The 72,089-nt window shown below is 44.5% G+C and overlaps 1 protein-coding gene and 1 pseudogene across 1 annotated transcript; both read right to left on the bottom strand.

Moving 5' to 3' along the window:
* Nucleotides 1–21,391: 21,391 nt before the first annotated feature.
* LOC111590446 (corepressor interacting with RBPJ 1) lies at nucleotides 21,392–23,076 on the bottom strand. Its single transcript, XM_023301258.1, has 6 exons — nucleotides 22,876–23,076; nucleotides 22,383–22,389; nucleotides 22,083–22,232; nucleotides 21,906–21,952; nucleotides 21,584–21,760; nucleotides 21,392–21,459 (listed from the first exon to the last, which is right to left on the bottom strand). Exons 1-6 carry the CDS (start codon nucleotides 23,074–23,076, stop codon nucleotides 21,409–21,411), a joined length of 633 nt encoding a protein of 210 aa, XP_023157026.1. The 3' UTR covers nucleotides 21,392–21,408.
* Nucleotides 23,077–24,139: 1,063 nt separating this feature from the next.
* On the bottom strand, nucleotides 24,140–63,630 carry LOC109943303 (probable serine/threonine-protein kinase abkC; annotated as a pseudogene).
* Nucleotides 63,631–72,089: the final 8,459 nt, after the last annotated feature.

Here is a 72,089-nt window from a genome sequence, read left to right as displayed (position 1 = left end):
AGCTACCCCAGAACACGCACAAATACGTGCTGTCCTCTGTGATTCAGAACTCCACCTCGAGTGATATTAAGATTGCTCGCATCTTTTTCTTGTTCGTTCTTCGATTGCGCACAGGAAACGATCTTCGTGATCAGGCCGATCTCGCATCAGCAAGGTCGGTAACCATTGGGAGTTGGTTCAGCGATTGCATTGGTGCTTCGGGTTCGCTCGTCGTAGTTGGATCATGAGGGTCTACTTCCTCCAAATCAGAATTATCTCCACTCACCGAAAGATCGGTCACTCCAGCTCTATCAGTTCCTTGCGCTTGAGGGGGTTTCCTGCACACGAGCAGAGAGGGAGGGAGGTGCCATGGCTGCAATAGAGGGTGTCGGCCAAGGGAACTGCTCCCTGCGCGCAGGGGAGAAAAGGCTCCCTGCTCTGAACGTGGTGGAGAAGAGGGGGGCGCTGGGCAGAGGAAGAAGAAGGGGTAGGGGACGAGGAGCCGAACTGCTCTCCTGCAGGGAGCGAGCGCCAGGGAGGAGGGCGCCATGGGAGAAACCCGAGCTCGTAGGGGGGCCGGCGGCCATGGAAGTCGCATGGGCGCCATGGGAGGTGGAGCGCAGGGCTGCTGCTGGTCGTGCCTGAAGGGGAGAGGCGTCGAGCGCCATGGTGGCCGAGGGGACGAGCTGAGGTCCCTGCTTGCCGATCTCTGGAGGAAGAAGAACCGTGCTGGCTGCTGATGCCGTGAAGGAGAAGGAGACATGGAAAGAGAAGGTGGCGGCTAGGAAAATTAGAGGGGTGGGAATGGAAAATAGCCAAGTGCAAGGGGAGAGGGGTCCTATTTATAGAAGAAGCCCTAGGGTTAAGGTTTCCTTAGTGGGCTAGGCTGGGCTGGCCCAAAACACTAAACCGGGTCACGCTAATTTTTTTTTCCATTTTATTTTGTAGCATTTTGATCAAACACGGATTATCGGAACGCTAGTTATTTCCTAGAATAAAAATGCTCCTGCGGAATTTATCTCTACGGAGAACAGAGCGGAATAGATTTTGGAAGATCGGGCGATTAACTCGACCGAGAGTTCGATTTGACTTCACTCGGCAATAATTTTCTCGCGCACTATTTTTGAAACAAATGTTTCTCTCAAACTTTTGATCTGCTTTGGATTTTAGTCGGGGAAGGTGAATCGTGATATTTTAAAATCGCTGTCGATACAGGGTTTTGAGTTCGGTTCGGACATAAGATATTTGGCCGAGTTGGATAAAATTGATTAGAGGACGACATATTGAGTATTCTGTTTGAGAGTATGTACTCGGATTAAAATAGTCGGACATCGATCGAAGTCCGAGGAATCGGATTCAGACACAGCTCGACTAGCAACTGTCGAGTATTTGATTAAATGAGCTTTCGACGATATTTTAAACCGCAGGGGGAATAGAAGATATATGCTCCTAGGACAGCGCCCATGGCGAGTGAAAATCGACGCCCACCTCCCGGAAATACCGGCGACCGGTGTGCGCACGAGCGAGTCGCGCAGGGGAGAAGAAGACCCCGACCCACCGGACCCACATGGTGGTGAGACCAGCTGCGACGGGTGCGAGCGAACGCGGAGTCGAGCCCAGGGCTGACTGGTGGGGCCCGTGTGGCGGTGTACCAGGGGGTTTCCGTGGTGGGCTAGCGCGCGATTTTCTCTTTTATTTCTCTTTTTCTTTTCTGTTTTGTTTTACTCTTTTATTTCAAACCTAAAATTTGAATTCAAACCTTTGTGGTAAATTTGTACTCAGACCAAATATTTACTTTGATCATACCAAATTGTGATGAAGTTATTTATTTATAAATTTATTTTGTTTTGTATAATATTTCTCTCCTTCCTTCTCTATTTTCAATCCCAAATCCTAATTTAGGTTTAATCCCAATTTCCTAAATTGTACCTTTAAATCCAATTTCTCCGCCCATTATTATATTTTGATTCATGTTATTATTATTTTTGTTAAATGCACAAACAAATCAAAACTCCAATATGAAGCAATAGAGGTATATTTATTTTAATTGATTTATTTGTTTGGTAGATGTTTGAATTATGAAAAACACTCATATTGTTTTCTTTCCCTTTTTAGAAAAATAGTATTTTGAATGTGGGATAAGAATTAAAAGTTACTTCAAGATTAAATATTCATGTAAATAAATGCTTATAGTGCATCATTTAATGATATGCATAATCATTTGGTTGAATAGAAAAAATTTCTATTACTTCTTTTCTAAAAAAATTCTTGGTTTTCAAAATTCAATCCTCGATTTTCAATACTCAAGTATAATTTGAGATATCTGAATTTACTATTTCATTTCTCCATATATTTATTTTGTTATTATTTTTTTTCTTATACACATTTTGGGCCTTACAGCTATTCATTAAAAATGGCATAGTGGAGAGGAGGAACAGAACCCTCATCGACATGGCGAGGACAATGCTAAGAGAATACAAGACACCAGAGCGGTTTTGGTCGAAAGCCTTTCCATGTCATAAATTGTCTCTGTCTTCATTGCCTCCTTAAGAAGACGGCATACGAGCTCCTAACCGGTAACAAACCCATTGTTTCCTATTTTCGTATAATTGGGAGCAAATGCTACATTTTGGTTAAGAAAGATATGCATTCAAAGTTTGCTCCCATAGCTTTTGAAGGGTTTTTACTTGGTTATGATTCAAATACAAAGGCATATAGGGTTTTCAACAAATCCTCTGGATTAGTTAAAGTCACTTGCGATGTTATATTTGATGAAACTAATCGCTCTCCAAGAGAGCAATATGATCTTGATGATATAGATGAAAATGAGGTTCTGACGGTCGCAATGAGGACTATGGCGATAGGTGATGTGCGACCCTAGGAACAAAAAAAGAACAAGATCAACCAACTTCCTCAACTATGGCGCAACTGCCTTCTCAAGGTGAGGAACAGGTACATCAAGACAATGGTATGGATCAAGAGGGAGCACATGAACAAGAAGACAAGGAGGAAGAAGAAGTATCTCGTGTACCTCTAGCCCAAGTCCGCACCACCATTCAAAGAGATAATTCGGTGGACCAAATCCTAGGTGCCATCAGCAAGGGAGTAACTACTCATTCACGTATTGCTAATTTTTGTGAGCACTACTCCTTCGTTTCTTCTATTGAGCCTTTCAGGGTAGAAGAAGCCTTACATGATCCGGATTGCGTGATGGCCATGTAGGAAGAGCTCAACATCTTCAAGAGAAATGAAGAGCTTGGTGCCACGTTTAAAGCAAAATGTTGTGGGAACCAAGTCAGTGTTCCGCAACAAGCAAGACGAGTATAGGGTGGCGACAAGAAACAAGGTCAGACTTGTGGCAAAAGGTTATGCCCAAGTCACAGGTTTGGAATTTGAGGAGACTTTTGCTCTTGTAGCTAGGCTAGAGTCTATTCGAATTTTATTAGCCTATGCTACTTACAATTCCTTTAAGATCAAATGGACGTTAAGAGTGCCTTCCTCAATGGGCAAAGCAAGGAGGAAGTGTACATGGAGAACCCCCTGGATTCGAGGACGATAGGTATCCCGACCATGTGTATAAGCTCTCTAAGGCGCTCTATGGGCTTTTAAGCAAGCACCAATAGCATGGTATAAATGCCTTAGAGATTTTCTTATTTGTAATGCTTTCAAGATTGGGAAAGCTGATCCTACCCTTTTCACTAAGACATGTGATGGTGATTTGTTTATATGCCAAATATATGTCGATGACATAATATTAGGTTCTACTAACAAAAAGTCTTATGAGTTTAGCAAGGTGATGATGCAAAAGTTTGGAATGTCAATGATGGGCAAGCTAACATACTTTCTCGGATTCTAAGTAAAATAGCTCAAGGAAGTAAACTTCATCACCCAAACGAAGTATATGCAAGGTCTTATAAAGAAGTTTGGGATAAAGGATGTAAAGCCCATCAAGATGCCGATGGGAACAAATAGGCACTTGGACCTCAACGTGAGAGGTACGTCCGTAGATCAAAAGGTATATTGGTCTATGATGGGTTCTTTGCTTTATTTATGTGCAAGTAGACTAGATAATATTCTTTCCATTTACATGTGTGCTAGATTTCAATCCGACCCCAAGGAATGTCACCTTGTGGTCATGAATTGAATTCTTTGATATTTAGTTCATACGCCTCACTTCGTAATGTTGATAGGAAGAGCACATAAGGGACATGTTAGATTCTGGGAAGGTCTATGGTGTCTTGGAGCTCATAGAAACAAAATTTTGTTGCCCTTTCCACCGTCGAGTCCGAGTACATTGCCGCATGCCAGTGTTGTGCGCAACTACTTTGGATGAGGCAAACCCTCAGTGACTTTGGCTACAATCTGAGCAAAGTCCCACTCCAATGTGATAATGAGAGTGTGATCTGCTTGGTGGACAATCCTATTGAATACAGCCTGTTGGGGGTCTTCTTCCCCGCCCAAGGTTCTCAAGGCAAAAACACCTTCGGTGAACGAACGGTCAGAATTTCGGCAGCATAACGGCAGGACAAAGATTATCTGGAAGAACGATGAATAGGGACTATGAACGAACGATGAACGATCGAATGATCGAACGAACGAACGATCGGAATTTCAGCAACATAACGGCAGGAAAAAGATTATTTGGACGAACGAACGGACGAACGATCGAACGATCGGACACAAAGGCATATGCGACATGATGACACAGATGGAAGCCGAAGCTATGACTTAAGAAGCTTCGGCTTAGTATTATGACGAAGCCGAAGGTCGTCACCGACTCAAGGGAAAAAGACTGTTTAGTCCTTGATCACTCGGATTATGATTGCATGTAAATGTCGGGGACATAAATGTAATTGTGTCCGGGTTGCGTCCCACGCCTATAAATAGATGAACAGTACCCTGTACTGTTCACGCTGGATTGTAATCTCTCTCTCACGTCATCATCTTTGCATTCACACCTTCTAGCGAACCGAAGGTATTATTATATTGTGAATGTTGTTGATGTTGATTCTTGTCTATGAATATAAATATAAATAAACTGCAAAGATCTAACCATTATCTATATTATTTAATGTTCTTTCGCTTTCGTATTTATATTTATGATTATATGCTAAAATGATGAAGGCATGTCCTTCGTGACCTTCATCTGAAGATCATTATATCTGAAAGGAAATAATGCTTCGGAGGTCGAAGATCTTTAACTATTAACAATTGTGTTGCCCAGCTCCGGTGAACTCACTTCCACAACTGTGACGATGGCACTGCAAAGCAACCAACGTTCGGTTACGAAGCTAGTGCTCCCGATCACAGGCGGTTCTACTTCTGAACCAGATAACAAGAGGCAGAATGTAACACCCTGAATTTGGGGGTATAAAATTTCTTTTCTAATATCCACCAAATTCAGGTGTTACTCTCTCCCTTACCGCTTTTCTTCTCTTTTTTTTTAAATAATGGAGAGCTATTTTATACAAGTTTTTAATGTAGTAAAATGAAACTCTAAAAGAGTTTTGATTATTGCATCATGCTGGAGCACCCATTTTTTTATGATGAGTGTGCTTTGTTGTGCATTCGTCTAGATTCATAAGGCATGGTATATTTTGAATTCAAAACTTAAAGCAATTTTAAATAGAAAGGGAAGAAGAGAAATAGACAAAGAAAAGAAGAGGAACGTAAAAGAAAAGGCCCAGAATTCTTTCCCCTTCATTTTCCCCAATCGTGACCCGTTCCCCCCTTCCTGGGCCGCTCGACCACTCCGGTCCACACGCCTTCGCCTCCCACCCCCCCCCCCCCCCCGCATCCTGCTCGCACTCCTGGGCCGCTAGCGCGCCCACGGCCCAGCTGCTCTACATCCCTGGCTCGCTCCCGCAGCACGCGTGGCCCACGTGACTTCACCCCTTCAGCCTGCCCCGCACCGGCCCAAGCCCCCCTCCCGCTTCCATTCGGCCCAGCTGACTTGGGCCGCAGTGCCCCACGCCAGCGCACTTCAGACGCCCGCGCTCCTGTGGCCCACGCGCGCGTGGGCAACGCCCAGCCGAGCATCGCTGGCCTGGTGCCGCTGCAATTTGGCCCCACCTGTCATCTCTTTCAACTGCCTCCTCCTTTTTCTCAGCTGTGCACGCGCCTATCTCTGCTAGATCCGCCCACGTCGCGATGATTTCGCAGCAGCAGTTCACGCCCATCTCATTGGCCTCGTTCTTCTTGATGAGGACATCAACACCAACACGAGTACATCTACACCAGCAGCACCTTCTCCAGCCTAGGCACCATCTTCCCCAATCCAAGCGCCACCCCTTCCACCTCGGCCGGTGACTCGGGCCCATGCAAGAGAATTGAACTTCATCATGGTGTTAAAGGACGAAGGCCCAGAAGATTAGAAGATGGCCCAACAGGAAGGCCCGGATGGGGCGCCTAGGGAAGTCGTGAACAGTAACTGTGGTACTGTAGCGCTGACCCTATTGTTCACGCCTCTCCTCTATTTAGTCAGAGTCCTGTTTCATTTAGAACTTGAGTTTTGTTTTACATCTAGCTTTAGCTACCCCAGAACACGCACAAATACGTGATGTCCTCTGTGATTCAGAGCTCCACCTCGAGTGATATTAAGATTGCTCGCATCTTTTTCTTGTTCGTTCTTCGATTGCGCACAGGAAACGATCTTCGTGATCAGGCCGATCTCGCATCAGCAAGGTCGGTAACCATTGGGAGTTGGTTCAGCGATTGCATTGGCGCTTCGGGTTCGCTCGTCGTAGTCGGATCGTGAGGGTCTACTTCCACCAAATCGGAATTATCTCCACTCAGATCGGGCAATCCAGCTCTATCAAGTGGTATCAGATTTCCAAGTTGATCGGTGAGTTTATAGAGTGTTTTTTCTCCTACAATCCACAAAACCACATAAAAATTTAGGTTAGACCTTATCCCAGCACCCTTTTTAGCCTCGCACAATCTTGCAATAATCTGAATTGTTGAATTTGTGTGCTTTTCATGTCATTTGTTGCTGGTTGCATTGTGTTATTCCACCATTCAAACCCTAGCGCGCCGCCACCATATTCTGTTTGATCACGCCACAAGTCAACGCCGCTTCCTTATTTTTCTCCTTCGGTTACGTAAAAAAAACAGAAAAAACAAACCGAGTCAACGCCTCTTCCTTGTTTTTCTCCTTCGGTTACGTAAAAAAAACAGAAACAAAAAAAAAGAAAACGAAGGAGAAAGGATACAAAGCGGTTGTCTCATCTCGGTCGTTTTAAACATACATTCCTTAAACCAGGCATAACTTTTCGCACGGTTGTTCAAAAAATCTGAAATGTTTACAGGAGCTTGTTGACACCATTTTGAGGCCTGTTTGGTTTCGATAAAATTGTCAAAAAAAATCAGGAAAATAAAGAAAAAAATCGTCAAAGTTCTCGCACGCTTTTCAGAGAACTTCCTGATTTTCTGTAGACCACATCTGAACTTTGTTTTAGGTGAAACTTCGTGTAGCTCCTATTTTGTTGCTCCTTGTGCTGAGAAAAATATCAAAAAAATCATACAAAAAAGAAAAACAAAATCACATGTGATTCCTACTAGTGCCTTTTTGGCCTCGCTTGTACAATATTTACGGTACTGCCATTCTGCTAGTTCCATCCGTCCTTTGCACTTGTCGCCAGCAATATAGTTTCGTGTTTTACACTATAATTCAACTTTGCATTATTGTTTGATCGTGCTAATCCTTGACTTGAGTGCAGCCTACCCAAAACTCCACATATTTCTAGGACGAGAAGGTTTCTGTTTCTCCAGGCAATCGCTCATCCAATCTTTCACCGGTTCCACCTGTTGGTTGCAGTTCACCACTGTGGCTTGGTAAGAACGGATAAGAACTTGATAACAGCATTCCATTGAGCGAGTTGTCACCACCATTTCCCTGTTGTCGTCGGTTTTTCTCCTTTTGGTGTTTTGATGTTTGCGCTAACTATGGCAGGAGCACACAACACGGTGGATGCCCAGTTGCAGGAAGTAAGGGGACAAGTTGATGGACTTGCTGCTGACATTAGGACGATGCATGAACGGCTTGATTCAACGGTCACTTCGACGACCGAGCGTTTCAACCAGCTTGACCTTGCTCAAACGGCGACTCGCACCACACTCGACACCATCCTGGCACGCCTTGATGCGTTGACCACAAAGATGGAGCAGGACTACGGCGGTGACACTGAGCAGGACGATGGAGATCGCCGTGGTCGTGCACGATGTGCGGTTCGTCATCCCCCTAATGACTTATTTTCTAAGATTAAATTTAAAATTCCACCTTTTAATGGCAAATATGATCCTGCTGCATATCTTGATTGGGAGTTAGAGGTTGAACAAAAATTTTCATGCCATGATATTTGTGGCGGAACTGCCCGAATTATTCCAACTTAATGCCCAAGTCCCGCCTTAGAGGCTAGACCACACTTAAATGGGAATAACTCATCAATCCCTCGGATCTAGTCCGACGAGGCCACTGATAGGATCAAGTACCACGATCTCACTCGATGGTGAGTCACAGAGCAAATAGAATAAAACATAAAACCATACATTAAGGGGTATTAAATTATTACATCATCATCGGAGTTTTTGCAAAAGTAGTCATCATTGTTCGAAGTGCAGCGGAATGAAACTAACGATAAATAAACATAGAGATGGGGAAGCCTGTCCCATCACTCCTCATGCTCCTCTTGAGCCGAGGCGGGGTCCCACTCGACAGTCCAACCCGGTGGCAAGATGGACGGCCAAGTCACTCCAGCAACCATGTCCTCCAAAGAACCTGTAAAATTATGCCACAAGCAAGGCTGAGTATACTAATACTCAGCTAGACTTACCCGGTGTGAGGAGTCTACTCCTCTACCTCTAGACATGCAGCTGTTTGGCTGTGGGGTTTGGTTGCCAAAAGCACTAGCTGAGTTTATAAATCAAGTTTTAGCTTTGTCAAGTTTAAGTGTGACTCTCTTAAGGCTAAAAGTGTACTATCTACTCATACATGGTATCAAACATATTTAGCAATCAACATCTTGTGTCAACTCATCACATTTCCAATTGTTACTCAATGTAGCAGCATGGATCAAGCAGTCTCATTAGCTGCGAGAAGCAGACGATTCGAATCGAGTTTTTATCCTTAAAGGTAAACCTAAACACACGACATGTAAGGGCACTCCGTCCCCACACACATCAACCGTCCCCATCGATTCCCTGGCAACAGAAAGGGGCTCACAGCCTTGGCGTACAATGCCTCAATGACCCCAACTACCGTCGTGCAGTGACCGCACTTGTACCCACCATAACCGGAATGGGAGACCACGTCTCAGGTCGCGTGAAGAGGGCAATTTGCGGGTAGGTTCACTCAGGTACTAGGCTTACCGATTTACCATATTTCTCGGTATGTGTTTAGTACGTTCAAACGCTTGACACACGGTACCACACCTTAATCCTTATTCCAATTTTTATCCCGTGGACAACCAATCCCCATGGATTGTTGTCCACAAACCAGCATCATTATGATAAGAAAGTGGATACAACCAATTTCCTGACCTCGCGCGAGTGCTAGAAAAATCACTCGACTTCTACTGAGATCCTAATTAATAAAGCAGCTACTCGACCTAGCATACTAGTATTCATCTCAACAGGATTCCTGAGATCATGCAACTAGGGTTTCAAACAACTCCTACACTTAAGTGCACATTCAATCCTACAATCAATAAGTGTAGTAAAATAGCATAAATAACAGGTTATGCATAAACCGGGGCTTGCCTTCCAAAGCAGTGGCAGGCAGATCCTCTAGTGCAGGCTCTGGTGCTGGATCCGGGGCTACCTCCTGAGCAGCTCCTTGCTCCGGCACGAGGACGTACTCTCCGTCAGCGAGGTTGCAGTCTATCGAATGCAATGAATATGTATGTCATGATTATGCTAAAAGAAGAAAAACAAAGTTAGTTAGTAACTCAGGGTTTCTTGGTCATACATGACTTTTAGTGGTTTATGCTTATCATTCTAGGTTTAGGTTTGGTTGAGAATAAGCATAGTGGATTTGTATTTTCCTTACATATTTCAGTGGGCAATTTAAAAAGGGTTTTGCTAGTGGGGTTAGGGTGACACAAGTTTCTACTATCAATTTCCCATTTTTCATTTTTTTAATATGAATTCTAGTGTGGGTTTGAACTACAACAGTGGTTTAACTTTTTCCAAAAATTCTGTAAAAATTACAGTGGGTTGCCATTGGTCACTATAGTCTGTTCTAGGAATTTGAGGTCCAGAATAAAAAGAGTATGCCTTGGACAAAAATAACAAAAGTTGGGCAAAGGGGGTCACTTTGCGCTACAACTCTTAACTAGGGGTGGGTTCTGTCCTAAGGGTTATTTTTGTTGGCATCTAACAGTAATCGCAAGCTTCTGTGCCAAAAATCACAGAAAGTTAATTGGTGGTTATTTAGTTGTGATTTTCTAAAGTTTAATGTCAAAAAGGCACTTTCTACTATCTTGTTATTTGAAAAATGTCAAACAACAGATTTCATATTTTTCCTATGTTCTTAATAACAATTCATTAATTATCTCAAGGTTTGGGGTGTTTTCACATTGGGATTATTTTTCTAGGGTTTTTCTAAGTTTTCCTTGTTTTCTTAAAAACAAAAGGTATCCCAATTACTTTGTACTAAACCAGAGTATAATAGATTTTTCTAGTGAACTATACTGAATAAGTAGACTAACAAAAATATGGATGCTCCCTGGTTCTCTATTTAAATTACCTTTTCTATTTTCTTTAACTTTAAGCACAAGGTAAAATAAATGGCAAACTTTACCTTAATGGGGTATACAGAGGGGTTTATCATTTTTAAACAGGTCACTAGGTGATCAAGTACTTCTCTAAATTTTCTTAACCTCAGTTAAATAGTGTAACTGTTTTTCCTTATTTCTTTTTGCCTTTGGCCAATTAATCATTTAATTCACAACTCTAAAGTTTTCTGTAACACTTAGGGGTTTTATATTTTTCTTAAGTAGTTTATATTATTTAAGATCTGGCAAAATTGGTTTGACTCGATTTGGGTGAACAAAACAGAAGATATGAATTATTCAAGTTCTGTTTGAATTTAAATCAGATTAAATAAAAGGTTTCCTAGAAAAACCACTTTGCACCGAAGTCCTCGGGTTCTTTCCAAACTAATCCTCTCAGTTATACCCCTGCGCTACTATTCCCCTGAGTCACTGACAAAGCGCAAAACCCCCTAGCCTTTTCTTCTTCTCCGCCGCGGTCCCTCCCTAGGTTTAAACAGTACCCGCGGAAAAGAAAAGGGCGGCGCGGCTTACCGGCGGCGAGAGAGGTCCGGCGAGGGGCGGGGTTGGCTCCGGGAGGTCCTGGCGGTCACAACGGTGTACGGCTCGACGGCGGGGGTGACCAGAATCGTCCGGTCCACGCGCGCCGGCGGGTGGTCTCGTCGGCGGCGGTTGTTCCGGCTAAACCACGGCGATCTAGTTCAATCAAAGGGCACGATGAGCTTCACGGGGTGACGTAGAGTCTGTGTGCACAAGGAATCGAAGAATGGAGCAGAGGATTACCCGGTCTACGCTCACCGGCGGTCGGGCGAAGTCCGGCGACTCTGGACTGGCTTCTCCGGCGAAGCAAACTCCGATTCCTTGCTCGGGGAGCTTCACCGAGGTGTGCACAGTCTTCTCTAAGGGTTGGACGGGGTTGGGAAGGGTTCTGTTGGCCGGTCTACGGTGGCAGGGGCTCGGGTGGCCGCGGGCACGCCGTGCACGGGGCAAACGCCGGTGGTTTCGAGCTCCGGTGAGGTCGAGCGTGCGCGGAGGGGTACGGCCGAAGTCCCTGGGGGCTTTATAGGCGCGAGCGCGAGCAACAGGCCGGTTGGGCTTTGGCGCGACGCGAGGCACGCGAGGTCGGGCGCGGGCGTGCTCTGGCGCGCGCAGAATGTGTCGAACACGTGGAGGTGTTCATCTGCCCGTGTTCAAAAGCTTGCTGAGATCGCAAACGTGCGAATCTTGGCAAAAATCCGGCGCAGTCCTCTTCCTGGCACCTATGGCTATCTCTTGTATGTGAGTTCCAAGGGAAGATAAGCACTAGGTCAGAAGATATGCGGACGCTAAATCTGGTTTGTCCCCCTGCCCGCTGCGCGACAAAAGTGAGTCCAAGACATGTCAAATGTCAAGGGCTCGGTCTCAACTTTTTCCAGGGGGTTCCTTAGGTGGTATGCCACATTTTTGGTATAGAACTTAGGTGGTTTTGGTGCCATCTTCAAGGTGAACACGGTGGATCTTTAGATTAGGTGTAGATTTTGACTTAGAGAGAATTAGAGAGCTCTAGCTCTTTCTCTACTTAAGGAATGGATTTGGGGTTTCTTAAGGGGTCTTTTAGCAATGTTTCCTCTCTATATTTGTAGATTAATAAGTTACTTAACTTTATGCCAAAGGTTTGGTCATGATTTGCACCTTTGCTTAATCTCTCCCCTTCAACCAAGGTGTTTAGGAGATAGGGGTTCAAGAGAGGCCTAGGATTTACTCCCTTCTTGTCCAAGGTGATAAGTGCACACAAGCTTGGGTAATGCTTTTGGTCATTCACATTTCTTGGTTAAAACCTAGTCTCCAAGGTTCTTATACTCTTCTCCTTAAGTTTCTTCCACATGTGATCACAGTCATTAGTGCATAGATGTGCCCTAGCCATGGTAACACCTGGGGTGTTACAGCCCTCCCCCCTTAAAGGAATCTCGTCCCGAAATTTTAGGTAGAGTCCTCTGGAGGGGTGCCATGAAGGCGTGTTGGTGCGTTGTTCCTTCTTTTGTTCAAGTTTCTCTAGTTAACTGCTCTTCGAATGTCATTCTCTTTGCGACTTCAGAAGGAAGTCCTTTTTTAAGTTAAATCCACAACTTAGACTACCCTTGTCATCTAAGTTTTTCTTATATTTGCATTCAAAGGGCAGGTGGGAGTGGGGTTTTGGGTTACGTACCGACTCCTTTGGGCAGAAAGTCGGGGAAGCGAGAGCGTAAAAAATCCTCATTCTCCCATGTAGCTTCTTCTACTGAATGGTGACTCCACTGAACCTTATACATTCTGATCGACCTTGCCCGCGTTGACCTCTCTTTCCGATCCAATACCTTGACGAGGTACTCTTGATAACATAAGTCTGGTTCTATCTCAATGTCGGGCTTAGGTAGCACTTCAGTGGGTAGGCGGACACATTTCCGCAGCTGAGATACATGGAACACATCATGAACAGCTGACATGTTGGGTGGCAACTTCAATTGATATGCTACAGGTCCACAAGTCTCCTTGATCTCGTAGGGTCCAATGTAGCGAGGAGCTAACTTGCCCTTGATTCCAAATCTCTGGATGCCCTTGGTGGGTGACACCCTAAGATAAACATGCTCCCCCACTTCAAACTGCAGAGGTTTCCGCCTCTTATCATGATAGCTCTTTTGCCTGGCCTGAGCAGCTTCTAAGTTCTTATTAATGACTCTGACCTTTTCCTCTGCTTCAAGTACCAAATCTGGCCCAAATATTTCTCTTTCTCTAGCTTGCGACCAATTCAGCGGGGTCCTACACCTTCTCCCATATAAGGATTCAAAAGGTGCCATCTTTAGACTGGACTGGTAGCTGTTATTATAAGAAAACTCTGCCAAAGAAAGACACTTGTCCCAATCCTTTCCATAGTGTAGCACACATGCCCTCAACATGTCTTCCAAAATTTGATTTACCCTTTCTGTCTGGCCATCTGTTTGAGGATGGTATGCTGAGCTTCGTATTACATGGGTCCCAAGTGATTCTTGCAATTGCTCCCAAAATCGTGCCACAAATGGTGCTCCTCTGTCTGATACTATAGTCCTTGGTATTCCATGCAAACGAACTATCTGGTCAATGTAGATCTCCGCATACTTCTCCGTCCTGTGGGTGGTGTGTACTGGCAAGAAATGAGCTGACTTGGTCAATCTGTCCACAATGACCCAAATGGAATCATGGTGCTTGGAGGTGTTGGGCAATCCCACGATAAAGTCCATGCAAATGTCCTCCCATTTCCAAGATGGTATGGGAAGGGGTTGCAAAGGGCCTGCTGCCTTCAAATGACTGGCTTTGATCCTCTGGCAGGTGTCACACTCGGATATGTACTTGGCAATCTCCCTCTTCATTCTGGTCCACCAGTATAAGGATCTGAGATCCTGATACATCTTGTTGCTGCCGGGGTGCATGGAGAATTTTGAAAGGTGAGCTTCATCCAATATCTTCTTTCTGAGCTCAGGGTCCTTGGGAACAACCAATCGATCTCCAAACCATAGAATTCCCTTGCCGCCCTGACGGAAGCACTTGTATTTTTCTGCTTTCTGCTTGATCATTTCCTTGATAACCTGAACACCCTTGTCTTCAATCTGTGCCCTGACTATTTGCTCTTGTAATGTGGGCTCTACCGAGATATAATTTAAATCACCTGAAGAAACAACTTCCAGGTTCAGCTTGCACAACTCATCACACAGGGTGGTAACTCTTGCATCCATGCTCATACAATTGCACTGGGCCTTTCTGCTCAAGGCATCAGCCACAACATTAGCCTTGCCAGGATGGTAATGCACCTCCAAATCATAGTCCTTGATTAATTCTAACCATCTCCTCTGCCTCATGTTAAGATCTGCCTGAGTGAAAATGTATTTGAGACTCTTATGATCAGTGTAAATGTTATAGTGAGCTCCCATCAAGTAATGTCTCCATATCTTGAGAGCATGAACCACGACTGCTAACTCCAGATCATGTGTAGGGTACTTCTGCTCATGGGGTCTGAGTGCTCGGGAGGCATAAGCAATTACTCTGTTATCTTGCATTAAGACGCATACCAATCGAGTACCAGAAGCATCACAATAAACTTCAAAGGGCTTGGTGTTATCAGGTTGAGCTAGCATTGGGGCTGTTGTCAAATGCTGCCTTAGTGTATGAAAGGCATCTTCGCACTTTTGGCTCCAATTATACTTGACTCCCTTCTTCAACAGTTCAGTCATTGGCTTGGCAATTCTGGAGAAATCCGGAATAAATCATCGATAATACCCTGCCAATCCCAGAAAACTCCGAATTTGTCTCACTGTGGTAGGAGGTTTCCAATCCATTACCTCTTGTACCTTCTCAGGATCAACTGATACCCCATCCTGAGAAATTGTGTGACCCAAAAATTTAATTTCCTTCAGCCAGAATTCACATTTAGACAATTTGGCATACAACTGATGGTCACGTAGCCTCTGAAGTACAGAATGCAAATGTTTAGTGTGCTCGGCTTCATTCTTGGAATAAACCAGAATATCATCAATGAAAACGACCACGAATTTGTCCAGCTCCGGCATGAATACTGAGTTCATCAGGTACATAAATAAGCCGGGGCATTGGTCAGCCCAAAAGACATCACCAAAAACTCATAAAGCCCATATCTGGTCGAGAAAGCCGTCTTCGAAATATCACTAGCATGGATCTTGATCTGATGGTAGCCCGAGCGAAGGTCTATTTTGGAGAACACTTTGGCTCCCACCAACTGGTCAAACAAAACATCAATGCGGGGCAGTGGGTATTTGTTCTTGATGGTCACCGCATTGAGAGGGCGGTAATCGACGCACATTCTCAGACTTTCATCCTTCTTCTTTACAAACAAGGCTGGGCATCCCCAAGGTGAAGTACTTGGGCGAATGAACCCCTTGTCCAACAACTCTTGCAGTTGCCTTTTCAGTTCTGCCAATTCCGCGGGAGGCATCCTATAGGGTCTCTTGGAGATAGGAGCAGTCCCGGGTTGTAATTCAATTGCGAACTCAATGTCTCTATCAGGTGGCATCCCTGGCAATTCATCCAGAAAAACATCTGGGTAGTCAAGGACCACTGGGATCCTTTCCACTGGTGACTCTATCATAGTGAATGCACAAGAACGTGTACAACCCTGATCAGGCAAATATAAAGTAGTCTCGCCGTAAGCAGGGGAGTGAATCTCAATGGCCCTTGCTGCAATATCCAATACTGCCTGATGCCTGGTTAACCAATCAGTTCCCAATATAATATCCACGCTATCCAATCCTAAGATGAGAAGGGTGGTTCTAATCACAAGACTACCCAATTTTATAGGCACTTGCCTATTGATTTGGTAGGTGGCAACCCTGCCTCCTGGTGTTGAAATTGTAATACTCCCATCAGTGTGGTGAAAAGGTAATTAGCACTTGGCACTAAATTTGGCACTGATAAAACTGTGTGATGCACCAGAATCAAAAATAATAATAGCAGGATAATTCAAAACTGTAAAGATACCAGTCATGACGGGTGCTCCCTCTGGAATATCAACCATGATAGTGAAGTTCAGCCTGCCTTGCCTCACTTGCACCTTCTGCCTCTTGCCTTGGTTTTGATTAACATTCTGCCCCTGCCTCTGCTGATTTCTGGGGCAATTCTTGGCATAATGTCCGGTGTTGCCACATGTGAAACACCTGTTGTCATTGGCTTGACGATGTTGCTGCTGCTGTTGATTGTTCCTCTGAGCTGGAAACTGGGTACGGTTGGGTGCCTGCTGCTACTGCTGTGGTCGGATCACCCAACGTCCTTGCTGCTGCTGCGGTCCCCTGTTCTGAGTGTCAGACACAATCCTGAAACGCTGTGGCTGAGCTGAATGTCCTGCCACAGGGGTCTTCCTCTTCTTCTCTGCCTGACGAGCCGTGATATAATCCTCCTGAGAAATGGCCATGTTGACCAACTCATTATAGCTGTTGGCCCTGACGGTGTAGAGACGATCACGGAGCTTAGTGCTGAGCCCCCTTCTGAACCTGTCCCTCTTCTTCTCGTCTGTGTCTGCGTGATATCCGGCATACTGGCACAGGTCATTGAAGGCCTGAGCATACTGTAACACTGTCCTATTTCCCTGAGTGAGTGCCAGAAACTCGTTGAGCTTTCGGTCCATAATGCCTGCTGGTATATGGTGCCCCCTGAAAGATGCCTTGAACTCTCTCCATTCTACCTCTCGGTCATCTGGTTGCATAGCAAGAAAATGGTCCCACCAAGTCCTTGCGGGTCCGCGAAGCTGCTGGGTGGCGAACCTGACTTTAGTGACCTCTGAACAAGCTCCATGGAGTAGCGGGAATTTGGATTCCACTACTCTCAACCATACATCCGCATCAAGTGGGTCCTCTGCCCTGGTGAACAATGGTGGCTGGGTACTGAGGAACTCCTGGTAGGTGGCTGCGGCGGGGTGACGCTGATTATCACCACCACCATAGTGCTGGGGTGGCGGCTGACGCTGAGCTAGCTGCCTCAAGATCTCATTCTGCTGGGCCATTAGCTCCTGCAGAGTAGGAGGCGGTGGCGGCGGTGGAGGAACACTCTCATTTTGACCACGACGCGCTCTCCCGGCCATCTGAAAAATCACATATATTTTTAATACACATCTTTGAGGTTCAAGGTTCAAGCGCGATGAAAGAGTTAATAGGCGAAACTGATAGATTCTTGCATAATCATAAAAGATTTCACATTGCATAAATTTCCTTCTTAAATTAAGGCTGACATCATTCATCAACCATGCTTCCAAAAGAGTTTATCGCGATTACATCAACAACCCAAAAGGACTCAACTCTATCTAGCCTAGTACCCCAAGGGTGCAAAAGCTAGGCTAGCTTCGAGGAGTTCTACTATCACTGACTTCTAGCTCTATCCCTGGTACCTGGTGAGCGAACGAGGCAACACTCGACTTGGGGGAAGGTGGTCTCCCTGAGCCAGCAGTGTCCAAGCTGGAGGCAGGCTCCTCTCCTCCCTCGATGTCGACATCCTCGTTGGCCTCCATGTCCTGGATCTCCTGGTGATGCATATCCAGGTGCTCGTTAGCCTCGGCAAGCTGCTGTTGAGTGTTGATAAGCTGATCCTCAAGAACCTCGATGGTGTTCTCCCTTGTTCCCACCAGTTCCTCAAGCTCTTGGATCTCATTCGACAGCTGCTCCACCTATAAGTCTTTTTCCACCATCTTAGTGGACAAGTCAACCACAAGCTCCTCTCTGTTATCCAGGGTGATCTTAGTTGCCTCCAACAGTGCCATCAGATGGGACATTGCCTCACCACGCATCACTTGCAGACGGTATAGGCATTCATGCACCGCACTGTCAAGTGAGCAGTCTGACCTGGGTAGATAGCCCAGATGTCCTTGGCATGCTCCACTCGGTCCTTCCACATTGGGTCGTCCTCCTTCTCAGCGGGGAACAAGCCAATGGGGTGGGTGGATAGCTCCAAGGGGTGGAATCCGCAGAAAGTGGTCAATCCGTGCAGAGCAATCGCCTCGATCGTATCCTCAGCCCGGTATCCAAAGGACTCGGAGTCCAGCGAACGCCAGCCTGGCTGTAGGAGATGAGGCTCCAGGGTCATCCTCACCCTACAGCGGGGCACTCGGTGCTTCTCGAACTGCTGCACCGCGTACTGAGGAGGCGTCGTGTATCCGGCCCCCTGAAGTACCTCCCACAGAATACGGGGAAAGCCCTCTCGTGCAAGCCCGTCAGTGTGGGACAGTGCATTCCCTTCGTTCGAGGATCCGTGGGAAGTCATATGTGTACGGTTAAGCGTAAGTAAAAGAAAAAGAATTATAAAAAGAAAAGGAAACACAACTCAGCCTCTCTTCTAACTACAACAATGGTACTGGGGTACTTAGTTGGTCATCAGTTTGTATTAAAGTTCTTACCCAATTATCCATTAGTTTAATTAAGAATGCATGCATGCTCGTCCTGAAAGATCTCACATCAACGTAAAGGGGAATAGGGAAGAACCCCCATCCCTTATAGTAGCCTGTAGGGCTCAATCACTTAGCCACCTAACTACCCCTCTATCCTCCTAAGGCTTCACGTCCTAGGTCTATCCTGATCGTCCTACGATCTATCCAACATTTGTTTCTATCAAGTTTTACTTTGGAAAAGGATGGTATTTATAGTTTATTGATTTCTCTGTGGTGGTACAAGCTCCGATACCAGCTGTGGCGGAACTGCCCGAATTATTCCAACTTAAGTGCCCAAGTCCCGCCTTAGAGGCTAGACCACACTTAAATGGGAATAACTCGTCAATCCCTCGGATCTAGTCCGACGAGGCCACTGACAGGATCAAGTACCACGATCTCACTCGATGATGAGTCACAGAGCAAATACAATAAAACATAAAACCATACATTAAGGGGTATTAAATTATTACATCATCATCGGAGTTTTTGCAAAAGTAGTCATCATTGTTCGAAGTGCAGCGGAATGAGACTAACGATAAATAAACAGAGAGATGGGGATGCCTGTCCCATCACTCCTCATGCTCCTCCTCAGCCGAGGCGGGGTCCCACTCGACAGTCCAACCCGGTGGCAAGATGGACGGCCAAGTCACTCCAGCAACCATGTCCTCCAAAGAACCTGTAAAATTATGCAACAAGCAAGGCTGAGTATACTAATACTCAGCTAGACTTACCCGGTGTGAGGAGTCTACTCCTCTACCTCTAGACATGCAGCTGTTTGGTTGTGGGGTTTGGTTGCCAAAAGCACTAGCTGAGTTTATAAATCAAGTTTTAGCTTTGTCAAGTTTAAGTGTGACTCTCTTAAGGCTAAAAGTGTACTATCTACTCATACATGGTATCAAACATATTTAGCAATCAACATCTTGTGTCAACTCATCACATTTCCAATTGTTACTCAATGTAGCAGCATGGATCAAGCAGTCTCATTAGCTGCGAAAAGCAGACGATTTGAATCGAGTTTCCTTGCAAGGTAAACCTAAACACACGACATGTAGGGGCACTCCGTCCCCACACACATCAGCCGTCCCCATCGATTCCCTGGCAACAGAAAGGGGCTCAACGCCTTGGCGTATAATGCCTCATTGACCCCGACTGCCGTCGTGCAGTGACCGCACTTGTACACTACAGGAAACTGGTTAAAGAACATGGGTGAAAAACCGTCGAACTTAATGTAATAAGCCGTCGAACTTACCGTAAGAACGTGCGTTTACCGACGAATATAGCCGACGACGATTTTTGGATGAACTTAGAGAAGTAAGTTCGACGGCCCCGTCGAACTTAACCTTAAGAACGTGGGTACCGTCGAACTTAAAATTAAGAACGTGGGTACCGTCGAACTTAACATTAAGAACGTGCGTTTTTAAGTTCGACGGGGGCCGTCGAATTTGTTCCCATAAGTTCGACGGCACCCACGTTCTTAAGGTTAAGTTCGACGGGGTCACGTGGCCGTCGAACTTATGTGTCCTGCGGAGGTCTGCGTGGACTGAACAATAAGTTCGACGGTACCCACGTTCTTAACCTTAAGAACGTGGGCACCCACGTTCTTAACCCTGCGTGGGTCTGCGAGGACTGCACAATAAGTTCGATGGTTCCCACGTTCTTAACCTTAAGAACGTGGGTACCCACGTTCTTAGCCCTTTTCTAGAAAAAAAATATAAATACAAAAATGAAAAATTAGACACATATAATATCACATGCAACACAATATATCACATACAATACATATTTCAAACACATTGATATATGTTCATATCACAAATTCACACAAGTCCAAATATATAAGTTCACAAATTCACATAAGTCCAAATACATAAGTTCACAAATTCACACAAGTTCACATCCATAGTACACATTTTTAGTTCACAAGTTCAAACACACAAGTTCAAACATTAACTCCATCGCTCTCGATCAGGACATCAGATTGTTGTTCGTAGCTCCACCACTAGAATTGAGACATATGTCCGCAAAGTCAACGTGAGGGGGAGGAGTCACTTGATGAGAGCCAGAATCCTACAAAATAAACCAAAATTCTCATAAATACACAACTGGCATTAAATCACATGTACACAAAGATATAGGAAAGCATGATAAACACAAAATGTGGCTTCCATATTTGTGCATGAACATGAACATGAGAATGAAAACAGACTTCATTTCAAGACGCAACACCGTGTTATTTAAAATGATGCATCGTGCAAAGGATCCGCGATGTTAACTGTCCAAGAAACTACTTTGGAAATTCAGACTTAGACGCTATTCCAAATCTGAAAATTCAGAATTCCGCCACCTAACAGTCCAAAGCATGTCACAACAAAACAGCTCTCACAACACTAAATTCTAGATTCACTAAAGCATGTTAGGCGCTGGAAGATGCAAAGTGATGTAACAAAGAGAGGGAAGTTTCAGTAGGGTCTAACAACCTTCCTCACCATGTCAGGCGCTGGAAGATTTACAGATTGGAAACGACTGACTAGGCATGTAAAGTCTTAACATAAATATAGCAAAAGAGAATATAACTAAAACAACTGACTGCGTATGTAAAGTCTTAACATAAATATAGCAGTTCAATGTCTCAAATATATGGCATCAAATCCTCCAAGGTACAACGATTTAACAATGACTTACCAGTTGCTTAAAAAGTTTTTGGAAGCCACACAACTTGACCATACCCTCTTAACAGCTGAGCATCATATTGAGAACACCATGGTAAACGGCTCGCTCAACCTTCAGAAGTAATTTGTGTTGAATGATACATCCAAACCCACCAATCTATGTTTCAAAATGAAAAAGGCGTCTTGGGTACAGCAGCGTCTACTCTTTACTTCCCGAAGAATTTAGAGAGGCGTATCGGGCCTTCCTCCTCGCTTTCACTGCCTCTGCGCTTGGACCTTGACCGGCTCTTCTTTTCCTTCCTTGTTCTCTTTGATCTCGACTGTGATCTAGACTTCCTTAAACCCCTATCCTCATCGTCGCTGCTTGAAGATTCTGAAGATGAGCTGGAACTTGACTCTGATGAACTTTTGTGCTGTTAAAGATTTAAAGGTGAGGGCATCAAACAAATTTTAAGTAAGCAAAGTACCTAGAACAGAGTTATCATAACTAAATATATTTCCATTAGGTAAATCACAACAATTTCACAAATAGGCAGCAGGTCATAAGCTAGAGTATACCTTTCTCCTCTTTTTACTTCTTTTCTTTGCGTCCTTATCCTTCCTCTCTGTTTTCAAACTTCTTTTTTCAGAAGAGCCATATAATAGATGCAATATATTTATATTTGAGGAATGGGAAGTGATGAAAATACTAAGATTCTAACATTACAGATATTTATTTGGTAGGTTGCCCATTACCTTTCTTGGAAGATGATGATTTTGAGTTTAACCTTGAGTGATTTCTTCCGTTTGCTAGCTTTTGAGCTCTTTCAGCATCCAGTTGAGCTCTATACTCTCTCATAATTTTGTCTTTGTCAGCCTTCAGCTCGCCCCTTTCAGTTCCTCTTCCTGACAGTGAATATGAATACCATCAATAACTACAGAACTGCTTATAAAAAAGTGTTGGCAATTAGAATAGATCTTGGAGTAACAATAAATGTTGCTAACATTAAAAGGCACAATATGCTTATCCAAATAGTGGTACTGAGTGCTGGAAACCTGGAATCTGTTACAAAATAAAACCGAGAACCTGAAAATCCTAAATAGGCCCTGTTTGGAATTACTAAGGTTCGTCTATAAAGACACTACGATTGGGACTTACTACTTACGAGTGACTCAATAGTCAACATATGAATCACCCAAGCAAAAACATCAAAACCAAGATGGAATACTGTTATTTTGAGTGAGGGCATGCAAAAGATGTGAATGTTTTATATAAAGGCTTCTGATATTAGATTATGGCGAGGTGACCAAAGTGGACGACACATAAAATGAGCACGATACTAGTCTGCCAGGGCAAAATTTCAGGATGCTAAGTATCCAATTATGACAGTTGCATTGCATTTTCATCTAAAGCAGATTACTAATGTAATCTAGCATGAGTAGTGCATTAGAATTTGCAACAAAGGGAGATATAGCTTCAGAAGAACCAAAGGACATGATTTCCTTGTCGAAGAATGGATTGGATATTCAAGAGTGAACAGGTAATTACCCCGTAGAAGGAGATGACTTCATCAACCGCTGAGTTAGAGCCAAAATTCTTCGCCAGATCAGAGATGCAAACATGGGCATGTTCCATGTAATCGCGACCTCCAATATTAGACCACTCCCCTGACCGGATGAACGGGACGAAGTTGTTCGACTTAGTTTGCTTGAGCTCAACAGACACCGTGTTCTCACAAACCCTCTCCATCTGCACATTATCCAAGGATGATTAGAACCCAGCAGAAAAGAAAGGTTTTTTAAGATAAACCACTCAACCAAAATATAAGCACTATATAAGATTCGATTGAAGAAACCCTTAAAACGAACAGGTTATTAGTTCCAAGGCAATGAATAAAAAATCCTACTCCAGCACTCCCACCCTGCTGCCAAGAACTAGAATTCCCTAGACATACTTGTTGCCACCACATATAGAACGCAATAGTTAAGTAGTGATACAACTAGTTGGTTGTTGATAGCGACGTGGAATCAGAAGTCCGATCTGGTAAAGCTAAGTGACAGGAGGAAAATCATTATTGGACAGGAAATGCTACATGTAACAATTTCTAGAGAGGGGCAAATGATAAAGAAAACACCCAATTGTCCTTCCAGCCAAAAAGGATATAACATCGTATATAAACTTGGCAAAGGAGCAAACAACTGTGGCAATATGATAGGACATCAGCAACCCCGGTTGTTCGTCTCAGTTGAGCTAATTAGCAGAGCCATGTAAAGCCTACACGTGTACATGCATTCTTGCGCACCACTCCATAATCCACTTCCTGTTTATTGCAACGTCCCTAGCAGGTAAAGGAACAAAGCTACCCCATTAAGGTCTAAAGGGCACCGTGGGCTACCAGCAGATGACATTATGTATATTTTAAGAGCTATAGATAAAGAATTATACTGGTGTGAGGAAATTCTCAATATGGCCCAGAATTGGTGTGAGGAAATTCTCAATATGGCCCAGAATTATACTGGTGTGAGGAAATTCAAATACAATCACTTAAATTAGTACCTATGAATAACTATGCTGCAAAGCCTACAACAGGTATGTTTGCAACAGAAACTTTATCGATAGGCTCACAATCTTTAGTCCAGAACTAGTAATATCTTATAGCAATTATTTTCCAGTACAAAGCAGCAAAAGTACCATTTTGATGCATAAATAAAATATTGAAGACTCTACGATATTTACAGCATATAATCCTGATTTTGCATGGTACTAATTTCTTCAGTTGTTCAAATGGTAATCATGAATGAGGATGCTTATTCTAAAAATACATTACCAGTAGCATTTTCAAGAGCGCGTGAGTACCAATATGGGCCAGAGCACTTTTAATTCGATCATGTCCTTCAAGGTCATCAACATAGCGTGAAACACTCTCCCCATGCTCGTAAGTCTCAACTAAAATAGCAGGATGAACATGTGGATAGAGAGGTCTTGGGAAAGATACATCCTTCCACCTTCGGAAGTTGTAGATAAACCGGCTCAGATGAGCAGCTTCCCTTGCAAGGTCAACTTCAGACATCATGAAGACAGCAAACTATTGTACACTCTCATCTAGGTGCAACCAATTCAGCGTGGGGATATATCTAGATATCTTTGCTACGACATTGATGATATTGAAATCTCTTCTTATTGAATCCCCTACACCAGGATGCATTACTTTTACTGCAACAGTTACACGCTTTGTCTACCGATTAGGATACCGGAATCGTAGAACAGTCCGATGCACTTGAGCAACACTTCCAGATGCAACAGGGTTCTCTTCAAAAATGTCTGATAGCTTTCGACCAAAAGCTTTCTCAACAGTTTTCTTAGCATAGGTAAAGCTGTGAGCTGGTGCTTTTGTGTGCAGCTTTGATAATTCAGTACAAAGGTCACTTGGAAACAGATCAGGGCGTGTTGCAGCCCATTGGCCCCATTTGATAAACACAGGACCTGCAAGCTCCAAAGTACTATGGACAAGTCGAAGCCATGTTTTCCTATACTTACTGCCAAGAGTCTCTGCAAATGGGGCCATCAGTATACTTGGAGTGAACAGCAATGCCAAATATATTTATCTGAAGATTATAATAACCAATTCTACTACCGAATATATTAGAGAGGTAACGTAAATACGGCCATCCTGAGCTCGCTCACGTATTGTGTAGTATTCTCCATCTGCAGATGTCTTCTGCGCTAGCATTACCTCTCCCGCAATAAAAGCGACAAGGTAAGGAGCTATATTAGACCTACTCACAGCCAAGCCAATGGCACAAGCAACCTTACTAAAAATTGGAGATGCTTTTGGTGCATGAGAACCTAGTGCTACAAGTCGCTTCCAGGCAAGCTGACTCTGAAATGCATTCTGAACCGAGATTGATGGGGGCTGAGCTAACCTTGAGGTAGACTTTGAAGTAGTCGCGGATGGCTGGATCGTAGAAGAAGGAATCGTTGGAGGCGGACATGCCGACGCCCTCTTCCCACGCCCATCGCACGTACTGCGTCTTGCCACCGTACGCCTCCAGGTTGTTCGCTAGGCTGAGGCTGTTCGCCAGGCTCAGGATCAGCCGCACCCCGTGCCGCCCGGCCTCCACGACCACCCGGTCCAGCGCCTGATGCGCACTCCATTGTTAAGCAGTTAGCACCACCCCAGAAACCCCAAGAGAATGGTACGAAGAAGCTCCGTCACCTTAACCCCAGTGGCGAGGGAGTGTCGACGCGGTCCGGCGGCGCGGGTCCGGCGACCCGGCGGCGCGGGTCCGGCGTCCCGGCAGCGCGGGTCCGGCGGCGCGGCTTGCAAGTCTGTGTTTGGCGGCGGCGGCGTGGAGGGGATGGAGCGTGTGAGAGACGGTGAGGTATAGATGAGTCCCGCGGGTTAAGGGTTTTGTTTTTTTTTAAGTTAAGTTCGACGGTTTTCTGCTGGCCCACGAACTTAAATTAAAAACGTGAGTACCCACGTTTCTAATACCTTAAGTTCGACGATTTTAGCTAGGCCGCACGAACTTAAATTAAAAACGTGGGTACCCACGTTCTTCGTCAAACCCATGAACTTAACTAAAATAAGAACGTCGGTACCCACGTTCTTAGTTTGCCCCACGAACTTTTGTCAGTTTCTTGTAGTGGTACCCACCATAACCGGAATGGGAGACCACGTCTCAGGTCGCGTGAGGAGGGCAATCTGCGGGCAGGTTCACTCAGGTACTAGGCTTACCGATTTACCATATTTCTCGGTATGTGTTTAGTACGTTCAAACGCTTGACACACGGTACCACACCTTAATCCTTATTCCAATTTTTATCCCGTGGACAACCAATCCCCATGGATTGTTGTCCACAAACCAGCATCATTATGATAAGAAAGTGGATACAACCAATTTCCTGATCTCGCGCGAGTGCTAGAAAAATCACTCGACTTCTATCGAGATCCTAATTAATAAAGCAGCTACTCGACCTAGCATACTAGTATTCATCTCAACAGGATTCCTGAGATCATGCAACTAGGGTTTCAAACAACTCCTACACTTAAGTGCACATTCAATCCTACAATCAATAAGTGTAGTAAAATAACATAAATAATAGGTTATGCATAAACCGGGGCTTGCCTTCCAAAGCAGTGGCAGGCAGATCCTCTGGTGCAGGCTCTGGTGCTGGATCTGGGGCTACCTCCTGAGCAGCTCCTTGCTCCGGCACGAGGACGTACTCTCTGTCAGCGAGGTTGCAGTCTATCGAATGCAATGAATATGTATGTCATGATTACGCAGGATTTAACAACATTATGCGAAAAGAAGAAAAACTAAGTTAGTTAGTAACTCAGGGTTTCTTGGTCATACGTGACTTTTAGTGGTTTATGCTTATCATTCTAGGTTTAGGTTTGGTTGAGAATAAGCATAGTGGATTTGTATTTTCCTTACATATTTCAGTGGGCAATTTAAAAAGGGTTTTGCTAGTGGGGTTAGGGTGACACAAGTTTCTACTATCAATTTCCCCTTTTTCATTTTTTTAATATGAATTCTAGTGTGGGTTTGAACTACAACAGTGGTTTAACCTTTTCCAAAAATTCTGTAAAAATTACAGTGGGTTGCCATTGGTCACTATAGTCTTTTCTAAGAATTTGAGGTCCAGAATAAAAAGATTATGCCTTGGACAAAAATAACAAAAGTTGGGCAAAGGGGGTCACTTTGCACTACAACTCTTAACTAGGGGTGGGTTCTGTCCTAAGGGTTATTTTTGTTGGCATCTAACAGTAATCACAAGCTTCTGTGCCAAAAATCACAGAAAGTTAATTGGTGGTTATTTAGTTGTGATTTTCTAAAGTTTAATGTCAAAAAGGCACTTTCTACTATCTTGTTATTTGAAAAATGTCAAACAGCAGATTTCATATTTTTCCTACGTTCTTAATAACAATTCATTAATTATCTCAAGGTTTGGGGTGTTTTCACCTTGGGATTATGTTTCTAGGGTTTTTCTAAGTTTTCCTTGTTTTCTTAAAAATAAAAGATATCCCAATTACTTTGTACTAAACCAGAGTATAATAGATTTTTCTAGTGAACTATACTGAATAAGTAGACTAACAAAAATATGGATGCTCCTTGGTTCTCTATTTAAGTTACCTTTTCTATTTTCTTTAACTTTAAGCACAAGGTGAAATAAATGGCAAACTTTACCTTAATGGGGTATACAGAGGGGTTTATCATTTTTAAACAGATCAGTAGGTGATCAAGTACTTCTCTAAATTTTCTTAACTTCAGTTAAATAGTGTAACTATTTTTCCTTATTTCTTTTTGCCTTTGGCCAATTAATCATTTAATTCACAACTCTAAAGTTTTCTATAACACTGAGGGGTTTTATATTTTTCTTAAGTAGTTTACATTATTTAAGATCTGGCAAAATTGGTTTGACTCGATTTGGGTGAACAGAACAGAAGATATGAATTATTCGAGTTCTGTTTGAATTTAAATCAGATTAAATAAAAGGTTTCCTGGAAAAACCACTTTGCACCGAAGTCCTCGGGTTCTTTCCAAACTAATCCTCTCAGTTATACCCCTGCGCTACTATTCCCCTGAGTCACTGACAAAGCGCAAAACCCCCTAGCCTTTTCTTCTTCTCCCCCGCGGTCCCTCCCTAGGTTTAAACAGTACCCGCGGAAAAGAAAAGGGCGGCGCGGCTTACCATCGGCGGGAGAGGTCCGGCGAGGGGCAGGGTTGGCTCCGAGAGTTCCTGGCGGTCACAACGGTGTACGACTCGACGGTGGCGGTCACGACGGTACGGCTCGACGTCCGGTCCACGCGCGCAGGCGGGTGGTCTCGTCGGTGGCGGTTGTTCCGGCTAAACCACGACGATCTAGTTCAATCAAAGGGCACGATGAGCTTCACGGGGTGACGTAGAGGCTGTGTGCACAAGGAATCGAAGAATGGAGCAGAGGATTACCCGGTCTACGCTCACCGGCGGTCGGGCGAAGTCTGGCGACCGTGGACTGGCTTCTCCGGCGAAGCAAACTCCGATTCCTTGCTCGGGGAGCTTCACCGAGGTGTGCACAGTCTTCTCCGAGGGTTGGGAAGGGTTCTGTTGGCCGGTCTACGGTGGCAGGGGCTCGGGTGGTCGCGGGGCACGCCGTGCATGGGGCAAACGCCGGTGGATTCGGGCTCCGGTGAAGTCGAGCGTGCGCGGAGGGGTACGGCCGAAGTCCCTAGGGGCTTTATAGGCGCGGGCGCGGGCAACGGCACCGGCTGGGCTTTGGCGCGACGCGGAGCACGCGAGGTCGGGCGTGGGCATGCTCTGGCGCGCGCAGAACGCGTCGAACACGTGGAGGTGTTCATCTGCCCGTGTTCAAAAGCATGCTGAGATCGCAAACGTGCGAATCTTGGCAAAAATCCGGCGCAGACCTCTTCCTGGCACCTATGGCTATCTCTTGTATGTGAGTTCCAAGGGAAGATAAGCCCTAGGTCAGAAGATATGTGGATGTCAAATCTGGCGTGTCCCCCTGCCCGCTGCACGACAAAAGTGATGCCAAGACATGTCAAATGTCAAGGGCTCGGTCTCAACTTTTTCCAGGGGGTGCCTTAGGTGGTATGCCACATTTTTGGTATAGAACTTAGGTGGTTTTGGTGCCATCTTCAAGGTGAACACGGTGGATCTTTAGATTAGGTGTAGATTTTGACTTAGAGAGAATTAGAGAGCTCTAGCTGTTTCTCTACTTAAGGAATGGATTTGGGGTTTCTTAAGGGGTCTTTTAGAAATGTTTCCTCTCTATATTTGTAGATTAATAAGTTACTTAACTTTATGCCAAAGGTTTGGTCATGATTTGCACCTTTGCTTAATCTCTCCCCTTCAACCAAGGTGTTTAGGAGATAGGGGTTCAAGAGAGGTCTAGGGTTTACTCCCTTCTTGTCCAAGGTGATAAGTGCCACAAGCTTGGGTAATGCTTTTGGTCATTCACATTTCTTGGTTAAAACCTAGTCTCCAAGGTTCTTATACTCTTCTCCTTAAGTTTCTTACACATGTGATCACAGTCATTAGTGCATAGATGTGCCCTAGCCATGGTAACACCTGGGGTGTTACAATATTGCTGCACATTCTTAGGTTAAAGCTGCTATTAGTGAATTTACTGATTTTTCTTTAATTTGGTGGCGTGAGTATAAAATAAAACATCCCACTGCCATTCCAACCACTTGGGATCAGTTGAAAGCTGCGATGCGACATCGATTTGTGCCTTCGTATTATGCTCGTGATTTGCTTAATAAAATGCAGCGTTTTCAGCAAGGTTCTCAATCTGTTGAGGACTATTTCCAGGAGTTACAAAAAGGTATGATTCGTTGTGGGATATTGGAGGACAACGACGCTGCTATGGCACGTTTTCGTGGTGGTTTAAACCGCGAAATCTAGGATATACTTGATTATAAGGAATATTATGATATGACTACTTTATTTGAATATGCTTGCAAAGCTGAACGTGAAGTGCAGGGACGCTGCTCGAAGCCATATTCTAACCCTTTTGCAGGACGAAGCTCGAAATCCACCTCAGCACCAGTTCCCCCTGCGCCATCCACGTCCACCACTACTCCACGCGAGAAGACGACCAAACCAGGCAGCACTGCCCCACCCACAGGTCGTACACGGGATATTCAGTGTCATCGCTGTAGAGGATTTGGCCATGTGATTCGGGACTGCCCAAACAAGCGCACTTTGCTCATTCATGACGATGGTGAGTACTCTTCCGCTAGTGATTCTGAAGAAATTGAACATTAACTACTTGCCACTGACCATGTAGCTCAGGCGGAGGTACATGTCAACCCGGGCAACGCTGATAGGTATGAAAGTCTTGTTGTGCAGTGTGTTCTTAGTACACAGGTTGCTTTGCCCGAGAAGAATGAACGACACATTCTGTTACATACAAAGGGTGTTGTGCAGGAGCGGTCAATTCGCATCATTATCGACAGCGGCAGTTGCAACAATTTGGTGAGTACCATGCTGGTCGAAAAGTTGTCATTACCCACTCGTAAGCATCCAAACCCATATCACATTCAATGGCTTAATGATGGTGGTAAAATAAAAATCACACGTTCCGTGCGTGTTCCTTTCTCCATGGGTGATTATTCTGATTTTGTTGATTGTGATGTTATTCCCATGGAAGCATGCTCTTTGTTACTTGGTCGACCTTGGCAATATGATACTGATAGCTTGCATCATGGTCGTTCGAATCATTATTCTTTCATTTTTAAGGGTCAGAAAATAATTATACATCCAATGACACCTGAACAAATTGTTAAAGATGATCTTGCCCGAGCTGCTATAACTGCTAAACAACTTGATCCATCGCCCTCTATTCCTTCTGAAATCAAGTTGAAGGCTCTTGTTTTACTTGCTACACGTGCTGATTTTGATGATCTACACGGTGCTCATTTGCCATGCTATGCACTTGTATGCTCTAGTGTCCTCATTTCGCTTGATGATCTTTGGCTATTCCCCCTGTGGTTGCTAACCTTTTGCAAGAGTACGCTGATGTCTTTCCCAAAGACTTACCACCAGGTCTCGCACCGCTTCGTGGCATTGAGCACCAGATTGACCTCATCTCCGGCGCACAGCTTCCGAACCGCGCATCGTACCGTACAAATCCGGACGAGACGAAGGAGATTCAGCGCCAGGTACAGGCGTTGCTTGACAAGGGATACATTCGTGAGTCTCTTAGCCCTTGCTCTATTCCTGTGTTACTTGTTCCCAAGAAAGATGGGTCATGGCGTATGTGTGTAGACTGTCGTGCTATTAATAACATCACTATTCGTTATCGATATCCTATACCACGCCTTGATGATATGCTAGATGAGCTTAGTGGTGCCATTATTTTTACTAAGATTGATTTGCGTAGTGGTTACCACCAGATTAGAATGAAACTGGGCGATGAATGGAAAACGGCTTTTAAAACGAAATTTGGTTTATATGAATGGTTGGTTATGCCGTTTGGATTGACTAATGCTCCCAGCACTTTTATGCGAGTGATGAATGAAGTTCTGAGGCCCTTCATAGGATTGTTTGTGGTTTTTTATTTTGATGATATCCTTATTTACAGCAAATCTAAGAAAGAGCATTTGGAACATTTAAGTGCTGTTTTTGATGCATTGCGTGCTGCCCAGTTATTTGCTAACATGGAAAAATGCATCTTTTGCACACGACGTGTCTCGTTTCTTGGTTATGTTGTTACTCCACTGGGCATTGAGGTGGATAGCAGCAAGATTGCTGCCATTCGGGAGTGGCCTACACCGACGCCGGTCACACAAATTCGGAGCTTTCTTGGACTTGCCGGTTTCTACCGCAAATTTGTTCGTGATTTTAGCTCCATTGCAGCGCCTCTACATGAGGTTACAAAGAAAGATGTGTCGTTTGCTTGGAGTGATTCGCAGGAGGTAGCGTTCAGCACTTTGAAAGATAAGTTAACCCAAGCTCCCCTATTGCAATTGCCTGATTTTAATAAAGTGTTTGAGCTTGAATGCGATGCTAGCGGTATTGGGCTAGGTGCTGTTTTGTTACAAGAAGGAAAACCAGTTGCTTATTTTAGTGAAAAAATAAGCGGTGCTAGTCTGAAATATTCTACTTATGATAAGGAGCTTTACGCTTTAGTGCGCACTTTGCATACATGGCAGCACTATCTTTGGCATCGTGAGTTCATAATTCATTCTGATCATGAGGCTTTAAAACATATTCGTTCCCAAACAAATATGAACTGTCGTCATGCTAAATGGGTAGAATTCATTGAGTCTTTTCCTTACATTATTAAACACAAGAACGGGAAGGACAATGTTATTGCTGATGCTTTGTCTCATCGCTATACCATGCTGTCACAGTTAGATTTTAAAATCTTTGGTTTGCACACTGTGAAAGATCAATATGTTGACGATGCTAATTTTAAAGATGCTTTCGGCCATTGTATTAATGGGAAACCATGGGGCAAATTTCACATACAGGATGGGTTCCTGTTTCGCGCTAACAAGCTGTGTGTTCCAGCTAGCTCGGTTCGTCTTTTGTTGTTACAGGAAGCGCATGGAGGCGGTCTCATGGGGCACTTTGGCGTCTACAAGACACATGAGGTGTTGGCTGCCCACTTCTTTTGGCCTCGGATGCGCGCTGATGTTGAGCGCCTTGTTGCACGCTGCACTACTTGTCAGAAAGCTAAGTCACGGTTGAACAACCATAGTTTGTATATGCCTTTGCCTGTTCCTACTTCCCCTTGGATTGATATTTCGATGGATTTTGTTTTGGGATTGCCTAGAACTAAGAAGGGGAGGGATAGCATTTTTGTGGTTGTTGATCGATTCTCCAAATGGCTCATTTCATACCTTGTCATAAGACTGATGATGCTAGCAATGTTGCTGAATTGTTTTTTAGAGAGATTATTCGTTTGCACGGTATTCCCAATACAATAGTCTCGGATCGTGATGCTAAGTTTCTCAGTCATTTTTGGATATCTCTATGGAATAAATTGGGAACTAAATTGCTGTTTAGCACCACTTGTCACCCTCAGACTGATGGTCAAACTGAGGTAGTTAATCGAACTATGGCTTAGGGCTATTTTAGACAAAAATTTGAAACGTTGGGAGGATTGCTTGCCCTTTTACAAAGATGTGCCCTTTTCAAATTGTTTATGGTTACATTCCTAGGGCGCCTATTGCTTTGTTTTCACTTGATGCTGCGGACGCCCCACACATAGATGTTGTTGCACATGTAGAACAAATGATTAAACTCAACAAAACATTGCTGCTGCTAATGCTAAATATCATATTACTGGTAGTAAAGGCCGGAAAATAGTTACTTTTGAACCTGGTGATATGGTTTGGTTGCATTTGAGAAAGGATCATTTTCCTACTTTGCGCCGTTCTAAATTGATGCCTCGTGCTGCTGGTCCTTTTAAGATACTAACCAAGATTAATGCTAATGCTTATATCCTTGACCTGCCTCCGGAGTTTGGTGTTTCCACTAGTTTTAATGTTGCAGATTTGAAACCGTATGCGGGAGAAGATGAGGAGTTGCCGTCGAGGACGACTTCAGTTCAAGAAGGGGAGGATGATGAGGACATCAACACCAATATGAGTACATCTACACCAGCAACACCTTCTCCAGCCCAGGCACCATCTTCCCCAATCCAGGCGCCACCCCTTCCACCTGGGCTGGTGACTCGGGACCATGCAAGAGAATTGAACTACATCATGCTATTAAAGAACGAAGGCCCAGAAGATTAGAAGATGGCCCAATAGGAAGGCCCGGATGGGGCGCCTAGGGAAGTCGTGAACAGTAACCGCGGTACTGTAGCACCAGCCCTATTGTTCACGCCTCTCCTCTATTTAGTCAGAGTCCTGTTTCATTTAGAACTTGAGTTTTGTTTACATCTAGCTTTAGCTACCCCAGAACACGCACAAATACGTGCTGCCCTCTGTGATTCAGAACTCCACCTCGAGTGATATTAAGATTGCTCGCATCTTTTTCTTGTTCGTTCTTCGATTGTGCATAGGAAACGATCTTCGTGATCAGGCTGATCTTGCATCAGCAAGGTCGGTAACCATTGGGAGTTGGTTCAGTGATTGCATTGGCGCTTCGGGTTCGCTCGTCGTAGTCGGATCGTGAGGGTCTACTTCCACCAAATCGGAATTATCTCCACTCACCGAAAGATCCGGCACTCCAGCTCTATCACTTCTCTCTCTCTCGCAGCCACGACATCTCGTCGGCCCTCCCTGTTGCACGCGGCTCGCTCGTGCAGCCCGAGCTCCCCTCGGTGCGCGGCATGTGCAACTGTTGCGCGCGGCTCGGCAGTGCAGCTTGCAGGCGTAGCCATTGCGCGCGGCCCTGCGTGCCCGGCGCGGCCCGCTGCGTGCGGCTCGCGCGGCCAACGCGGCGCGCAACCGGCGCGGCTCGCCTGGTGCGCCTGGCGTGGCCCCGCGCACTTCGGCGCGACCCGCTGCTCGCGGCCTAGCTGTGCTCCGGCGCGGCCTGTGCGTGTGCCCCCGGCACAGCCTCGCGCTCGCGTCGGGCGTGGCCCGTGCGTGTGCCCTCGGCGCGGCCTGCGTGTGGCTGGCGTGCCCGGCGCAACCTCGCGCGTATCCTGCGTGACCCCGTCATGTCGTCATTGCCATCGTCGTTCATGCCCGCAGCAGCCCCGGCGTAATCTGCGCGGCATAGCGGCAGCCTCGCTGTCGCTTCGCGTCGTGCGCGTAGCACGTCCTCGTGCTTCGCCACGAGCTCGTCCAGTCGTCCGCCGTCGTCGCGGAGTGAGCATCGTCTACGCGTTAGTAACATTGTTTCGCCATGTCTCATGTTTTAATTAATTAATTAAGTTTTTGTTTAACTAACGTTAATTAATTAGGCTTTTCAAGTAAACTAATTTATAGTTGAGTTGCGCTTTATAAATGCACGTCGACGTGATTAATAGTAACTCAAACGTTCTGCCCTAATGTTCGTTTAATATAAATGCGACGTTTATTTAGTTTATCTCACATGTCGCGCGCGTGGTTTTGCACGTGGTTACGTGCTGATCCGCGTGTCGTTCACGCACATCGTCGCGTTGGTTCGCGCGTGTCGCGCGATGTTGTGCACTTTGTTTCGCACAGTGTCACGTGTCGTCACACATCATTCGCGTGGGTCGCGCGTTGTCACGCACGCTGTTCGCACGTGTGGCGCTCGCCGTCAGCGTGTTTGTTCGCGTGTCCGGTCCATGCGTTATTCGCGTGTTGTTGCGTGCGTGATCACGAGTCGTTCATGCGTGTCACACGTGCTGTTTCACATGTGTCGTGCACGTCGTTTTCTTGCGTGTCGCGCGGCGTTCGCGCATGTCGCGCGCTGCCCTCGCGCGATAGTAGACCGTTCGCTTATAATCACTGATGTCGGTTTAATTAACTATTTGTTTAATCATCGACTGTTAAAATAGTAAGTTAGTCAAAATGAAGTAGTACTTTTAATTTACATTTGATTAATATCAATTAATATAATTATGATGAATTTGATGTTCTAATTAGTACTTGTTTGACGTAAACGCGCTAACCCCTTGACCATAGCTTCGTCTATCGTGGTTATTTTCCCCGCATGACCATAGAAGCACTCTCTTATTTTTATAATGGTTGTTTTGATAATATTTTATCTTGTATGGTGTAATGTTCTTATGCAAGTCTATGTTTGCTTGTGTCTGTTTGTATTTGTTGCATGTCACGAATAGATCGTGAGCTTTTTCCAAGCTTCGAGGAATCGACGGTCAAGCTTCGGCTACCAAATGATCCAGTTCTTCGAGTTCTACGAGATTGAAGACCCTGAGCATCTGTTTGGTGAAGGCAAGTGCCCTCTGACCCATTATGTCCCATTTACTTTATAATTCATTGTCCCGCATACTATGAACAACCTAAGGATTGACTAGCTTTCTATTTACCTTGTCCTTGAATACCTTTTGTGTTACTATGGTTAGCTTCATGCTATTGCTTTACTTTAATCAATGAACATGATGGGATACAATGAGGATATTATGATTTTATTCTTGATATGATGATATTGTGACATTTAAGGGGGCTCGAGCAGTTTCTCGAGTGCCTCTCCGTAAGGACCTGTTCGTTGGATGACCGCCCAGGAAAACAGTGCAACCATGAGGGTGGTATGGGACGCCCTTAGCTGAATAATTAGACGAACTGGGGTGTAGTTCGCTTCACCGTCATGCCGTCAAATGGGCTCGGTGTATGCGGCTTGCTCTGCCAAGGGTGGATTGCCCCTTGGCGAGGAGTGCGGTACATTTAGGAAACCTAACGGCGGCTACAGCCTCAGGGAATCTTTGTAAAGGCTTCATAGTGAATCCTTGGCCATTCACCTCAGGAGTGAATAAGGGTCCTGCAAGCCCGGGCTAGAGAGGGAATCACGACTCGTGGGTAAAGTGCGCAACCTCTGCAGAGTGTTATGAAACTGATATATCAGTCGTGCTTGCGGTTATGAGCAGCCAAGGGAGCTCCATTGATTAGAGACACATTGATCAGTGATGTTTTGTTTATAGATGATGATGAGGATAATGATGCTTTTTATGATTATGATTATTCTTTTGGTTTCTGGTATTCATTCCGTTTGGAAAGAGTACTTTTGGGTTAACAACTCGGGTTAATGTTAAAACCTGGCTCTCTACTATTAATAATTACCTGACCAACTAAAAGCAACTGCTTGATCTTAACCCCACATAAAGCTAGTCCACCTCAGCCAAATGGGACATTTGTTGAGTACGTTGATGTGTACTCACCCTTGCTTTCAGAAAACACCAGGTTGCCTTTGGTGCAATCTATGCTCAGGTAAAGAAGAAGGTGTCGAGGCGGATCTCCAGGAGTTCCAGGACTTCGACGAGTTCGAGGATTAGGCTAGCGACCTCCCCCAGTCAGCTGCCTATGGTGGGTTGTTTATGTTGGCTACGTTTCGATTCTGTGTACTTTGATTTATATTATGTAAATGGCTCTAGTCTGTAATATTATTACTTACTCTTTATTGTTATTCGAAGCATTGTGCTATGATGAGTCATTTATGTAATCGTTATGTACGTGAATTACTGATCCTGGCACGTACATGGTTCACATTCGGTTTACCTTCAAAACCGGGTGTGACATAAGTGGTATCAAAGCTGTGCTGACTGTAGGACCGCTGACCTAGAGTAGCATTGGCTGTTTTAAGGACTTCTTGACTGTTACTTCACCTCATCATTGATTCTGCTTCAAATTTTTAGTCATCTTGACTAATTCTATGTTGTGCTCCTATATGCCCCTTGTCAAAAACTATTTTATTCTAGCATGGTCTATACTTCTCTCAGTCTATTAGATCTGATCTCACTCTTATGCTTGCGACATCTTTGTAGATGCCCCCTGACTATAACCTTCTTGCCTTTTTGGGATTTTTCCCTCGTTCGTCATTAAATTGCTACCATCGGGCAAACTCTAGTTCTTTGGTATTGACATGCACGTACACCTAGATTCTTCAATACTCTTGTTTCGAATACCTACATCTAAATTTCTCCCGCCTACTTAAACACTCCAGTTTAACGCCCATGACCTTCTTGTCTTCTGAGATCCCTTCCTATTCCACTATTGAGTTGTCATCCTTTAGCCTTTTCTATTCCCTTGTCTTGGTATGCCCGTATCCTTGGAATCTTGCATACCCCAATGACTGCTCAAGACATTTCAATTCACATGCCCTTGACCACTCTTGTTTCTAGACGATCCATGAGCGATCATTGTATTTTGTACATCCTTGGTGATCTCGTTGATCCTTATAACTTCTCTCAGTAATGAATTGTTTTTTACTTCAACCACTCTGTTGGAACCTTACCTACCTTACCCTTGATTGTTTTCTTCACTTTGTCGCTTTGCGAGTCTTGCCTTAACTATATCCTTTGTTATGCTTTTAATTATTATCATATGCACCCTTGACACCTCTATATCTTACCTTGATGTTTATCTTATACCTACCCTTTAAAATCTTCTCTCTCCCATCTCAATCTGAGAATTGTATGTTTTACCTAATTTTCTCTTGAACGTATTATCTTCTTTGTCAATTTCGAGTTTTTAACTCCATCCTTTGTCGTGTTTTTGTTTGTTATTGCCTTTGCCTTTCTCATCCCTTAACCTTACCTTGGCGATTACATTATGTCTGTTATCTACAATCTCCAATCTCCCATCCCAATTTGGGAGAGGTGTTTTACTTACCTCACCCTCAGGTATATTCTCTTCTTTATCGTGTGTAATCTTGTGCGCAACTCCATTCTTTGTTGTACTCATACCACTAGCTCTCCAATGCCTTCATCTTTTCTCTCATACCCTTGTCTGTTGTTGCCTTTGACCCTTGCGATATTGAGGCCTTCTACCTAAATGTTTACTTTGAACTTATCCTTTAAAAGTCTCCCCTTCCTTTCAACCCAGTTTGAGAGTTGTGAGTTACCTATCTCTCCCTTGATTTCTTTTCACTTCTTGTTGCCTTAAAAGTTTTGTGTTAATTCCATCCCTTGCTGTGTTTTTATTTGCTATCACCTTCACCTTGTCCATTGATCTTGCCTTGATACTCATCTTTATTCCTACTCTTTAAAGATTCCCTCTCTTCTACCTCAATTTGAGAGTGGCAATTTACCCATCTGGCTCTTGGACGTACCCTCTGTTTTTTCCATTTGCAGGTTCTGTCTTAACTCCATCCTTTAGGGTACTTATATCATTCGTCTTATGCCTATTTACCTCCTCTCATACATCCTTGTTCGTTAATACCTTAAAAAATCCCTGTAATATCTATACCCTTACCTTCATGCTTACTTTGAACTTACCCTTTAAAGCCTCCTCTTTTCCATCCCTATTCGAGGATAATGCCTCATCTATTTCATAATTGACTGCTCCCCCTTCTTTGCCATCTTGCAAGTCTTGCCTCAAATACATTCTTTGTTGTGTATTTGCCCGTTATCACCTTAACCCTTGTCATCCCTCAATATTTACCATGATCCTTATCTTGCACCTGCATTTTAAAGCCTCCTCTCCCATTTCATTTCAAGAGTGATGCCTTACCCATCCCGCTCTTGTTGGTTCCCTTTTTTCCTCTATTGCGTTGCAAGTCTTGTCCTAACTCTATCTTTTGGTGTGCTTTTGCCTTTCACCTCTGATGAGGACATCACTATGAGTACGACTACACCAACAGCACCTCCACATCAAGCGCCACTTCCTTCATTAGCTAGGCCAATCACTCGGGCCCGTGCTAGAGATCTTAACTTCACCATGCTACTGAAGATTGAGGGCCCAGAAGAATAGACGACCAGCCCAACTGCGGCCCATAGTGGACGACCTAGGGTTGGCCGCTCCTAGGGGCTGCGCCCCCTCTCTATTTATCCAGGAGTTGCGCCTCCTTTGTTCTTGGAGTTTTGTTTTACATTAGCTTTAGCTACTCTCGAACACGCGCAAACCAGCGCTGTCTTCGTGTATTCAGAACTCCACCCTCGAGTAATAGATTAGATTGCTCGCATCTTTTTCTTGTTCGTTCTTCGATTGCGCACAGGAAACGATCTTCGTGATCAGGCCGATCTCGCATCAGCAAGGTCGGTAACCACAGGGAGTTGGTTCAGTGATTGCTCGTCGTAGTTGGATCGCAAGGGTCATCTTCCGCCAAATCGGAATTATCTCCACTCGCCGAAAGATCGGGCACCTCAGCTATATCAAGTGGTATCAGATTTCCAGGTTGATTGGTGAGTTTATCGAGTGTTTTTTCTCCTACAGTCCACAAAACCACATAAAAATTCAGGTTAGACCTTATACCAGCACCCTTTTGAGCCTCGCACTTTCTTTCAATAATCTGCATTGTTGAATTTGTGTGCTTTCGCGTCATTTGTTGTTGGTCGCATTGTGTTTTCCACCATTCAAACCCTAGCGCGCCGCCACCATCTCCCGTTTGATCACGCTACAAACTGAGTCAACACCGTTTCCTTGTTTCTCCTTCGGTTACGTAAAAAAAACAGAAACAAAAAAAAGAAAACCAAAGAAAAAAAGAAAACGAAAGAGAAAGGATAGAACCAGAGAACAAACAAAAAAATGGGGAAAGGAAACAAAGCGGTTGTCTCATCTCGGTCGTTTTTAACCATAACTTGAGGTACCTTCCTTAAACCGGGAATAACTTTTCGCTCGGTTGTTCAAAAAATCTGAAATTTTTACAGGAGCTTGTTGGCACCATTCTGAAATTTTTATAGGAGCTTGTTGACACCATTCAACCTGTTTGGTTTCGATAAAATTGTCAAAAAAATTCGGGAAAATAAAGAAAAAAATTCGTCAAAGTTCTTGCACGCTTTTCAGAGAACTTGCTCTTTTTCTGTAGACCACATCTGATCTCTGTTTTAGGTGAAACTTGGTGTAGCTCCTATTTTGTTGCTTCTTGTGCTGAGAAAAATATCAAAAAAATCATACAAAAAAAGAAAAACAAAATCACCTGTGATTCCTACTAGTGCCTTTTTGGCCTCGCTAGTACAATATTTACGGTATTACCATTTTGCTAGTTCCATCCGTCCTTTGCACTTGTGGCCAGCAATATAGTTTCGTGTTTTGCACTACAATTCAACTTTGCATTATTGTTTGATCGTGCTAACCCTTGACTTGAGTGCAGCCTACCCAGAACTCCACATATTTCTACGACGAGCAGGTTTCTGTCTCTCCAGGCAATCGCTCATCCAATCTTTCACCAGTTCCACCTGTTGGTTGCAGTTCACCACTGTGGCTTGGTAAGAATGGATAAGAACTTGATAACAACATTCCATTGAGCGAGTTGTCACCACCATTCCCCTGTTGTCGTCGGTTTTTCTCCTTTTGGTGTTTTGGTGTTTGCGCTAACTATGGCAGGAGCACATGTCACGGTGGATGCCCAGTTGCAGGAAGTAAGGGGACAAGTTGATGGACTTGCTGCTGACATTAGGACGATGCATGAACGGCTTGATTCAACGGTCACTTCGACGACCGCGCGTTTCAACCAGCTTGACCTTGCTGAAACGGCGACTCGCACCACACTCGACACCATCCTGGCACGCCTTGATGCGTTGACCACAAGGATGGAGCAGGACTACGGCAGTTACACTGAGCAGGAAGATGCAGATCGCTGTGGTTCGTCATCCGCCTAATGACTTATTTGCTAAGATTAAATTTTAAATTCCATCTTTTAATGGTAAATATGATCTTGCTGCATATCTTGATTGGGAATTAGAGCTAGAACATAAATTTTCATGCCATGATATTCCTGCTAATAGCCAAGTGAAGGCTGCCATTAGTGAATTTACTGATTTTGCTTTAATTTGGTGGCGTGAGTATAAACAAAAACTTCCCATTAACAGTGTCACTACTTGGACCCAATTAAAAACTGCCATGCTCCACAGATTTGTTCCTTCCTATTATGCCCATGATTTGCTTAACAAAATGTAGCGTTTTCAACAAGGTTCACAATCTGTTGAGGAATATTACCAGTTGTTACAAAAGGGTATGCTTCGTTGTGGTTTGGTTGAGTCGGATGACGCTGCTAGGCGCGTTTTCGTGGTGGTTTGAACAGGGAAATTCAGGATATACTTGATTATAAGGATTATTTTGATATAACCACATTGTTTGAATATGCTTGCAAAGCTGAACGTGAAGTGCAGGGACGACGATCAAATACATATACTAACTCTTTTGCAGGTCGGGGATCGACACACAGCTCAACTCCTTCCAGCCCTACACCTTCTACGCCTAGCACTACACCGCGCACAGGGACAGCCAAGCCAGCGGCGCCATTTCTTCCACAGGACGTACACGGGATATTCAGTGCCATCGTTGCAGAGGGTTTGGGCACATGATTCGGGACTGCCCAAACAAGCGTACCTTGCTTATACGTGACAATGGTGAGTACTCTTCAGCCAGTGATTCCGAGGAAACTAATCATGCTATGATTGCCACTAACCATGCAGATGAGGAAGTCCACGTTGATCCCATCGACGCCGATAGGTTTGAGAGTCTTGTTGTGCAGTGTGTTCTCAGCACACAAGTTGCCCAGGCCGAAAAAATCAGCGACACAATCTATTCCATACCAAGGGCGTTGTGCACGAACGGTCGATTCGCATCATCATCGATAGTGGCAGCTGCAACAATTTGGCAAGTACAGCTTTGGTAGACAAATTATCCTTGCCCACTTGCGCACACCCACATCTGTATCACATTCAATGGCTTAATTATGGTGGTAAAATAAAGGTAACACGTTCGGTACGTGTCCTCTTCTCGCTGGGTTCTTATTCTGATTATGCGGATTGCAATATTATTCCTATGGAAGCATGCTGTTTGTTATTGGGTCGACCTTGGCAATATGATACTGATAGTTTACATCATGGTCGTTCAAATCATTATTCTTTCATGTTTAAAGGCCAGAAAATAATTATACATCCAATGACCCCTGACCAAATTTTGAAAGATGATCTTACTAGGGCTGCTAAAACTGCACAACAAGTCAAATCGACATCAGCCGCACCTATTAAATCTGAAATCAAGTTGCACTCTCCTGTTTTACTTGCTACACGTGCTGATTTTGATGATCTCTATGAAGCTCATATGCCCTGTTATGCACTTGTATGCTCGCGCATGCTTGTTCCGCTTGATGATGCACCGTCTTTGGATATACCCCCTGCTGTTGTTAACCTTTTGCAGGAGTATGCTGATGTTTTTCCTACGGACTTACCATCGGGTCTTCCTCTGCGCTGTGGCATTGAGCATCAGATCGATCTCATCCCCGGCGCTTCTCTTCCGAACCGTGCCCCGTACCGTACAAATCCAGATGAGACGAAGGAGATCCAGCGCCAGGTGCAGACGCTGCTTGATAAAGGTTACATCGTGAGTCTCTTAGCCCTTGCTCGGTTCCTGTTTTACTCGTTCCAAAGAAAGATAGGTCATGGTGTATGTGCGTAGATTGTCGTGCTATTAATAACATCACAGTTCGTTATCGATATCCTATTCCATGCCTTGATGATATGTTAGATGAGCTTAGTGGTGCTGTTATTTTCTCCAAGGTTGATTTGCGTAGCGGTTACCATCAGATTAGAATGAAACTCGGTGATGAATGGAAAACGGCTTTTAAAACGAAATTTGGTTTATATGAATGGTTGGTTATGCCATTTGGATTGACTAATGCTCCCATCACCTTTATGTGTTTAATGAATGAAGTTCTACGGGCCTTCATAGGTTTGGTTGTTGTTGTTTATTTCGATGATATCCTTATTTACAACAAGTCTATAGAGGAGCATTTAGAACATTTGCGTGCTGTTTTTGATGCTTTGCGTGCTGTTCGCTTGTTTGGTAACATGGAAAAGTGCACATTTTGCACGCAACATGTCTCGTTTCTTGGTTATGTGGTTACTCCGCAGGGCATTGAGGTGGATAGCAGCAAGGTTGAAGCCATTCAGGACTGGCCTACACCAACGACGGTCACCCAAATTCGGAGTTTTCTTGGACTTGCAGGATTTTACCACTGTTTTGTGTGTGATTTTAGCTCCATCGCTGCCCCTTTGCACGAACTCACAAAGAAAGGTGTGTGTTTTGCTTGGGACCCCCACAAGAAGAGGCGTTCAACACTTTGAAAGATAAGTTAACCCATGCTCCACTCTTACAATTGCCCGACTTTCAGAAAGTGTTTGAACTTGAATGTGATGCTAGTGGTATTGGGTTAGGTGCTGTTTTGTTACAAGAAGGAAAACCGATTGCTTATTTCAGTGAAAAATTAAGCGGTGCTAGCTTGAGATATTCTACTTATGGTAAGGAACTTTATGCTTTAGTTCGCACTTTGCAAACATGTCAGCACTACCTTTGGCCTCGTGAGTTTATAATTCATACTGATCATGAGGCTTTAAAACATATTCGTACCCAAACAAATCTAAACCATCATCATGCTAGTTGGGTAGAATTCATCGAGTCCTTTCCTTACATCATTAAACACAAGAACAGGAAGGAAAACGTCATTGCTGATGCGTTGTCCCGTAGATATACCATGCTTTCATAGTTAGAATTTGGAATCTTTGGCTTGCAAACTGTGAAAGATCAATATGTGGATGATGTTGATTTTAAAGATTTCTATGTACATTGTAAGGATGGCAAACCCTGGGGAAAATTTCACATACAAGATGGATTTTTGTTCCGCGCTAACAAGCTGTGTATTCCAGCAAGCTCGGTTCGTCTTTTGTTGCTGCAGGAAGCTCATGGAGGCGGTCTCATGGGGCACTTTGGCGTTTACAAGACACATGAGGTGCTGGCCGCACACTTCTTTTGGCCTCGGATGCGCCGTGATGTTGAGCGTCTTGTTGCACGTTGCACTACTTGCCAGAAAGCTAAGTCACGTCTGAGCAACCATGGTTTGTATATACCTTTGCCTGTCCCTTCTTCTCCTTGGCTTGATATTTCTATGGACTTTGTTGTGGGCTTGCCTAGAACTAAGAAGGGGAGGGATAGTATTTTTGTGGTTGTTGATAGATTCTCTAAAATGGCTCACTTTATACCTTGTCATAAAACTGATGATGCTAGCATTGTTGCTGAATTGTTCTTTAGAGAAATTATTCGTTTACATGGTATTCCAAAAACAATAGTCTCTGATCGTGATGCTAAGTTTCTAAGCCATTTTTGGAGATCTCTTTGGAATAAATTGGGAACTAAATTGCTGTTTAGCACTACTTGTCACCCTCAGACTGATGGACAAACTGAGGTAGTAAATAGAACTTTATCTACCATGCTTAGGGCTGTTTTAGACAAGAATTTGAGACGTTGGGAGGATTGCTTGCCTCGTGTTGAATTTTTTTACAATCATGCCATGCATTCTTCTACAAAGATGTGCCCTTTCCATATTGTTTATGGTGACATCCCTAGAGCACCTATTGATTTGATTTCACTTAATGCTGCGAACGCCCCACATGTAGATGCTGCTGCACATGTTGAACAAATGATTACCATACATGAACAAACGAAACAGAATATTGCTTCTACTAATGCAAAAAATCAGGTTGCTGGTAGTAAAGGAAGAAAACTTGTTACTTTTGAGCCAGGTGATATGGTTTGGTTGCACTTGAGAAAGGATCGGTTTCCTACTTTGTGCCATTCTAAATTAATGCCTCGTGCTGCTGGTCCTTTTAAGGTGCTAACAAAGATTAATGATAATGCTTATATCCTTGACCTGCCTGTGGAATTTGGTGTTTCCACTAGTTTTAATGTTGCAGATTTGAAACCCTATATGGCCAAGGATGAGGAGTTGCTGTCGAGGACGACTTCACTTCAAGAAGGGGAGGATGATGAGGACATCACTATGAGTACGACTACACCAACAGCACCTCCACATCAAGCGCCACTTCCTTCATTAGCTCGGCCAATCACTCGGGCCCATGCCAGAGATCTTAACTTCGTCATGCTACTGAAGATGAGGGCCCAGAAGAATAGACAACCAACCCAACTGCGGCCCATAGTGGATGACCTAGGGTTGGCCGCCCCTAGGGGCTATGCCCCCTCTCTATTTATCCAGGAGCTGCACCTCCTTTTGTTCTTGGAGTTTTGTTTTACGTTAGCTTTAGATACTCTCGAACACGCGCAAACCAGCGCTGACTTCGTGTATTCAGAACTCCACCCTCGAGTAATAGATTAGATTGCTCGCATCTTTTTCTTGTTCGTTCTTCGATTACGCACAGGAAACGATCTTCGTGATCAGGCCGATCTCGCATTAGCAAAGTCGGTAACCACAGGGAGTTGGTTCAGTGATTGCATTGGCGCCTCGGGCTTGCTCGTCGTAGTCGGATTGCAAGGGTCATCTTCCACCAAATCTGAATTATCTCCACTCGCCGAAAGATCGGGCACCTCAGCTATATCAACCTCCCTTACCTTTGTAATCTCTAGATCTTTCCATGATGTTATCTTATGTCGACCTTTTGAAATATCATCTTTTTAATCTCGATTTGAGAATGGTGTTTTACCTATCTTGACCTTGGTTGCATTCTCTCCCTGTCGGGCCCGAGAACTGAAATACCCGAAGGGGGCCTTAGTGTTTAACGGCACGGACGAAGATGATTTCCTATACTGTCTCCCGGACAACAAAGAGATATCCGTCTGCCGGGAGATGGCCAAAAGTATGGGATTTCCGCACTTGAAGCTGGTCTTTCCGCCATGTCAAAGATGACCTTGCAGACAGCCTTGCATACAACAGTCTGAAGGTACAAAAGTGATGAACTTAAAGATAAATTATCTTGTTGTATATTCTTGTGCTGATTCTATCTTCTTGCAGGGCTTAATTCTTATCAATGCTTTGAGGGCGCAAAAGAATGCTGAAGATGAAAGCTGCGTGATAGCCCTCAGCAACCTTCGATCAGAAGTTATCAAGCTGAGGAATGAAGCCTTGGAGAAGGATAAAATTCTACTTTCATTGGTGGATAGAGTGAAAGAAGATGTAGCAAAATTTAACAGTCAGTCCGAAGCTTATAAGGCCGAAATTGAAGACCTTCAGAAAAAACTTGCCGAAGCTAATGAAAATTTTCCACTTGCAAAAGCTAGTTAAGAAATTAGTGAATGGTCGAAAGTTAGGCTAGAGAAAAATGTTGAGGAGCTTCGCGAATCCAAGGAAAGGTGCTTCGAGAAGTCCTTGCATTGCGTAAGAAAATTGAAAAAAAGCTTTGCCAAAGTAGGTGCTTATTCTTCCGAAGAGAATTTTATTCGAGGCGACCCCGAAGGTGTTATTAATTGGATAAGCGGGGAATCCGAAGCTTTTGAAGAGATCCTAAGCGATCGCGAAGATATTTGTGCTTTCACTGGCACTCGAGGTATTTCGGCAATTCTAGAAAGGCTGATTGCGACCACGTTAAAGTTGCGGCCCAAACTGAAGCCGCCTTCTCCACAAACAACACGAAAGACCCTTCGACCGAAGCTACTTTGGTGGGCGGAAAATTTTATTCCGATGTCTGGGTTAATGGTGGCCAGGAATTGGCCAACGAAATCATAAAGAAGAATGAAAAAGAAACCCATGAAGCCCGAGAAGAAGCTGCTGAGCGCGAAAGGCGTATAGGTATTGTTTTTGAATTTTAGTTTCGGCGTTTATTTTCTGGCTTCAAACTAATAGTTTGCCTATTACAGCTGAACTATCACCGGTGCCCGAGCCATACAACCCCCTAGCCAATCCGGTCATGAAAGAAGCACTGGATATAATGAGTGTTGCTAACTCCATCGTCGACAAAGTCGTCGACAAGCTGCTGAACGAAGCCGCAGAGAAAATACTTAAGGAAGATTAGACTTTATTGTAATGATACTATGTAACATTTGCTGTATGAAACAATTAATCAGTCATGTAAATTATTGTAATATATATATATATATATATATATATATATATATATATTTACGATGCATGAATTTTACGCACATACTGTTTTTGAGCCTTCGACGAAAAAAACACCTTCCCTTCTTTTCATGCTTCGTAACGAAATAAGGCCCTTCTTAATGGCGAATCTGTTGTCATGAAATTGTGTTTTCCGAAGGTTTGCTTCGTGCCTCAGCACATTTTTATTCAACAAAGTATTACCGATGATCTGCTTCGTATCCAATCTTTTTGCCGTTGATGCAATCTGATGTATGATGTAATGTTATGCGGAATGATGCGATGATATGATGCAATATGATGGTGATGCCGAACACACACACATACACGCCCACACTTGAACATATAAGATTCTGCATCCCCTTAGGAACGACTTTGGAGTCTTTAAGCTCTGCATCCCCTTAGGAACGACTTTGGAGCTTCTTCACGTTATATTTCAGTGGTATTTAAGCTCTGCATCCCCTTAGGAACGACTTTGGAGCTTCTTCACCTTCTATTTCGATGGTATTTTGGCTCTGCATTCCCTTAGGAACGACTTTTGAGCTTCGAAAACTTACTCTGCGCTCCCTTGGGAACGAGTTTTGTAGCTTCGGAACTTACTCAGCACTCCCTTAGGAACAACTTTTGTAGCTTCGGAACTTACTCTATGCTCCCTTAGGAACGAGTTTTGTAGCTTTGGAACTTACTCCTCGCTCCCTTAGGAACGAGTTTTGTAGCTTCAGAAGTCTGTTTAAGACGTATTTGACTCGCTGATACAGGCACAATTATTACATAAAATCGAAATTTAGCCCTTCATGACTTGTTTCTCATACAAAAATTAGAATTGGATAAAAGGTAAAGATACATCAAGAATAGGATATTCTTTAATAGATATGCTTGGATTCTGGCACGGTGCTGTTGATTGTGCGAGCTTCGGATTCCTCCCAAAAATCACGCTGCTGCTGTGCGTGTTGGTGCCCTTCTGGCTGCTGGCTTCGGGTCTGAGTGGGTGGTAATGGTGGTGGTAATGGGAGCTGGGCCCAGGAAGCTTGAGAGTGACTTGCCGAAGCGACAGAAGCCGAAGGTTTTTGATTGCCTACGTACTCTGGTACATAGGGAGAGTAGCATGAAGCAGTATGTAAGACTTGCTTCGGCTGATTCTGCCACGCCTCAGCTTCGGCAATCTCCTTTTGCTTCTGTATTGTAACTTGGCATGTTCTTGTGGTGTGGCCCTTATCTTCACCATAGAATAAACAATATAGCCTCCTAGGTTGATCCCTGTATCTTCCTCCGAAGCCCCTGCCGCCTCTGCCCCTTGGGACTGGTGGCCTGAAAGAGCTTTGTTGTTGCCCTGAAGATTGGGAGCTGTGTTGTGGCCTTTGAGGTTAGCTTCCTCTGTCATCACTTAGGCTGTAGTTATGGATCGATCTGACATGCCTGGGGTGGATTCTTCCTCCGAAGCCCCTGGTCATCTCAGAAAACTTGAATGCTTCTTCCCTTCTCTGGCGAAAATCATTATCAGCCCGAATGTACTCATACATCTTCTGGAGAAGCTTCTCCAGGGTTTGTGGGGGTTTCCTGGCAAAATACTGAGCCGTAGGTCCTGGTCAAAGCCCTTTAATCATAGCCTCGATGACAATTTCATTGGGCACTGTAGGCGCTTGTGCTCTCAGACGCAAGAACCTTCAGACATACGCCTGATGGTACTCCTCGTGGTCTTGCGTGCACTAGAACAAAGCCTGAGCAGTGACCGGCTTTGTTTGAAATCCTTGGAAGCTAGTGATTAGCATATCCTTAAGCTTCTGCCATGATATGATTGTCCTTGGCCGGAGAGAAGAGTACCAAGATTGTGCGGCACTTTTGACTGCCATGACGAAGGATTTTGCCATGACTGCAGTGTTGCCCCCATAAGAAGATATGGTTGCCTCGTAGCTCATTAGAAACTGCTTCGGGTCTGAGTGCCCATCATACATAGGAAGCTGGGATGGCTTGTATGATGGGGGCCACGGGGTAGCCTGCAATTTTGCTGCTAGAGGAGAAGCATCACAAAAGCAAAATTGCCATGATGGAAATCATCATACCATTCATCATTGTTGTAGGAATTGTCTTGACGAAGCTCTCTGTGTTGAGGCCTTCGGTCTTGGTAATCTTGGGTGAGATGACACATTTCTTCAGTAGCCTCATCAATCTTCCTCTGAAAATCGACAAGATGAAGCATCTTTTCTTTCTTCTTCTGGACCTGTTGATGAATGGCTTCAAGGTCCCTGATTTCTTGGTCCAACTCCTCCTCCTAAGGTGTTGGACTGGTAGCCTTCTTTTTTTGGCTCCTAGCTTCACGTAATGTATCTTGATTAACGTCTAGTGGCAGCAATGCAGCCCCTGTCCCTGATGACTTCTTCGGAGGCATGACGACAGTCAAAGCTTGCCGAAGGTGGTCAAGTGAGTTCACCGGAGGTGGGCGCCAATGTTGGTCACTTGTTTTCAAATACTATAAATTAAGAACAAGGCAACACAAATGCTAATGGTTAAAGACTTTCGTCCTTCAAAGCATTATTTCCCTTAGGGTATAATAATCTTCAGACAAAGGTCATGAAGGCCATACCTTCATCATTTCAATATGTAAGAATATAAACAGGGATATAGAAGGAAACATGAATAATTGTATCAAGTCATCATATTATTCACATTATTATTATATAATCATGAACAAACATTAGTACTATCAAATTACATTTATACCTTCGGCTTGATAGAAGGCAAAAGTCCAAGACTGACGTGCAAGCGATTACAAGTCAGCGTGAACAGTACGGTGTTACTGTTCATCTATTTATAGGCACAAGATGCAGCCTGGGTAAAATTACATTTATGTCCCTGACATTTTATATTAGTCAAAAGGTAATCTGTCGAGGACTGAGCAGTCTTTTCCTTTTAAGTCAGTTTCGTGCTTCATCATCATCCCTGCGCTAAGCCGAAGCTTCTCCATCCACTGCTTCGGAACTTGTTCAACCTTCTTCTAGATTGCGCCTTTCTTGTTGGGGGCCTTCGTCTTCGAAGGTCCTCAAAAACTTGAGCATAACATCATGTGCATTGACATTTCATTTTGCTTGTCACACCTAGAATGCATTCTCTAGGTAAAATTTCTAACAAGTTGTGATGATATGACTTGATGTGTGGTTAACCCTAGGGTAGGATACTTAACCGTGAATTAGGGTTTAGAGATGAAAGTGAAGCCAAAATGAGTAAAAATCTCAAGAGACATTAGAAATGTTCTCAAGATATCAAAGTTGATGGACTTTTGTGGCACAAAAACCCTGTTGTGCCTAAAAACCCAAAAAACAAACCCTAGAAACCCTAGGGGTAGATGTAAATTTGGTGCACTTTTAGACTAAAGTGCAAATACCAAAGTGATAGAACACCACAAATCATGTGTTTTTCACATTTGTGAATTTGCAAGTTAAATAGTGGAATTTGGACTTATTTGCAAAAAGTGCCCCATGAACTCCATGTGCTTAAGTCTGAATTCAGTTGAATGGGATAAACTTTGGAGCTCTATATCTCAAAATTCTTGAGGATTTTGCTCTAGATCAATATAGCAAACTTGTAGAGCTATGAGAACAAATTTGATTAAGTGAGTATGTCCTAGCACTACATAGAAGTGGGAGAAAAATAGACCTAAAGTTGGTCTGTCAGTCGAGTGTAGCTCTGAAACTAGACTGACAGTGAACCAGGACCAAGTTTGGGAGCTATTTTGAGTATGATCAATTGAGTATTTGAGTGTGGTTGCTATAGCAAGATTAAAGCTGGATTATAGGACAATAACTTTGTTAAAGGAAGATTAGTAAGTTGTCACATAGAAAATGGAGAACAAGGCTCCACAAATCACGTTGTCAGAACAACTGAAGAAGATGGCCATGGTACATTGCGCAAAAGATCTTCAGATTCATCCCCCTCGCCGCCGGTGGCCTTGCGCCCGGATTCGCGCCGGTCGCCGTGATTCGTGCTAGGCGCGAAGTGGATATCAACGGGGAAGTGAATAGATCTCGTGGGGGAGTGGATTTGGTCGTGGGGTGAAGCTTATCAACTGCGCCTGTAGCCGTGCGACGTGGCCGGACCGCCGGTGTCGCAGTGGTACTCCGGCGACCTCAATTATGCCACGTCGTAGCTCTTTACCGCGTAGTAGTAACCGTGGCACGCCTAGGCTTGCCATTTTAGAATCGTTGCACCGGCGGGCGCCACGACTGAGCCGCCAGTGACTCACCTCTCTCTCCGGCCGCCAGCCTTCCCCTTCAAAATTCGGAGCCACCTCCCTCGGGCACTATAAATTGATGGTGTCGCTAGCTCCGCAAGGTCATCACGAAGCCAGAGCACCCTCCCTTGCCTTCGATTAGCCACCATAGCCTCCCAATTTCTCTCTTCCCCCAAATCGGGTTTCCGCGCCACCGTGAACGTCGCGACGTGGCTAGCTCTCTACAGGTCCATTCACGCCCTCCACGCTCTTGTTTCAGCACCCTTGTGTGCTATAGATGCTTATCGGCCCAGCCAATTGAACTAGCCCGTGTTGGATCACCGGGAACACCTTAGATTGTCCTCGGTGTGCGCCATCACCGTGGACAGAGAGTTTTTGAGCTAGAACTTCGCAATTTCTTGAGGGGTTAGTGTTATTGAGGGTGGAATTAGGTGTCGGCCACACTTGAGCGCCGGTCATTGCATTTTCCGGCCGGTACAGGCTCGCCTGAGCCAATGCTCCATCGTCCGTGGTCGGGGATCTCACCTTGCGAAGAAATAGAAAGGGAGGGACCTCGGTGCAAATGTTAGTGAGACACGAAAATAGTGCTGAGGACTCTTTAGGCCTTGTTCGTTTGTGTCGGATTGCACCCGGAATCGTTCCAGCTAATCAAAGTTTATATAAATTAGAGAAGCAATCCGGTTAGGAATCGTTCCGACTCACCAATCCGGCACAAACGAACAAGGCCTCAAGGGTTTTTCAAATCGCCAGGGTCCTCTGTGCAAACTTGGCAACGCGGGCGCGTCTCTCTGAACGTGGGCCGACTTGGGCTGCTTTCAGCCCGATACTATTCATCATTTTCCCTTTTCTTTTTCTGCCAGACTTGGGAAATTCATAGGAAATTATAGAAATATGATAAAAATATGACACCAATTTTGCTGGACTCTTAAATTTCAATAGCATTTAATAAAAATAGTTCCCAGATTTTAAGTCCTAACCAGGAGTTATTTAGCAATTATAGGTGCTTGAACCTAGACTTTTGGAATTTTAGAAATTACTTGTTAATTCCAAAAATCACCAAACTTTTTAGAAAAGCCAAATATGGTACTTAGAACCCTTGAGTGATGTTTGACATGTTTTGTTCATTGTTTGATTCCCAAACCCAAAACCCTAGCCTTCTAGGTAATAGTTGCCTTAGGGTAATAAGATACTGACTTAGCAAACCCTAGCTTCCCTGGTAAACCGTGAAGGAAAGTTGTATTGTATTCAAGATACAACTTGATATATCTCCACTATCATTGCACATAAGAATCACATGAGCATTCATGGTTATATATGGTTATGTATAGAAAAGGAGGAAGAAATAACTGTTCAAGAAGAGGAGACTGCACCATCAACTGAAAATCCACCTGACAGGAACTGTTTTTATTTTGATATCTGTGGAACAGAGCCCGACTCCCCTACAACACAAGGCAAGCCCCGGTGCATTTGCCACCTCCTTGCTGTTTTAAACTTTTATCACTTGAATGATGCATTAGGTGATAGGAGTTGGGTGTTAAGCCAATTGCTGCATTTCCTTCCTTGGAACTATTTACCATTCCTTGATTACCTATTTTACTAAAAAGATTTTCTGATGCTTAGTCTTGCCTTAGAAAACAAAAATGTTTTGTTTTTAACAAAAGATGATGCTTCAGATGGAATGGGATGTTTTCAAAAATAAAACTTGATGGTGGATCCATCATGGCCATGATGGATTCAACATCGGAAAAGATGTACCTCTGCCAGGTACCAAACTTTGGGTTTAAATGATAAAGCTGAGACTGGGCGGGTGGCTTGCACGAGAAGGAAGTCTTAGTGTAGTGCCTCCGTCTGAGTCGATTAAGGACCGTACCGTTGTGGGCCTGATGATCGAGGACCTTTTAACTGGTCACATGCCTCATCATGGGTAAGCTTTGCCTCGGGCAGACTAATACTAGAAAGGCCAACACGCAATGTGAGTGGAGAGATGGCGAGAGTAGCGTGTACCCTCCGTGGCAAGAGGCCAGACTGTGGTGTATCTGTGCTCTCGGTTGGCGTGAACCCGATCTGGTCTTAAGAAACCCGGTGGCGAGTTAACATATGCAAGGGTTAAGTTGATAGAGCTGGAGTGCCTGATCTTTCGGTGAGTGGAGATAATTCCGATTTGGTGGAAGTAGACCCTCACGATCTGACTACGACAAGCAAACCTGAAGCGCCAATGCAATCGCTGAACCAACTCCCAATGGTTACCGACATTGCTGATGCGATATTGGCCTGATCACGAAGATCGTTTCCTGTGCGCAATCGAATAACGAACAAGAAAAAGATGCGAGCAATCTTAATATCACACGATGTGGAGTTCTGAATCACAGAGGACAGCACGTATTTATGCGTGTTCTGGGGTAGCTAAAGCTAGATGTAAAACAAAACTCAAGTTCTAAATGAAACCGGACTCTGACTAAATAGAGGAGAGGCGTGAATAGTAGGACCGGCGCTACAGTACCGCAGTTACTGTTCACAACTTCCCTAGGCGCCCCATCTGGGCCTTCCTGTTGGGCCATCTTCTAATCTTCTGGCCTTCGTTCTTTAACAGCATGATGTAGTTTAATTCTCTTGCACGGGCCCGAGTCACTGCCCCAGGTGGAAGGGGTGGCGCCTAGACTGGGGAAGATGGTGCCTGGGCTGGAGAAGGTGGTGCTGGTGTAGATGTACTCGTGTTGGTGTTGATGTCCTCATGATCCTCCCCTTCTTGAACTGAAGTCGTCCTCGACGGCAACTCCTCATCTTCTCCCGCATACGATTTCAAATCTGCAACATTAACACTAGTGGAAACACCAAACTCCGGAGGCAGGTCAAGGATATAAGCATTAGCATTAATCTTGGTTAGTATCTTAAAAGGACCAGCAGCACGAGGCATCAATTTAGAACGGCGCAAAGTAGGAAAACGATCCTTTCTCAAATGCAACCAAACCATATCACCAGGTTCAAAATTAACTAGTTTCCGGCCTTTACTACCAGTAATCTGATATTTAGCATTAGCAGCAGCAATGTTTTGTTGAGTTTGTTCATGGAGGTTAATCATTTGTTCAACATGTGCAACAACATCTATGTGTGGGGCGTCCGCAGCATCAAGCGAAAACAAAGCTATCCCTCTCCTTCTTAGTCCTAGACAATTCAGCAACATTGCTAGCATCATCAGTCTTATGACAAGGTATGAAATGAGCCATTTTGGAGAATCAATCAACAACCACAAAAATGCTATCCCTCCCCTTCTTAGTCCTAGGCAATCCCAAAACAAAATCCATCGAAATATCAATCCAAGGGGAAGTAGGAACAGGCAAAGGCATATACAAACCATGGTTGTTCAACCGTGACTTAGCTTTCTGACAAGTAGTGCAGCGTGCAACAAGGCGCTCAACATCAGCGCGCATCCGAGGCCAAAAGAAGTGGGCAGCCAACACCTCATATGTCTTGTAGACGCCAAAGTGCCCCATGAGACCGCCTCCATGCGCTTCCTGTAACAACAAAAGACGAACCGAGCTAGCTGGAACACACAGCTTGTTAGCGTGAAACAGGAACCCATCGTGTATGTGAAATTTGCCCCATGGTTTCCCATTAATACAATGGCCGAAAGCATCTTTAAAATCAGCATCGTCAACATATTGATCTTTCACAGTGTGCAAACCAAAGATTCTAAAATCTAACTGTGACAGCATGGTATAGCGACGAGACAAAGCATCAGCAATAACATTGTCCTTCCCGTTCTTGTGTTCAATAATGTAAGGAAAAGACTCAATGAATTCTACCCATTTAGCATGAAGATGGTTCAATTTTGTTTGGGTACGAATATGTTTTAAAGCCTCATGATCAGAATGAATTATGAACTCACGATGCCAAAGATAGTGCTGCCATGTATGCAAAGTGCGCACTAAAGCGTAAAGCTCCTTATCATAAGTAGAATATTTCAGACTAGCACCGCTTAATTTTTCACTAAAATAAGCAACTGGTTTTCCTTCTTGTAATAAAACAGCACCTAGCCCAATACCGCTAGCATCGCATTCAAGCTCAAACACTTTATTAAAATCAGGCAATTGCAATAGGGGAGCTTGGGTTAACTTATCTTTCAAAGTGCTGAACGCTACCTCCTACGAATCACTCCAAGCAAACGGCACATCTTTCTTTGTAAGCTCATGTAGAGGCGCTGCAATGGAGCTAAAATCACGAACAAATATGCGGTAGAAACCGGCAAGTCCAAGAAAGGTTCGAATTTGTGTGACCATCGTCGGTGTAGGCCACTCCCGAATGGCAGCAATCTTGCTGATATCCACCTCAATGCCCTATGGAGTAACAACATAACCAAGAAACGAGACACGTCGTGTGCAAGAGATGCATTTTTCCATGTTAGCAAATAACTGGGCAGCACGCAATGCATCAAAAAAAGCACTTAAATGTTCCAAATGCTCTTTCTTAGATTTGTTGTAAATAAGGATATCATCAAAATAAACAACCACAAACAATCCTATGAAGGGCCTCAGAACTTCATTCATCACTCGCATAAAAATGCTGGGAGCATTAGTCAATCCAAACGGCATAACCAACCATTCATATAAACCAAATTTCATTTTAAAAGCCGTTTTCCATTCATCACCCAGTTTCATTCTAATCTGGTGGTAACCACTACGCAAATCAATCTTAGTGAAAATAATGGCACCACTAAGCTCATCTAACATATCATCAAGGCGTGGTATAGGATATCGATAACGAATAGTGATGTTATTAATAGCACGACAGTCTACACACATACGCCATGACCCATCTTTATTGGGAACAAGTAACACAGGAACAGAGCAAAGGCTAAGAGACTCACGAATGTATCCCTTATCAAGCAACGCCTGTACCTGGCGCTAAATCTTCTTCGTCTCATCCGGATTTGTACGGTACGGTGCGCGGTTCGGAAGCTGTGCGCCGGGGATGAGGTCGATCTGGTGGTAAGTCTTTGGGAAAGACATCAGCGTACTCCTGCAAAAGGTTAGCAACCACAGGGGGGAATAGCCAAAGATGGTGCATCATCAAGTGAAATGAGGACACTAGAGCATACAAGTGCATAGCATGGCAAATGAGCACCGTGTAGATCATCAAAATCAACACGTGTAGCAAGTAAAACAGGAGCCTTCAACTTGATTTCAGAAGGAATAGAGGGCGATGGATCAAGTTGTTTAGCAGTTCTAGCAGCTCGGGCAAGATCATCTTTAACAATTTGTTCAGGTGTCATTGGATGTATAATTATTTTTTGACCCTTAAAAATGAAAGAATAATGATTCGAACGACCATGATGCAAGCTATCAGTATCATATTGCCAAGGTCAACCAAATAACAAAGAGCATGCTTCCATGGGAATAACATCACAATCAACAAAATCAGAATAAGCACCCATGGAGAAAGGAACACGCACGGAACGTGTGATTTTTATTTTACCACCATCATTAAGCCATTGAATGGGATATGGGTTTGGATGCTTACGAGTGGGTAACGACAACTTTTCGACCAGCATGGTACTCGCCAAATTGTTGCAACTGCCGCTGTCGATAATGATGCGAATTGACCGCTCCTGCACAACACCCTTTGTATGGAACAGAGTGTGTCACTGATTCTTCTCGGGCAAAGCGACCTGTGTACTTAGAACACGCTGCACAACAAGACTTTCATACCTATCAGCGTCGCCCGGGTTGACATGTACCTCTGCCTGAGCTGCATGGTCAGTGGCAAGTAGTGCATGTTCAATTTCTTCAGAATCACTAGCGGAAGAGTACTCACCATCGTCACGAATGAGCAAAGTGCGCTTGTTTGGGCAGTCCCGAATCACATGGCCAAATCCTCTACAGTGATGACACTGAATATCCCGTGTACGACCTATGGGTGGGGCAGTGCTGGTTGGTTTGGTCGTCTTCTCGCGTGGAGTAGTGGTGGACGTGGATGGCGCAGGGGGAACTGGTGCTGAGGTGGATGTCGAGCTTCGTCCTACAAAAGGGTTAGAATATGGCTTCGAGCGGCGTCCCTGCACTTCATGTTCAGCTTTGCAAGCATATTCAAATAAAGTAGTCACATCATAATATTCCTTATAATCAAGTATATCCTGGATTTCGCGGTTTAAACCACCACGAAAACGTGCCATAGCAGCGTCGTTGTCCTCCAATATCCCACAACGAATCATACCTTTTTGTAACTCCTGGAAATAGTCCTCAACAGATTGAGAACCTTGCTGAAAACGTTGTATTTTATTAAGCAAATCACGAGCATAATACGAAGGCACAAATCGATGTTGCATCGCAGCTTTCAACTGATCCCAAGTGGTTGGAATGGCAGTGGGATGTTTTATTTTATCCTCACGCCACCAAATTAAAGCAAAATCAGTAAATTCACTAATAGCAGCTGAAGGAAACGGGTGACGCCTAAGAGGGGGGGGGGGTGAATTAGGACTTCTAAAACTTTTACTAAACTTGGCCACAATTAAATCCCTAGAGCAAAACCTATGCAAGAATCAAAACTAGAATGTGCAAACTAGGTTTTGTCTAAGTGTTGCTATCTCTACCGCAAAGGCTAAGTTTCAATCTACACTGAATAAGTATGACAACAAGATTGAAACTTAAATGCTTAATATAAATGTGGAATGTAAAGAGCTAAGTACAGAAGCAAACTCTCGTGGATGACGCTGGTATTTTTACCGAGGTATCCGGAACCGCGCAAGGTCCCGACTAATCCTCGTTGGTGCCCCTACGCAAAGGGAAGCCCACGCGAGGGCCAAGCACCTCGGTCGAGTAACTCCGTAGAGAGCCGCGGGCCTTCTCCACGCGCAAGTGGTGCTCCGCTTCCGGCTCCTCTCGGACGCTCCCCGCCGTCTCCACTATCGAGCTTCCGGCCGAAACGCCGCGGACCTCGTTCCCTCCGGTACACGGTGGCGGCCGTGACACAAACGCGGTTGTCACAGTCTCGCAAGACTCTCGCCCCACTCGGTACAATTACAACGGCTCGCGCAAGAGCCGAGGGGTTGTGAGGTTTATCTAAACTCACTCAACTAACTAGGATTCACCTAGAGCAAGCGCTAAAGCGGTCTAACTAACCTAAGCACTTCGCAAAGCACCTACGCTAATCACCGAGTGATTCTATTAAGCACTTGGGTGTTTGAGCACTTGGAAATATGCACTATGTGTATTGGAATGTTGCTTGGGCTCTCACACTTGAGAATGGCCGGTTGGGGTGGTATTTATAGCCTCCACACCCCCAACTAGCCGTTGGACAGAAAGCAGCAGCTTTCTGTCGTCGGGTGCACCGGACAGTCCGGTGCACCACCGGACACTGAACAGTAGATGTCCGGTGCCGCCACGTCAGCCGACCGTTGGCGCCTGTAGCAGTCGACCGTTGGATCCGACCGTTGCCTTTCTGCCCGTTGGCACACCGGACAGTCCGGTGCACACCGGACAGTCCGGTGCTACAGCCAGAGAGTGCCTTTCTGCGGCCTCTCCGCGCAGACTGTCCGGTGCCTCACCGGACAGTCCGGTGCACACCGGACACCGATGTCCGGTGCACCACCTGGCGCTGGCTGACAACCCTTTCTTGGATTTCTTTGCTGATTTCTTCGGGCTTCTTTGTTCTTGAGTCTTGGACTTCTATGCATCTTTTTATGTCTTCTTTTGAGGTGTTGCATCCTCATTGCCTTGGTCCAATTCTCTTCGCATCCTGTGAACTACAACCACAAACACTAGAAAACTTATTAGTTCACGGATTGTGTTGTTCATCAAACACCAAAACTCAATTAGCCAAATGGCCCAGGGTCCATTTTCCTTACAGCAGCTTTAACCTGAGAATGTGCAGCAATATCATGGCATGAAAATTTTTGTTCAACCTCTAACTCCCAATCAAGATATGCAGCAGGATCATATTTGCCATTAAAAGGTGGAATTTTAAATTTAATCTTAGAAAATAAGTCATTAGGGGGATGACGAACCACACGGCATGCACGACCACGACGATCTCCATCGTCCTGCTCAGTGTCACCGACGTAGTCCTGCTCCATCTTTGTGGTCAACGCATCAAGGCGTGCCAGGATGGTGTCGAGTGTGGTGCGAGTCACCGTTTGAGCAAGGTCAAGCTAGTTGAAACGCTCGATCGTCGAAGTGACCGTTGAATCAAGCCGTTCATGCATCGTCCTAATGTCAGCAGCAAGTCCATCAACTTGTCCCCTTACTTCCAGCAACTGGGCATCCACCGTGTCGTGTGCTCCTGCCATAGTTAGCGCAAACACCAAAACACCAAAAGGAGAAAAACCGACAACAACAGGGAAATGGTGGTGACAACTCGCTCAATGGAAGGCTGTTATCAAGTTCTTATCCGTTCTTACCAAGCCACAGTGGTGAACTACAACCAACAGGTGGAACCGGTGAAAGATTGGATGAGCGATTGCCTGGAGAAACAGAAACCTTCTCATCATAGAAATATGTGGAGTTTTAGGTAGGCTGCACTCAAGTCAAGGATTAGCACGATCAAACAATAATGCAAAGTTGAATTATAGTGCAAAACACGAAACTATATTGCTGGCCACAAGTGCAAAGGACGGATGGAACTAGCAGAATGGCAGTACCGTAAATATTGTACTAGCGAGGCCAAAAAGGCACTAGTAGGAATCACAGGTGATTTTGTTTTTCTTTTTTGTATGATTTTTTTGATATTTTTTTCAGCACAAGGAGCAACAAAATAGGAGCTACACGAAGTTTCACCTAAAACAGAGTTCAGATGTGGTCTACAGAAAATCAGGAAGTTCTCTGAAAAGCGTGCGAGAACTTTAACGAATTTTTTATTTATTTTCCTGAATTTTTTGACAATTATATCGAAGCCAAACAGGCCGTAGGCAAGTTTGGCCGACCTCAGAATGGTGTCAACAAGCTCCTGCAAAAATTTCATATTTTTTGAACAACCGAGCGAAAAGTTATGCCCGGTTTAAGAAAGTATGTTTAAAACGACCGAGATGAGACAACCGCTTTGTATCCTTTATCCTTTGTTTTCCTTTTTTTGTTTCTGTTTTTTTACGTAACCGAAGGAGAAAAACAAGGAAGCGGAGTTGACTCGGTTTGTTTTTTTCTGTTTTTTTTACGTAACCGAAGGAGAAAATAAGGAAGCGGCGTTGACTCGGTTTGTGGCGTGATCAAACGGAATATGGTGGCGGCGTGCTAGGGTTTGAATGGTGGAATAACACAATGCAACCAGCAACAAATAACGTGAAAGCACACAAATTCAAAAATGCAGATTATTGAAAGAAAGTGTGAGGCTCAAAAGGGTGCTGGGATAGGGTCTAACCTAAATTTTTATGTGGTTTTGTGGACTGTAGGAGAAAAAAACACTCGATAAACTCACCGATCAACCTGGAAATCTGATACCACTTGATAGAGCTGGAGTGCCAGATCTTTCGGTGAGTGGAGATAATTCCGATTTGGTGGAAGTAGACCCTCACGATCCGACTACGACGAGCGAACCCAAAGCGCCAATGCAATCGCTGAACCAACTCCCAATGGTTACCGACCATGCTGATGCGAGATCGGCCTGATCACGAAGGCACAATCAAAGAACGAACAAGAAAAAGATGCGAGCAATCTTAATATCACTCGAGGTGGAGTTCTGAATCACAGAGGACAGCACGTATTTGTGCGTGTTCTGGGGTAGCTAAAGCTAGATGTAAAACAAAACTCAAGTTCTAAATGAAACAGGACTCTGACTAAATAGAGGAGAGGCGTGAACAGTAGGGCCGGCGCTACAGTACCGCAGTTACTTTTCACGACTTCCCTAGGCGCCCCATCCGGGCCTTCCTGTTGGTCCATCTTCTAATCTTCTGGGTCTTCGTTCTTTAACAGCATGATGTAGTTCAATTCTCTTGCACGGGCCCGAGTCACTGGCCCAGGTGGAAGGGGTGGCGCCTGGACTAGGGAAGATGGTGTCTGGGCTGGAGAAGGTGCTGCCGGTGTAGATGTACTCGTGTTGGTGTTGATGTCCTCATCATAAGTGCTACATATGTCGTGTGATTGGAGATCCCCAGCTAGGTACTAATCGATTCGGATCGCCGTTACTTCTCGGATATGAAGACTTGGTCACTGACTTACATGTATCATTCCAGTGAACTAAAAGGGTTAATAAAATACGGCTAGTGCAGGTCAAGTACTTGAACTAGGGTAGAAAGAACTCTAGTTACAGGTAATAACTTAACATGCAAATAAAACTGGATTTTTATGGACCCACTTTTAGTAAGCATTTCTGCAAAATAGGGTCTTTGATACTTGATCAGCCTTACCTCCGATGTAATGTAATATCTGCGTGACGGGTGAAGCGCTCTTGGGCGAGGAAATGAGGATACAGTACCGAACTTGTCGAGTGATTACGTGCATCTACAGGGTTGTCCAAGGTCCGTAAGACAAGGACAACTGTAGGTGGGCCTAATAACTTGGTAGGTTCCGTCACAGCTGGTATTGGAGCGAAGCCCATCTCTTCAGATATTATGAAGCACTTCAAAAAGAATTTTCAAATACTTATCTAAAAATATTATTTCATTCTTACCTTGCCACTTTCTGGAAGCTCTCATCTTAAGACCAGGTAATAGAGTGTAATATATAGGAAGTTGGGGATCAACGAAGGTTAATTCTGTAATTATTGGGTTATGCATGCATCATGATTAAAATTATACTTATAAATCTTCCCCTCTTATGGAGATATGGCACATACAAGGAAAATCGCGCGCAAGTCCACTGGACCTTTTGGCGTGCCTCGTCATCAGTTAGCCCCCAGACATGAAGGAAGCAGTAGCAGCAACAACTATCCAATTGGAGACTTGGAAGCCAAAGTGGAACAACTTCGGACGGAGCTATGTCACCAAAATAGGGTGTGGGCATAGGACAGTCAGTGCATAGCTGAATTGTCAGCTGACGTCAAACGCTTGTAAGACGAGCTTTCTGAACAGGATTTGGCGGTTAATTGGGCCGTCAACTCATGTTCGGTTGCTTGGGACCGCGAAGCAAAAGCTTGAGCTCATGTGACTGAGCTTAGTGCGGCCCTCGACAGTCTACAAGTATACTGCAATACTTTACATGAGGAAGTACATGTATTGTATGATCGACTGCACCCGAACGTGCCTCCCGACGCTGCTGCATTGGGAGCCGGACCATCGGGAACAGCAAACGAAGGGCTGGATGAGGAGTTGAACCTTTTTAAGCCCCCTCCTTCCATGAACCTTGCTGACGAACGGTCTCCTGCGGCAGGAAATGGAGCGACAAAGGATGATGAAGACTAGAATAGTATAGTTTAGATACTACACCTTTGTAAAATAAGTAATGAAGTCATGTTGTACACTGGAGTCTGTATAATTACATTTAGTTAATGTAATATGATGGTATATGCTGGCATGTTATATTTTTCCCAAATGTCTCTTTGCCTCAGATGCCATCACGGACTCGCGCGCACGACGGTGCGGGGACTTCTCGTGGTCGGGAAGATACTCCCAACACGCCACCTGTACCACCGACACTGGCCGAGGCTATCGCTGCCTTGATCAATGCTACTGCAGATAATACCCGCTTCTTGTGCGAGATGGTGGGTAATCAGTTCCAGCAGCATGGTGGGAGAGCTCCTCCACAAGGACCGCGTGAAACCTCATATCTGGGATTCTCTGAGACACGTCCCCCGCTCTTTATTAAAGCAGAAAAACCTCTAGAAGCTGATGAGTGGATAAGAGTAATGGAGCAAAAGTTTGGATTGGTCTGTTGCGCAGAGACACAGAAGCCATTATTTGCTGCCCAACAACTGAGAGGGCCTGCCAGTACATGGTGGGCAAATTTTGTAGCAGTTCAACCGACTGGACATCAGATCACCAGGGAAGAATTTAAGCTGGCCTTCCGTGAGCACTATGTTCTAGAAGGAGTGCTCCATATGAAGCAAGAAGAATTTATCTGGTTAAAGAAAGGGGGAAATACTGTCATGCAGTATCTCAACAAATTCAATCATCTATCCCAGTATGCCATCGACCAAGTAAATACTGATCTGAAGAAAAAGAATTGTTTTATGAGGGGATTCAACGACAGACTTCAGAGGAAAATGGCCACCTGCCTGGATCTTACTTACAGCAGAGCTGTCAGCACGACATTGGTCGTAGAAGCCAAGAACACATGCCATGGAAAATCAAAGGGATTTGGAGGTGTCAGGTCTAATCAGGGACCTAAGAAGCGAACCAGGTTGGTAATCCGACCTTTTAATCTGAATCGTTCTTCGCCTCGTCCACCCTCTTATCTGTTCAAACAGCCTGTTTTCATTCATCCTACCACTGCCCCCACTTCTACAAATCAGTCGAGTGCCCCTGGTACTCGTTTCCCCTCTCTCCCTAGTTCTTCTACAAGCTGCTTGAACTGTGGAAAGTCTGGTCATTTTATAAAGGACTGTCCATACCCAAAGCAGAATAAATTCAACAATCAACAGAACTCTGGGAGCTCCAAGCAAGGAAAGGGGAACATGGCTAGTACTTCAACGGGCAAAAATGTCAATAAAACATGACAGATATATTATACTCAAGTGGCCACTACACCGGAAGGCGAGCCAGTAATGATGGGTACGTTCCTTGTGGCCAATTACCCATTAGTCATTCTCTTTGATTCTGGTGCTTCACATACTTTCATAAGCAAGAATTTGTGGAAAAGCATTGCATTCCTTGCACTGAATCAAGGGAAGGATTTATTATCCATTCACCTGGGGGACGAATATTTACTAAGGAAGTAGTCTTTCATATACTAGTAACATTGGCCAGAAGGGAATTTCCTACCAACATGATTGCTTTAAAGGGCCAAGACATAGATGTAATTCTGGGCATGAACTGGTTAGCCCAGCATAAAGCTATCCTTGACACTGATTTAAGGACCATCAAGTTGAGCCATGGCCATGAAGAGATTCTCTTGTCCATCCCTGTAGCTGTCCCAGCCAAACCATTTGGACGGGTCTATGAAGCTATCATACCAGAAATCCAGGATATTCCGGTAGTATGTGAATTCCCAGATGTCTTTCTTGAAGATCTGTCTGGATTACCTCCATAAAGGGATGTAGAGTTTGTAATTGAACTGAAGCCCGTTACAGCTCCTATTTCTAGAAGGTCGTACCGAATGCCACCAAATGAATTGGCAGAACTCAAGACTCAATTACAAGACTTACTTGAAAAGGGATTCATTAGGCCCAGTTCATCACCTTGGGGATGTCCCGCAATTTTCGTCAAGAAGAAGGATCAAACACTTCGAATGTGCATGGACTACAGACCCTTAAATGAGGTCACTATTAAGAACAAGTACCCGCTCCCCCAGATCGACATCTTATTCGATTAGCTTACCGGAGCTCGGGTATTCTCCAAGATTGACCTCAGGTCGGGTTATCATCAAATCCGTATTCGATGCGAAGATATACCCAAGACCGCATTTACTACGCGGTATGGATTATTTGAATATTGGGTTATGTCCTTCGGATTGACAAATGCTCCAGCCCAATTCACGTATCTAATGAACTCGGTATTTATGTGTGATACCCGGTTTGCAAAGAAGAGAAGTTGGGGGTTGTTTTTTTTTGTTTTTTTTCCCTCATCCAGTTGTTGTTTTGGGGATTTGGAATTTTGTGAATAACATTCGCAACTAGGGCAGTAGATTTTTTTTTGGTTTGACATTTGCGTTGCGGTCGGGAGCTGTCGCGTGGGTTAGTTGGGCCGCAATTGGTGTTTCGGCCCATTAGGCCTCCCAAACCCTAGCCGCCACCCTCCTATCTACTCCCCCTCAAGGCTGCCGCCCCCCCCCCCCACTCCTCATTTCCCCTTGGCCGCCGCCCCCCCCCTGTCCACCTCCTCCTCCCTCCATTGTTGCAGCCACCAAAACCCTAGCCGCCCCCCCCCCCCCCAATCCCCTCCTCCCTAGGTGCTACTCCGTGCCGCTCGGATCATCGTCTTTTGGTGCGAATCTCCAATCATTTTGGTGGAAGGAAGAAGGGAGGAAGGAAAAGGGGAGAACCCAAGGTGATTTTTCTTTTGTGTTCATCCCTTGTTCATTTGCGCTGCGATTCAATGGATTAGATGTTGCGTTTGCGATTAGATAGAGGGGGGGCTGTCCAGTATTTTGCGTGGTGGATGAACAGCGGTAGTTCCAGCAGTTTTTAGTTTTTTTTCGTGAAAATTTAATGGGGATCAATTTGGGAATCTTGTAGAACTTTGTTTTATCTTTCCAACGAGTATTTATGCGCTCAATTTGGAGTTATAAATTAAAAGTTATCATCGTTTGAATCCGGGTATGTGGCTGTCCAGAAAACAGATTTTTCAGAGTGATGAACAGCAGCAGTGTTAGCAGTTTCTGGGAATTTTTCGGGAGCAATTAGTGTTAATCAGTATTAGAATCTTGTAGAACTTTGTTTTATCTTTCCAACGAGTATTTATGCGCTCAATTTGGAGTTATAAATTAAAAGTTATCATCGTTTGAATCCGGGTATGTGGCTGTCCAGAAAACAGATTTTTCAGAGTGATGAACAGCAGCAGTGTTAGCAGTTTCTGGGGATGTTTCGGGAGTAATTAGTGTTAATCAGTATGAGAATCATGTAGGGCTTTTTCTTATCTTTCCAACAAGTACTTATGCGCTCAAATCGGAATTATATTTTAAAAGTTATCGCTGTTTGAATCTGCGTATGTCGCTGCTCAAATCAGAAAAAAACAGATTGCAGGGTTTATTTTGAGGACCGTTTAGAGGTAAGTAGATGTTAGAATTCAATCATGAGTTGTATATAAAACTTGTGGGGAATTTTATGTAGTTGTCTCTGAAGTTTTTGTTTATTACCACTGCTGTCCTAAATTTTAAGTTATGGACTTGTTAAGCAGCGCCGCTGCAGTTTGGTTAGTGAGGGGAGAATTGTTACCGTGGCGGGGTTTGAGATTGTGCGTAGGTGCGGTGTTGTCTTTGAGTTTTTTTTTCATGAGAATTTGGTGCACTAAGTTGGGTGTCAAAAACAGGTGGTGGACTTCCGGATCGTTCTTAGGGATTTTGCCCTAACTTCGGTAAAGGCAAGTAAAACAGTGATGGTTATTTCGTCTTTTGATTGAAGAGGCTCATACTTGATTATGTTTGTGCTATTTGTGTTCGTATCCATTTTCCTAATTGGGTACCATCGTTTGAAATTATTTATGCTTTATTGATTATACATGTGGAGGGTGTGGTTTGATCATGTTACCCATGTGGTTATTGATGTGAAATGGGTGGAAGTATATGTCTAGCACATTTTATTTGGGAAGAACTCATGTTGTTGACATGCATAATGCATTCATCATCCATTGCATTGAAGTTTTTGTCGCGATCTTATGGTCCGACCGTACCGGTACAAATGAGCATCATATGTTTCCCGAGAAGGGGTATGATGCAGCTTCATATCCTTAGAGGTATGAAGGCAGAAGTCATGTTGCATCTGTAGCCATGTGCATTCATGGGTGAAGTGTGGAACCTATTTTGGTGATGTGGATAAGGTGGATCTTTACTTTGTAATTCATCTTGGCATTGAGTAATTGATTACTTGCTTACTTGCTGCAAATTAATATTTAAGGAAGAAGTGGGGAACCATGTGGTTGCTTATGCACGGTTGGCTTGCATTGTCCAACTGTTGTTTGTTTTTTTTACTTGCTGAGATGTGTCATCTCACTCTTGCATTGTCTGATGCAGGCACCTGATCTTTGCTTTGGGAAAGAAGGGATGTAGCAGCACGGCCACCACACTTTTAAATAAAGGAATAACTGTTTATTAATGATGTTAAACAGGAAGGGTCAAGTCTAGGGAATTATTACATTCTAATCTTTCATGGTAGTTGAATTGTTTAGTTTGGTGGGCTGAGATGTCTATCTTTTGTCTGGTCATGAATGTTTTTTTTCTACCGTTGCATTTTGATTATACTATGGCAATTATCTTTCTTTTATATCCTGTATAAACTATATGCTTCCCTTGTTATGCTACTTTCAAGGGAGGTGCTGCCGGATTTTGCAGTACTTTCTTTCTCTATGTGTTGCATGAGTCTTGTAGAAAGGTTTTTTTTGGTATCATCCATTGTGTGGGATCAGTGGGGTGTTACAGTTGGTATCAGAGCATAGGCTGTAGGTCCTAGCAAGTGGAGTAGTAATAAATTGACACACTGCACATGTAGGATGGGTTTTCGGTCTTGCTATTGATATGATTATGTTATTCTCTGTGCTAGTTTTGACATTATCTAGAGAGATGCTATGCTTATCTCATATACTTATTATTCTCATCCCTGTGGATACAGCTATGCCGCCTCGTAGAGCTCGGGGTAGTCCGCAAGCTCCTAGTGGGGACTCGATGAGTCCGGCGGCAATGTTAGCCGCGATGCAGGCCATGCAGCAGGAGTTGGCCCTTCTGAGGCAAGCCATTCCTGTCGCCCCTGCAGGTGCTGCTCAGGGAGCTGGAGGTGGAGAAGTGCCCGGGGGCGCTGTCCCTGCGGGTGCTGTTCCTGGTGGCGGGGCCGGGGTGCCTCTTCCTGTCAGTGGTCTTTCTCTGATGCAGTGGATGGGCATGAAGTTGGATTCTTTTGATGGCAGTGGTACTCCGGTCGAGGCGGCAGATTGGCTGACTTATGTGGAAGATAAGATGAATGTCTTCGAGATTGCTTATGAAGATCGGGTTCGCTTTGGCACTCAGCTGCTGAAGGGTGAGGCGCAGATTTGGTGGAGAGGCGTGCAGGCAGCGCACTCCTCCTCACCAGGAGTCCTATCATGGGATGTTTTCATCAGGCAGTTCGAAAGGAGATTCTACCCGGTCACCTTTCTGGAGAAAATGAAGATTGACTTGCAGTCCTTCAAGCAGGAGAAGAAGTCTGTCACAGAGTATGAGGTGGGCTTCAACAAAATGGTCCGCTTTGTCCCTCATGTGGCTTATAATGAGATGGAGAAGGCGAGCCAATTCCGTCAGGGTCTGAAGCCTTCTATCAGGCATGCTCTGGGGGCCTTTCCGTTGGTGGACTTCCGTACCACAGTGGAGCAGGCGCTGGGTGTGGAGATGCAACACCAGTACACCATGGAGTCGCAGAAGTCTTCGGGTGTTGATCAACCTCGCAGCCAGGACACGAGGAGGGGCAACACTGGAGGTCCAGCTCACAAGAGGGGCAAGTCTCAGCATCAGCGCCACCATCCTTACCGTGGCAAATCTTCTGACTCAGGTACTTCAGGAGGAAGTACTCAGAGGTTTCGGGCCGTTCCTAAGCCCGGGTTGGGGCTGGTGTGTGTTGGGGACTTGTTCTCAAATGCTAAGAGTTAAGAACAAGGCAACATAAAAAGTGTTAAGTGTTAAAGTCCTTCGTCCTTCGAAGCATTATGTCCCTTCGGGAAATAATGAGCTTCGGACGAAGGTCATAAGAGACATACCTTCGTGAACATAACAAGTAATGACGAAGGATTCATATAAAGCATGAAATATAATATAAGCATCATCATAGAATCATTTCTATTTTATTAACATGGAAAAATAGAAATGATTTCAAATTACAAATGTACCTTCGGTCCTGAGAGAAGATAAAAAGTACAAGCGTGACGCAAAAGCAAATGCCAAGTCAGCGTGAACAGTACGGGGGTACTGTTCACCTATTTATAGGCACGGGATACAACCCATACAAAATTACATACATGCCCTTTACATTTGGTGATAATTCCATAGCAATCTATCGAGGTCTAAATGGCCTTTTCATCTTTAAGTCGGTTCCCTTTTCTGCGAACATGCCGAAGCTTTCCTGCTTCACAGCTTCGGCACTGCCAACCTTCGTATCTTTTGAGGTTCTCCCTCTTTGACATAAGTCCGAAGGTACCTGTTCACACATTACACTCTAGAAACACTGTTAAATCATGTTTTTGAGGACCTTCGGAAGCCGAAGGCCCCCAACAGTAGCCCCTCGCAATATTAATTTGTTTGAAATAATAAATTCAGATTGCGATATGAACGAAGGCTTTATGCCGAAGGTCCGAAAAAACACCTTCCCTTTGCTAGAATAGCAACATTCAATGACAAGTGGGGTCTTTCAACTTTCAACGCATCAAGCGTATAAATACGGCCATACCGCAAACTTATTTTGCACGCTTTCTGGCCAACCACTCCTGCTCACTCATTTTTTAGCTCTTGTGCACTGTGATCTGCTAAGTTTTTAGCTTTGAAGCTTCGGCTTTTAAAAACAGTTTTTTAGTGTTTCCGAAGATGTCTGAAGCTGCTAAGAAGGCTGCTGCTGAGATGAAGCTGAGTCTTGATGAAGAGAAGAACTTAGGGTTTCTTATAGCAATGTCGAAGACCAACACAGAAAAGATCACCAGGGAAATTCTGGAAGGGCTGTCTGAAGATACTGGTGACAGTGAAAGTTATGATGTGGACAGCGGTGGCGAAGACTCCGAAGATCGCCCCTGGCGACCAAGCCATTCAGTTTATGGTAAATCAACTATCAAAGAGAATCATCTTGTTAATATGAGAGGAAGGTATTTCCGGGATCTGTCCATTGTGAGGGCGGACGAAGGGAAAAAAACTTGTCCACACCCTGAAGAAAATGAAGTTGTGGTGTATCGAAGCTTTTTGAAAGCTGGATTGCGATTCCCCTTGAGCAGCTTCGTCGTGGAGGTGTTGAAAATCTTCGAAGTCTATCTTCATCAACTTACTCCCGAGGCAATTATAAGGCTAAATATCTTCGTGTGGGCCGCGAGAAGCCAAGGTCTGAAGCCTGACGCAAGAAGCTTCTGTAATGTTCATGAATTATTATATGAAACAAAGCCTTGGGGCAAAGAACAGTACCATAACAACTTTGGCTGCTACAGCTTCGTCTCTCGGTCCGGGGCAAGCTGTCCCGTACCAACCTTTCGGAAGAGATGGCCCGGGGATTGGATGACAGAATGGTTTTATGTGAAGAATGACTTATCAGCACGAGAAGACATCAAAGGTATAATTATGCGTCCTATTTGGCAAAGCTTCGGCCTTCGGAGGCCGAAGGTTGAAATGAACGAAGCCGCCGGAGAGTGCCAAAGAGCCTTCGGCGTTGTCTGCTCTTTTATAGGAACAAGGGACTTAGTACAAGAGCATATTGCCTTCAGGGTGTGGCCGCTTGCGGAGAAATGGGAAATGGCACAAGAAACCGTTAAAGAGGCCGACGAAGGTGGACTTGTCAGGTTTAAGTACACTTTTAAATTTGAAGATAAATTTATTGAGCCAGACGATGAGTGGTTGAAAAGCATTGACAATTTAAGTGATGAGCTGCTTGGGACATACTCGAAGGCCGAAGATACTGCAATGTCAGCAGCCTTCGAAGGCCGAAAAAAGAAAAGGCTGAATCGGGTATTTGATGCCATCGGGTTTGTCTACCCTGACTATTGCTACCCCATTCGAAGGCAGAAGAGAAAAAATACAACCTCTGCAAAAGAAGAAACTGCAGCTGCTCCTAGCGAGCCAGAACCGAAAAGGAAGAAGATAAAGGTTCTTACTTATCGACCGCGTTATATTGAACCAGCTTCGGTGCCTGAGTTTACCGGAGAGACTTCTTCGGCCACCGAAGCTGAAAAACCAGCCGAGCCAACTTTGCTGCCAGAAGTCACAGAAACAGCCGAAATACCAACGAAGACAAAATTGGAGCAATCAAAAATTTTGTTACCAGAAACGAAAGAGAAGGCCGAAGCGCCATTCACAGAAAAAATGGAAGAGGTAAAGGAAGCAACCGAGGACTCCAAAACATCAAAAGTTTTGAGTCCTGTGGCAAACATTGAAACAGTAAGTAATCAAAAAGTGCCAGCAGTGACTCCGAAAAGAAGGAGAATGGCTAATGTGCTAGATGTGCTGGAAACGATCAAATCTTCAAGCACCCCTCCGAAGAAGGCTGCCGTCACTCCTGAAACAACAGTCGAAGCTTCGGGTTCTAAAGCTCCAGAGCAAGATACTGAAGCCGAAGCTGGGCCCTCAGAGCCCTCAAAGGCAAAAACCTTGGAAAGTGAGGCAGAAAAAATAACAAAGCCAACTTTTGCTGAAGGAACTGGTGTTGTTACCCCCGAAGCATCCAAAATTCGTGATTATATTTTTCGTCATGCTTCGGGGAAAAAATTAACAGAAAAAGAAGAACAAGAGGCCCAACACTATGCCCAAAAGTTGAAATATCCAAAGGGGGCGTTGATATTTAATGGCAGTGGAGAAGAAGATTTCTTGTATTGCCTCCCCGACAGCAAGGAAATTTCTGTCTGTCGGGAGATGAGCAGAAGCTTCGGATTTCCAACTTTAGAAGACGGACTTTCGGTGCTGTCAAAGAACGATCTGGCTGACAGCCTAGCTTACAACAGTTTAAAGGTGCGACAAATGGAATTCTTATATTTTTGTTGAATTCAAAATTTTCCGTTTGTTTAAAACTATTGACACAGACATATTCCTGTCTGCAGGGCCTGATACTCAGCAATGCCCTCAGAGCACAGAAAGATGCTGAGGACGAAGGATGTACTATAGCCCTGAGCAACCTTCGTTCCGAAGTAATTGAACTGAGGAACGAAGGTCTCGAAAAAGACAAAATATTATACTCATTGATAGATAAAATAAAGGAGGACGAAGCTGCTTTCAAAAGTC

This window comes from Zea mays, chromosome 1, assembly GCF_902167145.1.
Source record: "Zea mays cultivar B73 chromosome 1, Zm-B73-REFERENCE-NAM-5.0, whole genome shotgun sequence".
Taxonomy (NCBI): Eukaryota; Viridiplantae; Streptophyta; class Magnoliopsida; order Poales; family Poaceae; genus Zea; species Zea mays.
This window is presented reverse-complemented; position numbering and strand designations above follow the sequence as displayed.

Coding starts and splice junctions, on each gene's coding strand:
- LOC111590446 (XM_023301258.1), bottom strand. CDS start 23,076: ATGGAGAGGGTTTGTGAGAACACGGTGTCTGTTGAGCTCAAGCAAACT. Junction 21,953..22,082: donor ATCATCATCTTCCAAGAAAG/GTAATGGGCAAC, acceptor GTTTGAAAACAG/AGAGGAAGGATAAGGACGCA. Junction 21,460..21,583: donor AAAGCGAGGAGGAAGGCCCG/ATACGCCTCTCT, acceptor TTACTTCTGAAG/GTTGAGCGAGCCGTTTACCA.